This window comes from Protopterus annectens, chromosome 9.part0 (genome assembly GCF_019279795.1).
Source record: "Protopterus annectens isolate FY-2018-M chromosome 9.part0, PAN1.0, whole genome shotgun sequence".
NCBI lineage: Eukaryota > Metazoa > Chordata > Ceratodontiformes > Protopteridae > Protopterus > Protopterus annectens.
This window is the reverse complement of record NC_056743.1, coordinates 1,624,494,663-1,624,566,751: the sequence shown is the minus strand read 5'-3', so window position 1 is coordinate 1,624,566,751 and position 72,089 is coordinate 1,624,494,663. Positions and strand designations below refer to the sequence as shown.

Genomic DNA, 72,089 nt, shown 5'->3' with positions numbered 1-72,089 from the left:
AGAACCTATATATATATATATATATATATATATATATATATATATATATATATATATATATATGCATATATATATATATATATATATATATATATATATATATATATATATATATATATATATATATATAGATATATATATGGATATATATATATATATATATATATATATATATATATATATATATTATATGGATATATAAATATATATATATATATATATATATATATATATATATATATATATATATATATATATGGGTAGGACGGCTTGCACTTGTCACCCCTGGGCTTTCGGATATTGGCAAAGGCTCTTGCCACCCCCATAGTGCCTTTTTTAGGCAAGGCTCAAAAGACAAACCCACCTCCATAGGTATCACAAGGGATAAGAAACTGAGTAATGCTACTCAACGCCAGAAGTTTTAACCTCAAGATGCACGCACTCAAATCTCTCCTTAGCATGGAGAACATTGATATCTGTGCAGTAACAGAAACCTGGTTCAAGGCTCTTGAGAGCACCCCAGCACTACCAGGTTATACCTCATATCATGTTTTTCGGCCCCAAAACTTGGACCGAACCACAAAAGGAGGGGGACTGTCAATATTCATCAAAGATACCCAAACCTCCAGGTTGGTGGCACAGCACAAAGCATCAGAGACTATCCATGTGCAACTAACAGTGGGTAAAACTGCCTTCCAGTTTATAGACTGCTACAGACCACCCTCTCAAACACAGGAACCCCACGCGGCCTTCCTGAGAACACTGGAAAATATGAAGGTCTCTCCATACACCATTATATTGGGCGACTTCAACTACCCTAACATAGACTGGGAGCATTACTCTAGCTCCAACACCCTAGCCCAAAGGTTCCTAGAATTTATAAACTCAAATGCTATGGAACAACTTGTTGCCACTCCCACAAGAGGGGAAAACATACTGGACCTGATCATCACCAACATGGGGACTCTATGCTCCAGACCAGAAGTGTATCCCTCACTGGTAAGATCAGACCATAAACTAATCTCACTAGATATTCACATCCCGACCCCAGCCCCTGCCCAGAAAACCACAGTGAAAAACTTCTCTAAAGCAAATTTCACTCTCCTCAAAACCGAGGTGGAATCCTTCAAAGCCCCTGGGCCTGTGGAAAATACGTCCCAGACCACAGAATCCTTTATAAACGCATTCTGTGAACACCTTCAGGAATGCATGGATCATGCAATCCCAAATAAAACCAAGACCCAATCCTCCAAAGGCAGGCATGCTGTCTGGTGGACCCCAGCCATAAACAAACTATACAATAGAAGGAGGAAGCTACTACATGATAGAGCAAAATCCCAAAAAGGGAAGGCATCTCTGATCAGTATTAGCAAAAAACTACGGGCACTCATAAAATCATCTACGGCCAGCTTCGAGAGAAAAATTGCACAGGACACTAAGCATAATCACAAGGCTTTCTTTAGTTATGTTAGGAACCTGGGTGGGAATTCCCAGATATTCTCAGAATTAGTCCAAAATGACAAAAAATACACTGAACCCAGAGACATTGCCAACATCTTGACTGACAGGTTCAGCGCAAACTCCCCCCCCCCTTTCCCACCAAAAGGGCAAATATCTATCCCAGCAGAGTGCTGCCCCCCCTGACATCTCAGATGCTCAGGTAAGAGCTGCCCTCTCCAAAGCAGAAAACACAGCATCAATGGGACCAGACGGTGTCCCGGGCTGCGTCCTACATGGACTCCAAGAAGAACTAAACCCAAACATAAAACTACTGTTCAATCTCAGCCTTACTACAGGATATGTACCCAAAGAGTGGCGTACAGCAACAGTGGTCCCTCTCCACAAAGGTGGTGCCTCAACAGATCCTGGAAACTATCGCCCCATAAGCCTGACTAGCTTGGTCTGCAAAGCTATGGAAAGGATCATCATGGACCTCATAAATAAAGATATTGAGGACCTACAGACAGTGTATCCTACCCAGTTCAGCTTTAAGGGCAGATCCTGCCTCTTAAACCTGTTCAATTTCTTTGAAACAGTCACCAAGGCCATTGACGAGGGGAAGGTGGTCCACACAGCCTACCTGGACCTTGCAAAAGCCTTCTATACAATACCCCACTCAGGCATTATATAGAAGCTCACCAGCTTAAATATAAACCCCTGTGTCACTAGATGGGTTGCAAACTGGCTCAAGTACAGAACCCACATGGTTAGAATTGCTGGAGCTATGTCAGACTTCAAACCAGTTACAAGTGGCATCCCACAAGGCTCAGTCCTGGGACCTCTCTTGTTCGGTACATATTTCTCGGAGGTACAGGCTAACACGGAAGGACTGTGGCTGACCAAGTTCGTAGATGACTGCAAACTGGGCGCCATAATCGACTCTCCAGCTGACACAAGCATCTTACAAAAGGGCCTCATAGTAACAGACAACTGGTGCCAGAGCCATGGCCTCAAGCTAAATGCCAAAAAGTGTATAGTCATCCCCTTTGGCAAAAATGGTGCCCACAAATTACCACATAGGTGGTAATCCATTAAGTACGGAAGAAGTAATTAGGGACCTGGGGACCCACGTTGATAGCAATCTCTCATTTGACAACCACGTGGCCAAAGTGGTTAGAAAAACATTTTATAAAGCCCACCTAATCATGAAGGGATTCACATCTAGATCAGGGGAGGTCATCGTGCCTCTTTACTCATTCCTCATCAGGCCCATAATTGAGTGCAATGCCCCTTTTGGGATGTACCTTACCAGACACCTGCAGCAAATGGAAAGACCCCAAAAGTACCTCACCAAGATGATCAAAGGGCTCAAACAGATGCCATATGCTGCCCGGTTAAAGAAACTCCAGCTCTACTCAGTGGCATACCGCCTGCTCAGAGGCGATCTGTGCCTGACGTATAAAGCCATGTCCCACCCGGAATTAATGGACATGCTGCACCTCAGAAAATTCAAATACCATCGAGCTACGAGCTCGAGAGACTTGAACCTCAGCATTGAAATAAATAGGACATGCTGAAGGGACAGATTCATAACCCAGAAGCTCCCTTCACTCTGGAATAAAATCCCAGTCCAGGTTAGACAGAGTCCCTCATTGACTCTCTTCAAGAGGAATCTTGATGAGTGGATGGGAGATAGTAGGTTTACCCCGGGTATCACTTCTGTGTCACTGTTAGACAGAGGCACAGTATACTAACCTCAAAAAAGGGCATAGCAAAATTCATTTAAAATGGGTGGCAAAAGCCAAACACACTCTGGCTAGGCTTATAAATGCCCCAGGGCAGATAGCCTAGTATGAACCTATGAACCTAAGTAGCTAGCAGTATTGAATGCACCTTTTCTCATACACCCCTCCCCCCTTAGTACACTACACAGAGCCCGAACTAGCAGGAATTAAGTAAATGCTTCAATCAAGAATACACTTGCAGAGCCTGAACTAGCAGTAATCCGTTTTTCACACCCCCATCCCCGTTAGTACACTACACCTGCAGAGCCAAACTAGCAGGAATATTGTAAATGTAAAATCTCGTGCCACACACTCTCAATGCAGCAAGAAATTAATTAAATGCTTCAATTGAAAATACACTTGCAGAGCCTGAACTAGCAGTAATCCATTTCTCACCCCCCCCCATGTTAGTACACTACACTTGCAGAGCCGAACTACCAGGAATAATGTCTATATGTAAACTCTTGTGCCACACACTGTCAATGCAGCAAGAAAATTTTTTTTTTTTTGCCTTATCTGGACGAGTACTATGCATACTGCCATAAAACCCATGGACCTGCCTTAATAAACTCCATGGACCAGTGAATTTAAATTAAGTAATGGCTCAAATTCTAATAGGCTGTCTGTCTGCCTCATGCTGACATCATCGCACATGCCCTGCATGTGATGACATCAGTCACAGTCCAAAAAAAAAAAAAAATCCAGGAAATTCAAAAATTAAAGGGACCACTCAGGAATTCATGGCACCCCAATATTTTGCCCTCAAAACTGATATTTACCGAGGAATTCAATATTATTGAGAGATATGGTTGGCGGAGACAGATTAATAAAGTTGAAGTATGAAGACAAGACTCTGAACAAGAACTTCAGCAAAGGATAGGGGAATGGAAATCAAAGCTGAAGGCACATGGGATGAAAATGGGTACAGGTAAGATAGTTGTAATAGCAACAAATGGGGGGATCAGAAGAATCTGAGAAGTGAGTTAGCAGGGAAAATAGGGGAACAAGTTAGCAGCTTCAAGTACCTTGGTGGAGTGGTTGAAGAGAAGGGAATTTTGAATGAGGAAGTCAACGCTAGAGCTAATGGGGCTGCACTCAACTGGCACACATTGACGGGGGGGGGGGGTAGTGTATGACAAAGGAATACCAAAGAAGCTGAAAAGTAAGATGTACAAACAGTGGTGTGACCAGAACTACTGTATGGTCCAGAAACCTCGGCAGTGAAGGCAGAGCAGTTGAGAAAACTGGAGGTGATGGAGATAATGTGCCTGAGGTGGGTGGTAGGATACACACCATGGGACAGATGAAGAAAAGAGGATATCAGAACAAGAGCCTAAGAACACCCAATTGCAGAGAAGTCAAATAGAGCAGATTAGTAGCCATTTTAACTTTTGTCAAAAAAAGGAATTCCTCATCCTTAGTATCACAAATGGTCTGTGAAACATTTGTGAGAGGGTTTGTCATATGTATTCCTCACCACAGGGACCTGTATGTCCCTGGAACTTACATTTCATGCTGGAAATGTGATGTTGCTTCCTTATGAACCTGCAGCTAAAGTACATATTAAGTACTTATTAGAGAAGACATTTTCTTTGAGGTGGTTACCTCAGCCAGAATAGTTTCTAAAATTCAAGCTTCCTATTATTAACTTCCGTATATTATATTCTGTTAAGACAAAGTGTTCTTGCTTTCTAACCCAAAACTAGCAATGGAAATGAATCCTACTCAGTCAGTTTTCCTTTATCCTTCCATCAGCATTCTAACCAGAGAGAGTACTTGCTTAATTGCCGAGACATTTATCAAGAGCTAAGCTTTTATTTTAGAAAAGCAAAGAATATCAGAAAAGATGACCAACTCTTCATCTCTTTCCAGATTCAGGCAGAAATTATTCACTGTCCAGGTGGCTCAGGTTGCATTGTGATTTGTAATGAGAAGTGTAGTGATTAAAAATAACCCATGACCAGTCCTTTCAGTGCTGTTTGCCTTAGTGTTGCATCACTTGAGCCCCACCAGTATATTTGCATCTCTGTAGATTCCCCTTTATTGCTAATGTATCACCCTACTCTAATATGTGCGCAAACTGGCTACTAGTAAGCAAGCCAATGTGAAGACACACTCCCAACCTTAATAAATTTTGCTTTTTCGTCTCTCCATCACTTTACATATAAAGTTTAATTATTACTCATCCCCTCTGAGGTCTTCACTGATAGGTTTCCATTGCTTGCCTTTCTGGTTTGGCTTGTTTCTTTGCATTGCACCTGATTCCCACCCTTTTTGCTACCCCTCACCCCCAATACTAAGTCTGTATTAGGTTCCTGCTGTTTATGGAGCATCTTTAAATTACTAGTCACCCATCAGGACACAAGTTGCTTTCTCATCTCTCCTTCACTTTACAGGTAAAGTTTGTATTATTACTCATCCCCTTGGAGGTCTTCACTGATAGGTTTCCACTACTTGCCTTTCTAGTTTGGCTGGTTTCTTTGCATTGCACCTGGTTCCCACCCTTTGTGCTACCCCTCACTCCCAATACTAAGTCTGTATTAGGTTCCTGCTGTTTATGGAGTCATCTTTAAATTACTAGTCTCCCATCAGGTCAAAGTTGCTTTTTCATCTCTACTTCACTTTACAGGTAGAGTTTGTATTACTACTCACCCACTCTGAGGTCTTCACTGATAGGTTTCCACTGTTTGCCTCTCTGGATTTGTCTGGTATCTGCCCGGTCCGTTCACCCTGTGGGCTCACTCCGCTTCCCTCCCTCATCCCAATTCCCCTCCATTTTCCCTGCGGGCTTACTCCACTTCCCTTCCTGACCCCAATTTCCTCCCACCCCCAGTGATTCTACCTTTATAGTTCCTTAACTCCTCCCACACCCATTTTCATCCAATCAACCTACTTCTCCCCAGCATTCTAATCATCTCACATTTCCTAACCTAACAGACCTACTATACTCCCCACCTCCAATCTTCACAAACAAGTGTCCCACACCCACCCACTTACTTCCTTCCCTCCACTATTCTCCCCAACTCTCTCTCATTTTAACTGCTCAGACTCCTACCTTAGCCTTCCAATCTCTACCACCCCATCTCACATTTACTTCTACACATCTCTTATTCTATATCATGCTCCATCTCCCCACCTGTTTTCTCACTTTAGCCTTCCTCATATCCCTCCTTTGCCCCTTCTATACCTCATTATCCTACCTAGCTCCTCACACTCTTTACCACTACATATAACTTATTCCTCTCAATCGCCCCTCATTCCTTCATCTCCATATCCCATGAACTATACCTGCTAAATACAACTCTCTTCTATGAATTTAAGCTCCCTCCAGTACCTCTCTGCTAACCATCTTCACTTCACTGGCAATAGTAGACCTTTTCTTAACTACACTCCTAACTTACCCTCCCCATTGACCTGGATCACCCATCCTTTACATCTAGTGTCACTCTCTGGTGATATCCATCACAATCCTGGTCCCACTGTCTCCACCATCATCTGCTCCTCTACATCACCACAATCATCTTCTTCCAAAATCCACCCACCTAGAAACAACCAACACCCAAAGCATTTGTAATAAAATACCCAACTTACACACCTGGCTGTCACATAACCATTCTGACATAGTAATGGTCTCAGAAACCTGGCTCAAACCTCATATCAAAGATAATGGAATTCTTCCCCCTGACTTGAATGACAGACCTAATAAGAAAGGAGGAGGGGTAGCCATAATTGACCCCTCATCTGTAACATTTATTTCATACACTAACCTCATTACTAAATTCTCTCCTGCTGAACTATCCATACCCTTCCTAAAAATCAACAAACATAAATCTTTATTTATAGCTGCCATCTACATTCCACCAGGTGATAACATCCCCATCCTTGAAGACATTCTCTCATGGGTCTCTTCCAACATCAAAAAGGAAACATTCATCTTTGGCAATGTAATCATCAACTGGGCCATCATCTCCTCACAATCTCCAAGTCAAACAATTATTTATTTATTTTTTTATTTTACATTTGTTGACCGGGATAGTCCGACTGGATACGTGTCCATTTTCAGCAGATGCCTGGGGAGAAAATCTCCAATCATACAGATCATAAAATACAATTAAAAAGTAAAGCTTGGTTTACAGACTATAGTAGATAATAACATACACATTAAAAAGACTAGTAAGGTAAGGCAGACACACTATCATAGATAATAGGATATTTAGTGAAAGTCAGTATTGTGTACAGCACTATTATGTTTACTATAGTTAAGGAGAAAAATGAAGTATTTAAAAGAGCGGTATGTAAAAAGAGGCAAAGCAAGTACAAGTGGCTAGTTAGGTAGAGATTATGTGGTCTAGGAACAACAGAGTGGAATTAATCTCTTTAACTTATCCCAGCTAACAAACTACCCTACCAGACCCAATAAAGACAGCTCCTCTGGCACTACACTAGACTGGATCTGAGTAACTCATCCCAACCTAATCTCAAACAGTGGAATTATACCTGAACCCCTTAGCAACCACCTACCAGCCTATGCCCTCTGGTGTGCCTCTTCTGTCCAAATACAACATCAATACATTCAAACTCGTAATTTCACCAACTTCAATCCACAGATGTTTTCTGACTGTCTGCAAAAAAATGAATCAAGCCCCCTTAAAGACTCTGCCTCTTGAAACTGCATCGAATTACTTCAACAAAACCTTCCAAGCCTTATTAAACAGCCTAGCCCCTCTTAGAAAAAAAAGAATAAAAGCCAAAACTGTTCCCTGGCTATCTAAAGATACCAGAAAACTAATGCACCTCTGAGACAAATGTTGGAAGCAATACCAAAAAAATAAGTTAACAAACTCTCTAATCAAATTCAGACAACTCAGCAACTCAGTAAATAAACTAATAACTAAAGACCATAAGACGTATTGCTCCAAACTCTAATCAGAACATAATTCTAACCCCAAAAAGTTCTGGAACTGCATTTCCTCCCTTCTATACCCTGGTAAAAAAGACAATCCATGCCCTATCCCAAACTCCCCAGACCATGAAATTGCATCTAATTTCAACACCTTTTGTGTTGGCTGCATAGCCAAACTAACCACAGACTTTCCCATCTCCTCCCACCATAGTCTGTTTTACAAGCTATCTCTCCAATAGACAACAAGTTGTTAAATGGAAAAATTCCACTTTCTCAACAGTCCCTCCAGAGTCCCTAAGGCTCTCTTCTTGGCCCCTTACTTTTCAATATTTTCATTAATAACTTTTACAAATCCATAGATAATGCTGCACAGATCCAATATACTGATGACTCCACAATCATCTCTACAGCAAGCTCTCCCTCTGAACTCCTTCAAAAAACCCAAATAGTCTTCTCCAATACCACAACTTGGATTTTAAACAACAATCTCACTCAATCCTAACAAAATAAAATCATGATATTCTCTCCTTTGAGAAATTTCACCATAGACAAAAGCTACTTTAAATAAAAAGTTACAATGACACTCTAATCAAAATTGTACCCCACACCAAGCTACTCGGAGTTACCATTGATGAACATTTTAAAATTTGACATCCACAACCAAAATAATATCAAAAAAGCCCACCAAAACTAGGTCTGCTATATAGACAAAATCACTATCTAACCGCTTCTACCAGACATACTCTAGCCTCTTCCTACCTGCTCCCTTCTTTTATGTATGGTGCTCGACTGCTTACTCATCTCCAGCTTAGCCTAAAAAGGAAACTGGAAACCTGCTATAACAAAGTCTGTAAATTTGCTACAGGGTCCAAGTCCTCCACCCATCACTGACATTCCCTCCACTCCGTACACTGGCTTGAGCTTCCTAATTACCTGAAATTCATACAACTCAGCACTGCTCAGAAACTCATATTCCAACCCTCCATCTGACACTCTCTTTCATCTATTTTAACCCCCTTACCTACCCAGTCATACTCTTACATCTGAAAACCAAAACCGCCTTAAAATCTATAAACCCTTATGCCCTCCTGGCCAATTACTTCTATCATACTCCTTAGGTAAACTATGGAGTCCATTCCCCTCAGCTGTACTCACAACCACTGTAATTTCATATCTGTCCTCCATTCTTACTTTACCTCAAACTGGGACTGTCACTGCTCCATTCCCACCTAAATTCCACTGTCATCTCTTTCAAACCTCACTTCAATCTCATTTACTATCACCTCTGATCACTAACATTATTCTTAGAACAAACACTAAACTTGTATAAACACTTTATCACTTGTACTTTTAATTATATTCTCTGTATTATATTCGACTTTATCTATATTTTAATGTTTGTGTTTTATAAACATGTATTCCCTGATTTTGTATTTGCATTTTAAATTCTATATTTATGTTTTTGCATACTGTATATTCTATACTGTACTTATGTTATAGTCTGTTAACTGCTTTTGGAGCTTTTCTCCCCGGGCCTCCACTGAAAATGGGCTCTGCTTGGTCCACTGGACTTCCCGGGTTATCAAACTGTAAATAAAGAAATAAATAAATAAGTGCAATATGACTTTACCAAATTAACTAAAAACACCACCAATGAGAGCTATAGCTACTTTATAAGCCTTTTTCAAAAATTCATAGTTTCATAGTTTCATAGTATAGTACTAGGCTATGTGCCCTGGGGCATTTGTAAGCCTAGCCATAGTGATGTAGCTTTTACCACCCCATGAAATGGTACAAAAATGTACAGAATAAATTTAGAATACTGTGCCTCTGTCTAGTAGTGACACAATGAAGGTCCCCTTATATAATAGAATTAGTTTACTGTGCCCCTATCTAGCAGTGACACAGATGTGACCCCTGGGGTAAACGTACGATCTCCCATCCACTCATCAAGATTTCTCTTGAAGAGAGTCAGTGAGGGGCTCTGCCTAATACAAACTGGGATCTTGTTCCAAAGCATGGGAAGCCTCTGGGTTATGAATCTATCCCTCCAGCAGTTGATGATATTTATGTGGTCACAACCTTGACTTCACTACATACATTTGCAAGACAATAAAATATGATAGTAAGGTCTAGGTCTTTTTCTAGGGCTGTGAATGAACTACATCATGTGGGATATAAAAGTTATGTATATACACTACAATATTTGCTCTTTATGATCCACATCCATAAACTTCAACAGATCCACGCACATTCTCTCTTCCTTTTTCCATATCCTTTACAGTTTAGCGATCCATTGTAATGGGCTCAAGTTTGTCTTTGTGTTTTTTGGGTGTATGCTGTCCATAGTATAAACTCAGTTTAGGGAGAAGGGAATTTGTGACACATTTTGGAATCAAGGGAATGAGCTTTGGAGCCTGGGTGAGCCTTAATTTGTAAGCAACTGCTGCCTATGGCTAAATACTCCTAGTGTTGAAGTGAATATAGTCACGAGTACTTAGTGGTAAGTGCATAACATTCACTTCTGTCATAGCAATAACAAAAACAGCAGGAATTAATGATCTTTAATCTCCATTAGATGGATGTATCCCCATTTCACCCACTTACTACTTCTGTTAACTTCAAGGTCATCATATCTCAGGTTAAGTAATTGCTTGCTCAAAATGTCAAATAAATCTTGACAGTGAAGCAAATTCTATGATTTCTGAACATCCTTGCTTTAGTTCTTCTGTGAGTGTGGAAGTACACACTAGTCTGGGGAGCAGTAAGGAAATCTTTATTCAGTCCACAGGCTTTTCTAACTACAGATCTCCCCAGGCATTCTGAGGTGATTGCTTCCCTAATAAACCCCCCAGCATTTACAGTACATAGCTGAAGGTAGAACAGGATCCCCAGTTGTTTCCCTGAAAAAGAAATGAAAACCTGCAAGAGTATTCCTAGATGCCTGATGGGCCCTAACAGTCTGCAGGTACCTTAGACACTAAGCAAAGGCAGATTGCTGGTATCACAGATGGTCACTCTCTTTATTCCTATAGTGATGCAAAAATATGCTAGGTCTATTGATACCTATTTCATATGGTATATAATAAGTCCTTATGTTTCTCTGGTCATATTTTCATTAAATGTAATATGTTTAGTAGGGTAAGCTTGTTAGTTTAACTTTTTCTTTAGCTGTCAAGTCTTAAATTATCAGACAACATTGATGAACACTTTTTTCTCATCAAAATAACTCCTTTCTTTTGCACAATAAAATGTACATTTCTCTATAAGATCACCACAATTGTCATATCTTTCATTCCATTCAGTATACACTAGAAATATTACATAGATTGTTGACATTGAGTATCTTCTGGGAAAGCTATATTTTCAGACAAAAATTGTTTTTCCTATGAGTTGCAGAAACACACTATTTTGACTAACAATTTTTGAAAGACATTTTCCAAAAATAGTGAGTTGAAAATCATTAAAACATTTTTTTTTGCAGGGGGACAAGCCCCCCTACCCCCAAAAAAAAAATATATAGAGAAAGATACATATATATATATATATATATATATATATATATATATATATATATATATATGTGTGTGTGTGCATGTGTGTGCATGTCCATGCTTGTGTGTGTGCATGTGCATGTGTGTGTGTGTGTGTGTGTGTGTGTGTGTGTGCAAGCTCCACAATCATACCACAATAAAGAAAAGGGCAAAAATAAACTTCAAAACTGCATCACTGGCTCAAACCAAAGAACAAACTGAGGAAAAATTCAGAGCAGCAACATTACATTTTCATAGAACAGTACATTGTAGAATCAGCCAGCATGAAAGTATAAATATGCCCTTATATTCTATCCAAAATGCACTAGAAACATTATATATTTTCCTGATGTAGATTATCATTCAGGAAAATTGTATTTCCAAGCAAAACATTTATGTTGATATAAGCTTCAGAGAGTCATGTTTCATAGAACTTTCTTAGATTCCAAATTCACTTGAGCTTTAAGTTACTTTTCATTGCTGCAAATTCTATGAAGTATACACCATCATACCTTTCTGCAATTTTCCAGGTCAAACATCTTATGTAGTGAAAATGATGAATGCAGCCTCCAATCTGCATGTATGTTGGAACTTAACATAACACCATCCAAACAATAAATCATATCCCTGAAATGACAATTCACTGACCAAAACTGAATTTATTAATCCTGGAATTCACACTACTCTATTGAGCAGGCTTAGTAAAGGTGACAGTGTGAAGTTAAATGGTTGCTAATCCTGTTTCCTGAATTTCCACTTCATGGAATTGAGTGTTGGCTGTAGCAACATTAAAAGCAGCAGCTATGCTTGCAATTACTATTAAAACTTGTGCATCTATGATGGAATGAAATTGGCTTCAGTCACATTTTTCAGTTGTCTCTATGTTAAGCACTTTGCGATGCAAAACATGCTACATAAATACATTTGTCTGCTTATTTTGATTTTGAGTGATAGTTCTGTTGCTGTGCACTTATTCAATTAAAATATGAGCATGACAGGTTAATAAATGGAATAGTTAAAACTTCCATGTATTTAATGGTTCAGAATTGCTGATTTAACTTGCCTATAAGGAGTACTACTATTGCTAATACATGATATTAAGGACTATTAATAATGACTATGCAAAGTCTGACTTATCTATTGTGTAGGAAATATTATCTACTCCAGTGGATAGTTTAATTTCAGATACAGAATTTTTTATGACGTGATGCTGCAGCAAAAGAATTTTAAATATACAATTAATGCAGTGGATTCAAGTAAAACAAAATCATTGTATTATATGGGTTTCCTGCCCAAATTATTTTCTTATAACTATATTTCCCTTATTGCTTAATGTAGGCCCATCGCTTCATACTTTAGATGCTGGCTGAATCTGGACACAGGAATTCAGTGGATCTTCATGGGACCTGTGTGTTTTGTAATCCTGGTAAGTTGGCATCTTTGAAAAGTTTTGATTTCCTGGTGTAAATCAGTTGATTTATTTTGTTTTTAGTTTTCTCAAACAAAAACTAGACAAGGTTATATAAATACTTTAAGATGAATACTCAATATTATTTATGTATACTCTGAAAAATCTACATAGAATTCTTTTTACAGCATTATACCACACTTCTACGATACATATATCTAGCTATTCTTGAAAGCACAGTGTGATTACTTGATTAAGAATAGCTCAGTTACATTTACCTTTTTAATAGGCAACAAAAATGATTTTTTAAACACCTTTATTGATTTATCACTTGTGACATAGGCACATTTACATTTCTATAAAAGTAATCACACTGTCTTAACAACTTCATGTTCACAATCATCATATTACCCAAACAATATTACTTAAATTATTCAATTCCTGCCCTTTTTTAAAACAAGTAACATCTTTATTAAGCCATCACTTACAACATAGGCAGTCATACATTTATGTAAAAGAAAACAAACCACACCAACACAATCCTAGTTGCATGCATTTTACATCACAAACCATACTGATACACTCCCAGATGCAAACATTATACGTCACTTATAATTTAACCAATCATTTTCAGTCAAACATTACAAAGCTCATTTAAGTCCTGCCTTCTTTCAAACTTCATTCCTCCCCTGTATATATGTATGTATTGTTCCCACAATTCCCATTTTTCCTATGTAGTTTACTCCTACCCTTTTCTAAAGATCTCAATTTCAGTTGTTTTATTTCTGTTACTAAATTCACTACTTCTAGTACACCTGGTTTAGATTTTGATTTCTATTTTCTAGTAATTGCTTTTTTGGCAGCCATCATAATTAGACACATCAGGGCCTTACAATGTCAAGGCAATTTCACGTCTGTATCAAAGCTCAGAAAAATCCCCTCCCAGCACCTCGGACAGTGCATCCCACAGGGAATCCTTAAAGTCCGCCAACCAACCACACTCCCAGAAAATATGTTCCCATTTAACTGTTTTTTTCCTAATCTCACTTCCAACATTTGCTGTCTACCCGAGGAAAAAATCTCTGGAGTCTACTTGGGGTATAAAAATATGTTTTTCAAGCAAAAATCCTACATCTTCTAGAGTTTGTTACATATTTGGAAAAATGAGTCTTTGGTTTTTGAATTCACCGATTATCAGATTATAAGGCAACACTTACTTATGGTGGGCTGTAACTCACTGTAAGTAAGTAGTGAGACTATGTCATGCACAAGTGCTGATAAAAATGGTATGCTCAGTGTTATTGTTTAAAGTAATTTGCTACTGATCACTCACTAAACAACTGTGATAATAAGTAGCATGTGCTGCAAAGTTATTACTGCCTGTCTAGTAAATGGCATGTCAAGAGCACGACTCCATCGCATTTGCACCATGATTCTGGCTGTGCATGTCATTGACCAACAGTAACATGCAATGCACCTGGTCCTACTACTAAGGGTGATGTCTTTGCAGAATATGTGGTCATATTGTGGGACAGTATGTGCACTCATCACATAATAATCTGAAAAATGATATAAATTTGCATGTCAAGGAAAGACTGATATATATTTTTTATACTTTCTGGTTCCATGCCTCCCAACCATCAAGCCTTCCCCAATGCTAGGAGGATGGCCCTAGGGACTGCATGTCCCATTGTCGGTGTCCTGTTAATGAGGAGATTTTTCCTGTAAGTCTTTTCCCCTACACTGATTAAGGGAAGCACATGTCTTTTAACTGTGAGGGCCACTATGTTGCCTCATACATGTGCATGCTTCCATATAACTGCTGAGGGAGACTACTGCATTCATGGTTAGATAGGCCACATGGACATCTCTAGATTGATCCTAAGCATCACCACCCCTCAAATAAAGGACTGCAACATAGGACATCCTCATGCTATCCTGTCTACTCCCTGATGATAGGCACTTCTGTAATCTCCATGCAAGCTGCTGCTGCTATTCAAACATGAGACATCTGGGTTATACTTAGGGCTTTGTCCTTCAATGCCAATAGAGCCGGCTTAGGCCTGTACTCATTTTAGACAGGCAAGAGGAGACCACATTAGCTTAAATGTGGAGACAGACACCCACTGCCTACAGCATTTGTAATTAATCTCATGGAATCAGTATATACCTCACCAGTCATCTCTGGCAAGTTACTTTCAGTGATGCCACAAAGACATAAGCACTCAGCACAGATCTTAGTGTATGGTGGCCACAAAGTGGCTGATCAGACGGATCCAGGGCAAACCAAACAGGAGGAGTCGATGTAGTCTCCAGTGGTAATAAGGAAGTCATCTTACAACATGGCAGGCCATCATTCACAGACAGAATGCATGCAGTTGGTGGAAGGGGACCTATAGCCATCATCCTTAGAGAAGGGCATATAAAAGATATGTGCACGGGTGGTGATAAGTCACTCAACAATACTGTGAAGCAGACTGCCAGAAACAAATCTGAGACCTGCAAGCATTGTGGGCAGTGTTGCAGTATTCACTTTACAGCTGTGGACAGAGAGCACACAGTTGTGCAGAAGTACATTGCTATGTTGAGAAAGAGATACCTGAGAATATGTAGTTCACTGAGAATGGAGCTGGCATGCATATATTGGGCCAGCTTCCAGAAATCTTTGCCATTAAGCCACACACCTACCTCAACATGCTACTCCATGCCCAAGTCCAAAAGATAGAGCTACAGCATTTTCTAGTCAGCATATGTGAAAGGGGACTTCTTGAGCCTTGCAGCCGATTCCAAAATGTGCTGGACATTATGCCTGCATTCACCAGCTTCACCTGCAAATGGAGCAGTGATGCTGAATGGCCTCATGGCTATGCAGCATCATATGTACATCAGACAGGCTTCCTGCCTGCAATATCCAGTACATCATATGACTAGAGCTGCTCTGAGAACTTCAACTGGACTGAGCAAACTGGACAAATCCTTGACACAATTTTCAGACTACATAACATAGTTCATTAGTATTAAATATGCCTGAACCACATTATCTTGTCTGGACATAGAAGGCCCACATTCAGTTCAGTAACTTGATGTTGCAAGGTATTGAATTGAGTGACCCCCCCCCCCCCCGAATGCTGTCATCCATTGGGGGTGCTGGTTGGATTTTACCTTTTGGAGTAGTGAGAATGGGATGTCCGGGGGCGTGCATGCTCACTACTCCCATGTTTTAGAGTCTCACCTATGGTATGTGGCCGTAATGTAGGGATTGCATTTATATCCAGTAATTCATCCCTGCCTATCTTGTGATGCATTCCTGATAGGGTGATGTTGATGATGCCTTCTTGGGCTGAAATTTAGCCTAGATGTCACATTGCCGTATCTTATCACATATCCATATTTGATTAGTTATGTTATGTTATATGTTATATGTTATATGTTATGTTATGTTATATGTTATGTTATGTTATATTATGTCATGTTAAACTATCAAAATTACAATGCATTTTGCAGGTAAATGTATGCCTGCAGTAGACATTGTACTAACATAAACAAACCAAACAAAATATTATTAGTTTAATACATTATATCTGCACTTGGCATACAACTGATTTATGTGGTTGTTATTTGTGCAAATTTTATTTGATTAACAGCATCTTGGCATGGTTGCTCAGGTCTTTTGCTATTGCTTCAACTGCATTCCCACCCTATGCCTCCATTAGCAAGATGTGTTCCAACCCTTCATTGAGCAGCTACATCCATTATGCCAACAGTCATGTTATGCAGCAAGCAGCATACCCAAACATTCAAATGGCATACATTGCATGCCCAAGCAGCAGATATGCATCCTGGGGGAGAATTTTTAATTTTATAGATATTTTATTTTAGTTTTGTCACTCTCCCTAGTCTAGGGGCCTCTGTACCAGTGTGAGCAGTCAAAGCTCCAGGGATTGTTCTACATTTCTTAGCAAGTGGCCACATTGTGTGCTGCCACTCTGAAATGTGTGTCAGATGTGTGGCAAAAGTAGCATTCATTATGTAGCAGCAGTGGACACTTCATTTACATCTTGAAATATTGAAGTCAGTGCCTGAAAAAATAGTTGGCAGCAACACCTGTGCTGTTTGCATGTGTATATGTTAATCTAGGGCACCAGGAATACTGGATGTACTTACTATGCAGTAGAAGCCACATTTAGCACATGTCCCCTAAGTAATACTTTGGGCATGTACATATTTTTCTATACATGTCTCACCATGTATTCTGGTAAGTGAATTATTCCTGAAAGTGAATTAGAATCCTTTTGGAAGATACCTGCAGTGCAACAGTGACATCTAAGATAAGTAAAACAATTATTTTTTGTCAGGAAGCTGACAGCTATTATATTTTAGTTTTCAGAGGTACGAGGCAAACAGAAAAAATATGCACACCCATGTCATTACCACTAGACATTGGCAAGCATGTCAGTATAAACACAATCTCATTGCTCATCACTGGTAAGTGAGGTATGTTGCATCTGGGTAAAATACCAGTTCTGCCTGTATGACTTCTTTGTTTTGTAATTTCACCCACACATGCATGCATCCCTCCATCCATCCATCCATCTTTCCATCCATCTAGTTAGAGATAGTCTTCTTTATTTTTCATAGAGTTATAGGAATGTAGGAGACTATGCTGGTAGACAGTCGTTGCCAGAGATTGAATCCCTGTCCAGCACAGGTTGCCAGTCTAATGCAAAATACACACACTGACACTCTCAAACTGCATTCATACCAACAGGAGGTGTATATTCTGCATTAAACTGGTGCAGAAATCACAATGACACTCACAAACTACAATCAAACATACAGGCAGTGAATGTTCTGCATTAGACTGGTGCAGACCACACACTGACACTCACAAACTACCTTCAAGCCTACAGGCAGTGTATGCTTTGCATTAGACTGGTGCATAATACACAATGCCACTCACAAACTACCTGCAAACTTACAGGCAGTGTGTCTTCTGCATTAGACGAGTGAGGAATACCCACTGACACTCACAACCTACCTTCAAACACACAGGCTGTATCTGTTCTGCATTAGATGTGTGCAGAATACATACTGACACTCACAAACTACCTTCAAACCCACAGGCAGTGTCTGTTATGCATTAGACAAGTATGAAATACACACCAACACTCATGAACTACCTTCAAACCCACAGACAGTGTCTGTTATGCATTAGACCATGCAGAATACACACCAACACTCACAAACTACCTTCAAACTCACAGGCCGTGTCTGTTCTGCATTAGACTGGTGTGGAATACACACTGACACTAGCAAACTACCTTCAAACCCACAGGCAGTGTCTGTTCTGCATTACACCAGTGCAGAATGTACACCAACACTCACAAACTACTTTCAAATCCACAGGCAATGTCTGCTGTACATTAGACCAGTGCAGAATACACACTGACACTCACAAACTACCTTCAAAACCACAGGCAGTATATGTTGTACATTAGACTGGTGCAGAATACACACTGATATGAACTACCTTCAAACCCACAGGCAGCGTCTGTTTTACATTAGACCAGTGCAAAATACCCCCCCCCACCCCCACTCATGAACTACCTGCCACCCACAGACAGTGTGTGTTCTGGGTTTACTATAAAAATGTGGAAAATCAAACAATTTTCCACCTTTTGGTTGAATTCATAATCTGAATTTGGTAATACAGAATGACCAAAATGTCAGAAATGGTAACCACATAACCGACATTCAAACGCCGGAAGTTCTAATGTCAAAATTCTGTGTCACTGGTAATGTTTTTGCTGAGGAAAAGCCCCCCTTACCTGCACCCCTATCCCCTACATATTCCACCTTCAAGACTGGACTACAGTGAGGAAAAGGGTAAATTTCCCAATTCCCACTGTACTGCAATATGTTATCAGAACATCAGTTCCACATTAGTGAATGAACACAACCATTCAGTAATGAGGATTCAAACATTTCTGGATCAGCATTACAGAAACTGGACAACACACAATCAGGCATCCCAGTTTCGTGTAAGTATCATTCCGCATTTTGATAGTAAACCTTGTTCTGCATTTAACCGGTGCAGAATACACACTGACACTCATAAACTACTTGCATACCCACAGAAAGTGCATGCTCTGCATTAGACCAGTGCAAAATACACACTGACATTCATGAACTACCTGTAAGCCCACAGACAAGGTGTGCTCTGCATTGGACTGGTGCAGAAGATGCACTTCCACTCACAAACTACCTGCAAACCCACAGGCAGTGTGTGTTTTGCATTAGACTAGGGCAGAAGCACACTCCAACTCACAAACCACCTATAAACCCACTGGCAGCGTGTTCTCTGCATTACACCAGTGCAGAAGACAAACTGACACTCAAGCACCACCTACGAACCCACAGGCAATATGTGCTGTGCATTAGACAGGTGAAGACGACACACCTGCATTCAGGAACTGCCTGCAAACCCACAGGCAGTGTGTGCTCTGCATTGCACCAGTGCTGAAGATACACCTACATTCACAAACCACCTGCAAACCTGCAGGCTGTGTGTCCTCTGTATTAAACCAGTGCTGAAGACACACTGACACTCACAACTTGCCTGCAAACAGGCAGGCAGTGTGTCTTTTGCAGTAGAATGGTGCAGAAAATGCACCGATGCTCATGAACTGCCTGCAAACCATCAGGTAGTGTGTCTTCTGATCAGTACAGAAGACACACTGACACTCACAAACCAGCCTATTCTGCAATAGACTGGTGCAGAAGACACACAGACACTCATGAACGACCTGCAAACCCAAAGGCAGTGTGTTTTCTCCATTAGACGAGAGCAAAAGACACTGACACTCGCAAAACATCTGCAAACCTGCAGGCAGTGTTTCTCCTGCATTAAACCAGTGCAGAAACACACTGACAATCACAAACTGCCTGCATACCCATAGGTAGAATGTCTTCTGATCGGTACAGAAGACAAACTGACACTCACAAACCACTCTCTTCTGCAACAGACTGGTGCAGAAGACACACCAACACTCACAAACCACCTGCAAACCTGCAGGTAGTGCGTTTTCTCCATTAGACCAGAGCAGAAGACACAGTGACACTCGCAAACTGCCTGCATACCCACAGGCAGTGTTTGTCTTGCATTAGACCAGTGCAGAAGACATCCCAACACTCCACCCTCAGGCAGTGTATCTTCTGCATTAGAGTGGTGCACAAGACACATCAACACTCAAGAACAACCTGCAAACCCCCAGGCAGTGTGTCTTCTGTATTAGATTGGTGCTGAAGATGCACCAACATTCACAAACCACCTGGAAACCCGCAGGCAGTGGGTCTCCTGCATTAGACCTGTGCAGAACACACACTGACACTCAGGAACCACCTGCAAACCAACAGGCAGTGTGTCTTCTGCATTAGACCCATGTGGTAGACACACCAACACTCACAAACCACATTCAAACCCACAGGCAGTGTCTGATGTACATTAGAGTGGTATACACTCCCACTCACAAACTAACTGCAAACCCAAAGGCAGTGTGTGCTGTAAGTTTACTATCAAAAGTGGAAAACCAAAACAATTTTCCAACTTTTGATCGACTTTCTTATCCAAATTTTGTAATACAGGATATCCAAAATGTAGGAAATGGTAGCCATGGAAATGACATTTGAACACCAGAAGTTCCAATATTGAAATTCCATGTTACCAGTAATGCTTTTGCAGGGGAGGCAACCCCACTGTACCCGACATGTGGGGCCTGTGCCTCACACACCCCCTGCATATTATATATTCCACCTCTGAGACCTTACTACAGTGAGGAAAAGGGTAAATTTCCTGATCCCCACTGTAGTGCTGTCTACTATCAGAACATCGATCCCACATTAGCTTATGAATACAACAATTCGCTAATGAGGATTTGAACAGTATGGAAACTGGACAACCCACAGTCAGCCATCCCAGTTTCTTGCAAGTGCCATTCCACATTTTGATAGTAAACCGTGTTCTGCATTAGACCATTGCAGAATACAAACTGACACTCATGAACTACCTGCAAACCCACAGACAGCATGTGCTCTGAATTAGACTGGCGCAGATTATGCACCAACACTCATGACCTACCTACAAACCCACAGCCAGTGTGTATGCTCTGCTTTAGACTGGTGCAGAATGCACAACAACACTCAAGAACCACTTGCAAACCCACAGACATGAGGTTTTCTGCATTAGACTAGTGCAAAAGACACACTGACATTCACAAACCACCTGCAAACCTGCAGGCATTTTGTCTTCTGCATTAGACTGGTGCAGAAGACACAATGACACTCACAGACTAAATGCAAACCCACAAGCAGTGTGCCTTCAGCATCAGATCGGACCGGAATACACAGTGACACTCACAAACTATGTGCAAACCAACAGGAAGTGTGTCTTCTGCTTTAGACCAGTCCAGAATACACAATGACACTCATAAACTACCTGCAAACCTACAACCAGTGTGTCATCCACTTTACAGCACTGCACAATACACATTGACACTCACAAACTACATGCAAACATACAGGTAGTGTGTTTTCTGCATTAGACTGATGCAGAATACACACTGACACTCACAAACTACATTCAAACCTACAGGCAGTGTGTCTTCTGCATTAGACCGGTGCAGAATACACACTGACTGACAAAATGCATTCATACCCAACAAACCGACTCTCACAAACTACCTTCAAACTTACAGTCAGGCTGTCTTCTGCAATAGACCAGTGCAGAATACACACTGACACTCACAAACTACCTTCAAACCTACAGGCAGTCTCTGTTCTTCATTAGACTAGTGCAGAATACACACTGACACTCACAAACTACATTCAAACCTACAGTCATTGTGCCTTCTGCAGTAGGCCAGTGCAGAATCCACACTGGCACTCACAAACTACATATCCAAACAACAGGCAGTGTGGGTTCTGCATTAGACTGGTGAAAAATGCACACTAACACTCACAAACTACCTTTAAACCTACAGGCAGTGTGTGTTCTGCATTAAACTGGTGCAGAATGCACACTGACACTCACAAACTACATTCATACTTACAAGCAGTGTCTGTTCTCATTTAGACTGGTGCAAAATACACACTGACACTCACAAACTACCCTCAAATCCACAGGCAGTGTGTGTTCTGATTTAGACTGGTGCAGAATACACATTGACACTCACAAACTACACTGAAACCTACAGGCAGTCAGTCTTCTGCATTACACTATGCAGAATACACTGACATTCACAAACTACCTTCAAACCTACAGGCAGTCTGTCTTCTACATTAGACTGGTGCAGAAGACACACCAACACTCATGATCTGCCTGAAAACCCACAGGCAGTATGCTACTGCATTTGACCAGTGCAGAAGACACATCAACACTCAGGAACTACCTGCAAATCCACAAGCAGTGTGCTACTGCATTAGACTAGTGCAGAAGACACACTGACACTCAGGAACCTCCTGCAAATCCACAGGCAGTGTGTCTCCTGCACTAGACCAGTGCAAAACATACACCGACACTCATAAATCGCCTACAAACTCACGGGTAGTGTGTATTCTGCATTAGACTGGTGCAGAAGACACACTGACACTCCGAAACCTCCTACAAATCCAAAAGTAGTGTGTCTTCTGCACTAGATCAGTGCAGAACACACACCCGGCACTCACAAATCACTTGCAAACGCACGGCCAGTATGTCTTCTGCATTATATCAGTGCAGAAGACATATCAACACTCACAAACCACCTACAAACCCACAGTTAGTGTGTCATCTGCATTAGACTAGTGCAAATAACACACAGACACTCACAGGCTAAACACAAATCCTCAAGCAGTGTGTTTTCTGCATCAGACCAGTGCAGAATACAGAATGTCACTCACAAACCACCTGCAAACCCACGGGCAGTGTGTGTTCTGCATTAGACCAGTGCAGGAGAAACAGCTACACTCATGTGCCACCTGCAAACCCACAGGCAGTGTTTGTTGTACCTGTTGCTTTAGACCACTGCAGAATACACACTGACACTCATAAACTACATTCAAACCTACAGGCAGTGTGTCTTCAGCATTAGACCAGTGAAGAATACACACTGACTCTCACAAACTACCTTCAAAGCTACAGGCAGCCTGCCTTCTGCATTAAACTGGTGCAGAATGCACACTGATACACACAAACTACCATTAAACCTACAGGCAGTCTGTCTTCTACATTAGACTGGCACAGAAGACACACTGACACTCATGAACTGCCTGCAAACCTGCAGGCAGTATGTCTTCTGCATTTGACCAGTGCAGAAGACACACCGACACTCAGGAACCACCTGCAAACCTACAAACAGTGTGTATTCTGCATTAGACTGGTGAAGAAGACACACTGACACTCCAAAACCTCCTACAAATCCAAAAGTAGTGTGTCTTCTGCACTAGATCGGTGCAGAACACACACCCGGCTATCACAAATCACTTGCAAATGCACAGCCAGTATGTCTTCTGCATTATATCAGTGCAGAAGACATATCAACACTCACAAACCACCTACAAACCCACAGTTAGTGTATCATCTGCATTAGACCAGTGCAAATAACACACAGACACTTACAGACTAAACACAAACCCTCAGGCAGTGTTTCTTTTGCATCAGACCGGTGCAGAATACAAAATGTCACTCACAAACCACCTGCATACCCATGGGCAGTGTATGTTCTGCATTAGACCAGTGCAGGAGGCACAGCTACACTCATGAACCACCTGCAAACCCACAGGCAGTGTATCTTTTTTATTAGACTCATGAGCAAGACACACCAACACTCTTGTGCCACCTGCAAACCCACAGGCAGTGTCTGTTGTACCTCAGGTTGGTGCAGAATACACACTCCCACTCATGAACAAGCTGCAAACCCACAGGCAATGTGTGTTGTGTATTTACTAACACAAGTGGAAATCAAAACAATTTTCTACCTTTTGATCAAGTTTGTTTTCCAAATTTGGTAATACAGAATTGCCAAAATGTCAGAAATGGTAACCACGGAATCGACATTCGAAGACCGAAAATTCCAGTGTCGAAATTCCGTGTTACCGGTAATGTTTATGCAGGGGAGGCAGGCCCCTCTGCACTCCACATGTGGGGTTCTGTGCCCACACCCACTGCATATTATATATGCTACCTCTGAGAAAGTATTTCAGTGAGGAAAAAGGTACAGTTCCTCATCCCCATTGTAGTGTGATCTATCAGAATGTCAATCCCACATTAACGAATGAGCACAGCAATTCACTAATGAGGATTCAAATATTTCTTGATCAGCAATATGGAAAACGGACAACACACAGTCGGCCATCCCAGTTTCTCATAAGTGCCATTCCACATTTTGATAGTAAGTGTGTTCTGCATTAGATCAGTGCAGAATACACACTGACACACCCGAACTACATGCAAACTCACAGGCAGTATGTACTCTGCATTAGACTGGTGGAGAAGGCACACCGACACTCAGGAACCACCTGCAAACCCACAGACAGTGTATGCTATGCATTAGACCAGTTCAGAAGATGCAGCAGCACTCAGGAACCACCTGCAAACCCACAAGCAGTGTGTGCTCTATATTGGACCAGAGCAGAAGGCACACCTGTATACCCACAGGGAGTGTGTCTTCTGCATTAGTCCGGTGCAGAAAACACAATGCCATTGACAGACTAAATGCAAACCCACAGTCAGTTTGTCTTTTGCATCAGACCAGTATAGAATGCACAATGAAACTCACAAACCACCTGCAAACCCACACACAGGCAGTGTGTCCAGTGCATCAAACAGGTCCAGAATGGACAATGACACAAAGTACATGCAAACCTAAAGGCAGTTTGCCTTCTGGAATAAACCATTCTAGAATAAAAAAATGATACTCTCAAACTACCTGCAAACCTACAGACAGTTTTTCTTCTGCTTTAGACTCATCCAGAATATACAATGGCACTCACAAACTATCTGCAAACCAACAGGCAGTGTGTCTTCTGCTTTTGACCAGTCCAGAATACATGCCACTCACAAACTACCTGCAAACCTACAACCAGTGTGTCTTCCACTTTAGACCATTGCAGAATACACACTGACCCTCACAATCTACCAGCAAAACTGCAGGGAGTGAGTCTTCTGCTTTAAACCAGTGCAGAATGCACATTGACACTCATCAACTGCATTCAAACCTACAGGTAGTGTGGCTTCTGCATTAAACTGGTGAAAAATGCACACTGACACACACAAACTACATTAAAACCTACATACAATGTGTCTTCTGCATTAAACCGGTGCAGAATATGCACTGACATTCACAAACTACTCTCAAGCCCACAGGCAGTGTGTTGAGTTCAGATTAAGCCTAGTACAGATTACACGCTGACACTCACAAACTACCTTCAAACCCACAAGCAGTATGTGTTCTGCATTAGACCAGTGCAGAAGATAGAATGACACTCACAAACTACCTTGAAACCTACAGGCAGTCTGTTTTTTTGCATTAGACAGGTGTAGACTAAAACCGAAACTCACAAACTACCTTCATACCTAGCGGCAGTCTGTCTTCTGCATTAGACTGTTGCGGAATACACACGGACAGTCACAAAATACCTTCAAACCCACAGACAGTGTCTATTCAGCATTAAAGTGGTGCAGAATACACACTGACTGACAGGCTACCCTCAAACCTACTGACAGTGTGTGTTCTGATTTAGACTCATGCAGAAAACACACATAGTCACAAACAATCTTGAAACCTACAGGCAGTCTGTCTTCTGCATAGACCAGTGCAGAATACACACTAACACTCACAAACTACATTTAAACCTACAGGCAGAGTCTGTTGTACATACACTGGTGCAGAATACATATTGACACTCACAAACTACCTGCAAACCCACAGGCAGCGTGTTTTCTGCATTAGACCTGTGCAAAATGCACACTGACACTCACAAACTACCTGCACACCAACAGGCAGTGTGTCTTCTGCTTTAGGCTGGCCAAAATATACATGGGCACTCACAAAGTACCTGTAAGCCAACAGGCAGTGTGTCCTTTGCTTTAGACCAGTCCAGAATACACATCACTCACAAATTACATGCAAACCTACAGCCAGTGTGTCTTCCACTTTAGACCATTGCAGAATACACACTGATTCACAAACTACGAGCAAAACTGCAGGGAGTCAATCTTCAGCTTTAGACTGGTGCAGAATACAGACTGACACTAATAAACTACATTCAATCCTATAGGCAGCATGTCTTCAGCATTAGACTGGTGCAAACACTCACAAACTACATTCAACCCTACAGGCAGTGTATGTTCTGCATTAGACTGGTGCAGAATCCACACTGACACACACAAACCACCTTTAAACCTACATGCAATGTGTCTTCTGCATTAGACTGGTGCAGAATACACACTTGTGTATTCTGATTTAGACTAGTACAGAATACACACTGACACAAACTACCTTCAAACCCACAGGCTTGTGGGATCTGCGTTAGACTGGTGCAAAAGACACAATGACACTCACAAATTACTGTGAAACCTGCAGGCAGTCTGTCTTTTGTATTAGACAGGTGCGGACTACAAGCTGAAACTCACAAACTACATTCAAACCTACAGGAAGTGTTTGTTGTACATACACCGGTGCAGAATACACACCGACACTCACAAACTACCTCTAAACCCACAGGCAGTGTGTGTTCTGCATTAGACTGGTACAAAATACACACAATCACAAACTACTTGCAAACCTACAGGCAGTGTGTCTTCTGCATTAGACCTATGCAGAATACACACTGGCACTTACAAATTAGATTCAAACCTATAGGCAGTCGGTCTTCTGTATTAGACTGGTGCAGAATACACACTGACACTCACAAACTACATTAAACCTACAGGCAGTGTGCCTTCTGCATTAGACCAGTGCAGAATACACACTGACACTCACAAACTACCTTCAAACCCACAGGCACTGTCTATTGTACATTAGACCAGTGCAGAATACACAATGACATTCACAAACTACATTCAAATCTACAGATAGTGTGTCTTCTGCATTAGTCTGGTGAAGAATACAGACTGACACTCACAAATTACATTTAAGCTCACAGGCAGTGTGTGTTCTGATTTAGACTGGTGCAGAATACAGACTGACACAAAGTAACTTCAAACCTACAGGCAGTCTCGCTTCTGCATTATACAAGTGCAGAATACGCAATGACACTCACAAACTACATTCAAACCTACAGGCAGGCTGTCTTCTGCATTACACTGGTGTAGAATACACACTGACACTCATAAACTACCTTCAAGCTTACAGGCAAACCTCCCAACCGTCCCGAACTGCTCGGTATTTACCGAGTTTTGGGGTCCAAATGAATGGGTGCCATGATTCCCGAGTGGCACCCCTTCATTTCCGATTTCTTTGCTTTTGTTTTTTTATTTTTTAAATTTTCGTGCTGTCGGAGCTGACATCATCACGTGCGTGATGACATCAGCGCCATCAGCACTACCAGCCAGTCGGAATTGAGCTCAAGGAGCTCATGTCATCATTTCTGGCTGGCTGTGAGCAGGCGGGAAGTGCTTAGTTTGAACTGTTGCTGCCAGCAATGCTAGTTTTGAACCGTTGCTGCCGAGGATGCTGGCTTTGCTGCTTTGGATAGAAACTGCTGACTTTGGTGCTAACTGTCATTTCGGACAGAGAATGCTGCTGAGGGGGACTTTGTCTTTGCTTCTGCTTTTGTTGCTGCCAAGCCGAGAGAATAGGGACTTAATCTGCTGCCATTTCGATTCGTATACTGACTAGGTAAGGAACTGTGTGTGTGGTGTTGTGTGTTTGAAGTATAGTTCTATTAAGCTGAATGGCAATTAAAGGAACTGTGTGTGTGGTGCTGTGTGTTTGAAGTATAGTTCTGTTAAGCTGAATGGCAATTAAAGGAACTGTGTGTGTGTGGTGTTGTGTGTTTGAAGTATAGTTCTGTTAAGCTGAATGGCAATTAAAGGAACTGTGTGTGTGTGGTGTTGTGTGTTTGAAGTATAGTTCTATTAAGCTGAATGGCAATTACTTCTGGCATTTGTGCTTAAGTGTAGTTCTTCTGAAAGCATTTTGTACCTAGAGTACTTGGCACTGTCGGCAGTCTGATACGCCAAAGTATGTTAAGAACTAAGAAGCTGTATTTGCACCCTTTGCTTTTCTTGGCAGATTTATTAATGTCGGCTGTGTGTGTGTGCAGATCTGGTTTTATTAACCTTAGCTCGGCAGTCTGCATTTAAGTGTAGACTGTTTTCACGTAGCCTTGTGTTGCTGTAAACAGTACTGCTGTTAGCAAAGTGATAATGACAGAATCACTGTCTCGAATATGCAGGACCTCTTCCGACACCTTAACTGTCTGGAGTAAGCTGCCCAAGTGTTATCTCTCTGCACCAACCCTGTTATCGACAGTAGCTGTGTAGCAAAAAAAATGTAGTTTCCATTTCAGCTGCTAAGAGCAGTCTGTGGGTGGGGGTGGGATTGGAATGGTCAGACTATACCACGCCATGCATTTCTTCACTACTTGGTGGGTATGTGGTGTTTAATGTTGTGCAAGTTTGTGAGTAGTTCCCAGTCTCTCTCAATATTCCCCAACAGAAGGAATTTAAGGGTGCTTGACTACTAGCAAGCCTGTGAAATATCTGTGTGTCATTTTACATAGTAGATCAAATCTGTGTTTTCTTTAACTTGTCTTCTGATTTTGCTTTGGGATTTTGCTGTCTTTAGTAAAAATTGTGCTTGTACGACAATTTGGAGGGTTGCAGTTACTAAATAATGTCTGTTAAACAGTCTTCCTTATAACTATGAGTGACTGATGACACATTTTTTATGATATCCCTGGCATCTGTGAATAATCAACTGTCTCTGCTTGTTAGGTCTGTTCCAAACTTTTCCTCTTAAATTGATGCAAACCATTTTTAAACCTTTCTATGTGACAGATCATGTAAAATAGTATGACACCTTCTGGCTTCACCTACTAATATAGTATTTTTTTTGTTCTCATGATATGCAGTGTAAAATCAGTTTACATAGAATGTCAATGTATTATTAATAACGATATGTGTTATTTAAAATCTTTTTTCTGTTATAATCAGTATTCTTTAAATGTATTCTATGAGACTGGTTTTCTTATAAATGTGGATATGCTGACTTCCTTTACATAGTTGGTATGTGTAGTTAATTCTTTGAAATGTGTTCTGTTTTCTTGTTGAAGGTTTTCTTCCCTGAGTCCACTGTGTTTGTGGGCTTACTTCCAGTAGGGCCAACCTGGTAACCAAAGCATTTGTAAATAAATTATTAAATAAGAGTGCATACCACAAATTGTTCTAGTCAGTGTGTGTATATGTGTGTGTGTGTGTGTGTGTGTGTGTGTGTGTGTGTGTGTGTGTGTGTGTGTGTGTGTGTGTGTGTGTATCTCTGCCACTTAACACTGACCTAGCCCCTTTGCCTACCCTTCTTTATCTTGCATGCATTCCCTATTTCCTTTCTTTCTGTATAAAGAAAAAAAGAGATCCCTGTCTCCTCACTCCCCGCCAAAAAATGTTGCTCCGGTTTCCTGCTAGCCTGCACATTCTTCTATGTCATTATTGGTCCATGCATTTTGTTTCATTGCCTACTGGAAAAATGTTCAAACTATAAATTTAAAATGCACTCTAACTTAAGTCTAACAAGTGTGCTGTATTGTACAAGGAATATAATTTAATAAAGTCAGGAAGGTGTATCAAAGAACGCATGTATGCTTCTTGTTTTGTGTACAAGGGGCCTATGATTTGAAAACAGCCCAAAGGTAATCTTTATCCAACACTGGCCAAATGCATTTTCTTTGGATGTGGTGTGGGTTTCAATGCTGTTTCAATGAATGTGAGTTTCAAGGGCAGAGTCTATTTTCATTGTGAGACAGTATTGCTTTGTTTAGCAGATACTTATTCCTGTTTGTGCATTGTGCTATAAAATGTAAAAATAAAATCCAAATAGTCATTGTAGAAGTAAAGCAGTATGCACACAAGTGTTTATGGTAAATGGGGTGAAATAGCCAGGTAACTGGCCATTGGAATGGCTGCAGGGGGACTCTGGTGCCATATTTTGGTTGTCTGTTCTTCAGTTTGCATTTGAAAGTTATTATCCCACAATTCCATTGGAGTGGGAGGGGTTATGTAATTATGTATGCAAATTTTATGTTAATCAGTGTACAGATTTGTACCTATTTTTCATGGGCCTTGTCCAGATTTTTGATGATTCCGGGTTGAGAGGTATGCCTACAGGCAATATGTGTTCTGCATTAGACTGGGGCAGAATACACACAGACACTCACAAACTGCCTCCAAATCCACAGACAGTGTATGTTCTGCATTAGACTCTGGCAGAATACACACTGACCCTCACAAATTACATTCAAACCTACAGGCAGTATCTGTAGAACATTAGACTTTTGCAGAATACACACTGACACTCACAAACTACCTTCAAACCCACAAGCATGGTCTATTGTACATTAGACCAGTGCAGAATATTCACTGACATTCACAAACTGCATTCAAACCTACAGGCAGTGTGTCTTCTGCATTAGACTGGTCCAGAATATACACTGACACAATCCCACAGGCAAATTATAGCATCCAGCTCACCAATGACATGGGTTTGGCATATGAAAGCAGACTGGAGTGCACAGAGAAAACACACAAATGCATGGAGTATATGCAGACTCCACATGGAAGACACCCCAGCAAAAAACTGTATCAGAGAACCTCTAGCTATGAAGAGTCAATACTTCATACTACACCAGCCTAACACTTGTTAATTAAGACTCTGTTTTACGATGGTCATTATTTTTCTCTCAGTAGTAATGCCAAAATATTCTCACATATTTTATAAGCTTAGTACTAGTTGTCAATCACCTCTGAATCCTAGTCTCATGTAGAGCTTATAGTTGAAAAAATGGAAATCATACATAAATAAATAAATAAATAAAATAAGCAAGTGCTGCCAGGAACATCAGTGATCATATGTGAATTATCATGATGTAAAATATCGTATTGTTTACAAGAAACTGTATATTTTTGTAGTAAAAACTGCTCCTCCATTTTTAAGATTATGTATTGTAAACATAATCACAGTGGCTACATCTTTGTTTTTCATTTCAGGTGAATGTGATTCTATTTACCATAACAATTCACATACTGAGGAAACATTCAACACCCAATAAAGATGTATCAACCATTAAGAATACAAAGTAGGCAATGCTAATACATGCATTTTTGAAATGTTTTATAAAATATTGCATATTGTTTTGCTTATTAGATTCATGGTGTTAGTAAAGGTATGTAAATCTGAAGGCTCAAGCAAGCACTACTAAATGTAGGCTTTAAAATCTCCCATGATGATGAAGGGGTAGTGAGTGCTACAATTTCCTGGTTGGAGGGGGCTGATGATAAGAAATTTGTGTGATTTCCAGAAGTATGCTTTAAGTGTTATTTTTAAAATGTTTATAGGATGTTGAGGATGGGGTTACTAGATGAAAATATAATTCTGTCTTATGGCACCAAACTAACAAGACACAATTTAGTTACAGTTTTCAAACAAATAAGTACAAAAATCAGCCACTAGGAAATGTATTATCAGCAGTTTAAATGCCTGTGTTTACTCATCAAAACAGAACTTCATCAGAGACTGTACACAAAGCAATAACTACGTCTTTACAAAGCACTTTCTCAAGTCATGTGATTCAAGTGACAAATCAGAAAAAGAACAAAACTGTGTATGTACACCTATATAGCTCTCTATCTCTACCTATATCAATGTTTCTGTATCTATATATCTATCTAACTATAAATCTATTGATGTTCATTACACTGACAGCTTAACTTAAACCTACAGATTTTTCAGATTTTTCTTTTCTTCTTCCTGAGTCTTGTGACTTAATAAAGTGCTTTTAAGAAAGTGGTTATTGCTTTGTACGTTACTTTGGATGTAATTCTGTTTTAATGAATGGAGAACAAAACACTTAAAATGCAAATAATATGATTCCTAGTGCCTGGGTTTATGTATTTTACTTGTACATTGAAATATTATTTTATTTGGTAACCATTTGAAATATCAAGACCCTCTAGAGCAAAGACTTGATGGCTGAAAATCTAGGTTTATATATATTAAAGTCTGAGATGGTTATTTCTCAGAATATTCCCTGTCCTTTAAGGTATGGTGATCTTGGAGTTAGTATATGTATGTCTGGGGGGTATGGGGGACGTACTCCCCTGTTGGGAGTGATGAAGGTGCCTTACCCTCTTGCTAAAAATAATTTGAAGAAGAGTGATGTTCATGATTTGTTCTTCTGCATTTTCAGTCTTTTTTTTTCCATGTATTGACATTTGACATTTTAAGTGATGACATTTCAGTAGGGAACAATTTTAAATCAGCCAGGAATGGTTTTCTGTTTTAGTTATATGTTTCTTAAATGGACAAAATATTTTGAAACACAAATATCTCTTTCCTTTAGACTAGCCCAAGAAATGAATAATACGCCATGTAAACATTGGGTCTATATTAGATCAGCGAACACTTAAAAAAAGCGAACACTGATTGATTGAACTTACATAAGTGAAAGCTTACAATCTCGAACTGTCAGAACAGTGATGTTTTTCCTAGGGAAAAAATCGCTGATCCAAAACACATACACACAACACAAGAACACCAAACAAACAGTAATCCACACACATACACCTAAAATCTGACACCTAACCCTACACTAAACTATACATACACCACTAACTATCCACTTACCTTAACCCAAACCCTAACCCTAAGGTCCATCACTATCGCACACTCACCTCACCCGCTCCCTAACCCTAACTCACCTAACCTGCCCTAACCCTCACGTCCTCACAATCGCACACATACCTAACCCACGCCCTAACCCTAACTCAGCTAACCCGCCCTAACCCTCACATCCACACAATCGCACACTTACCTGAACCTGACCCGTAACTTTCTACCACAGCACTGAAAACACAGAAGCAATAGAAATGGACAACCAAATTCTTTCCCTAGGAAAAAAATTGGGTTTCTGTCGCTTCGATATTTTAATCTTTCACTCACATAAGTTTGATCAACCAGCATTCGCTTTTTTAAGCATTCGCTGATCTAATATAGACCTGTAAACATTATTATGGGAAGTGGTTATATCTTGTGTAGGCTAAAAGGGTTTGTATTTCAAATCCCCTGAAATTAATCAAAATAACTAAACATGTGGCAAATTGAGAGAAAAAATCTACTAAAATAGAATTTTCAGAGTCAACATGAGATCAGTAAACAGAAATTGAATGAAATTGTGATCCAGTATACTATACCAGAGAAAGGAAATCAGCTGAGTGGAAGCTCACAGACTTTTAATTCAGCTTTACTTTAGGTATTGTTACTAATATTAAAAGTTAAGGCACTGTCTACTACTGAATCAAGATTGTAGAATATCTGCTAGAAAAGGGCACTTCTCTAAGATGTGTAAATGAAAACCAGAAATTAAAAAAAAAATTGAAATGCTTTTAACCTGAAATGTGATGGCAGACTATTAAATGGCATTTTATCTAAAAAGGCTACTGAAACATTAAGAGAGGTGTGCAAAACAGACTGTTGGAAAGAAATACTGAAAATTAATGGATAGATTGTTGAATTTAAATTAGACACTGGTACAGAGTACAATACCTTTTCAGAAAATACTTTTAAGGTCAAGTCTGCTAGACACAAAAAAGAAAACTGTCTGCACATTATTATTTAAAAATGCTGCTGTGTCAGTGATTAATGTACCCAGCAGAGTAACTGTAGCACTCAAAGTAGAACAGGAGCTTCAGGTGTCATTAAAAAACATTTAGAAATGGTAGATTAGTTGAAATGTATAGTCACAGTGGTGAAAAGGAATAGAGAATAGACATACAATTTTACTAATCTGTGCAATCTGAATAAAATTATTAAAATAGATCATTGCCCACTGTTTACTGTTGAATAAATGATCTCAAGATTGTGAACTCTCTTTTTGCTCTGCACCAGGTGCAAATCATGGTTTCTGACAAATATATCTTGATCAACAAAACTCATGACTGTGTTCATTTAACATGAAATAAATGATGTGCAGAGTCCTTAGACTTCTGCTTCATATTCCTCTGCACCCGTGGTTTTCCAGATAGCTGCTGACCAAGTGACTGAAGGTTTGGAAGGCATTATAAACATGGTTTATAATCTATCAGTGTGGGATCAGACATGCAAACAAAATGATGACATACTAATAAAACTGATGAAAAAAGTAAGACACTGTAATTCTTAGTTAGATAAGCCCAAATGTGCAATTAGAATGATGAGTCAGAAGTACAATGGCCATATTCTAATTCAGAGTGCCCGAAAGACAATAAGAAAGAAGCAGGCAGTGCAAAATTTTTAAAAGTGATGCTACAACATGCAAACATTATACCTAATATGTTTGTCATAAGTATGCATGTGAGAAAGCTATTAGAGCAAGATCTAGACTGGTAATGCAGCTTTGAACAAGATAAGTGTGTTAAAATGCTAAAAAGACTAGTCACAGAAGCTCCAATATTAAAAAAAAAAAAAAAGAAACAGAAAACTAAGTTGTGACTGACTATTGCAAGTAGATGCCAAGTGCAGAAGACTAAAAGAGTTGCCTATAGGCTGATAGCTTTTTCAAATATATATACACAGAAATATAATTAAATAGAAAAAGATCTTTAGCAGTAGTATTTAAATGTGACAAATTCCATGAATATGTCTATGGTAAATAAGTTCAAATGGAAACAGATTAGAAACCCTTACAAATCAGAAAGTGTTTGAACAAGGCATCTCTGATATTAAAGTAGGTGACAATTTATAGAAGTATGATTTAAAAGTGAAATAAAGACTGAAAAAGGAACTGTACATAGCAGATATGTTGTATAGATCACATTTGTGAAAGGATGATGAAGAGCTGAGAAAAAAAATGAAATTCTTATGGTAATACTAGAATTGGCAATGACAGAAGAAAATGTAAAATAATTTTTGAGTTGCACTGACACTGATCTGGAAATGTAAATAAAGAAAGATATTACTGTGAAAGGATGATCTCAGCAAAAGTCATCAGTAAATGAAGAAACTTGGTTTTACTTTTGTGTAAAGCATTAAATAAGTTTAGTGCCACATAGCACATAGGCATAATGGCCTTATATACCGCAAACAACTTCTGTTTGATTAGCGGCACATACATGCATGCATACATACATACATACATACAAATATTTCAAGCACCGCAGGGCTCACAAAGGGAACAAGTCTTATGTTTGCTCACGTGGGGAGGTAGGCAGCCTAAACTTGCTGTAAAAGCAGAGCCCAAGACTTATGAGCTCAGTGCTACATAAGAAGTAAATGGTAAAAAAATGATAGCCCAAGGGTACAACAACCAAACTGAATGTAGAACAAAGTCCCCAAGACAAACCACGATCCACCAGCTTTCCTTATAAAACACAGCTTTATTATAGCGATAAAACAATGAACACAGTGCCACTCCAGGTTAAGCGCTTTCACGTATTCCCATACGCTTCATCAGAACAAAGATGAATGTTAATGGCACACATTAAATACATAAAAACCCGCCAAATTCCATCCTTAATTGAATAATTACACAACTAAACTTAAAGTAACAGCTATAATAATGTCCTAAATACACCAAACCTGTTATGTATATATGCAAGTAGATAAATAACATTTTTTCAGAATACTAAATACAGTGATTCGTACCTAAACATAAATCTTAAAAAATTCCTTAAAAATACTTATTTTGTTCCATCCATTTAATAAAAATATGTATTAAAATAAATACCAAAACATATATTACTTGATTATGTAGAAATGTTGAAAAAAATCAACATTCAACATTTAATAAGGGGTTTTGTTGAAATCATCTCATTAAGGCCAGGGAAACATGCTGCATTCAATTTTAATTGCCATTTGATCTCTCTTTCTCCCACAATTTTCTTAATATCACCACCCCTGAGATTAAGCTTCACCTTTTCCAAAATGGCAAACTGAAAATTATGACATGTGTTGTTACCAACCAAATGACGAGAAAGGGCATTGTTTTCGTCCTTTTTCCTAATACAGTACTGATGGTCATATATTCTATTCTTTAACTGTCTGTCAGTCTTCCCAACATAAAAACAAGAACATGTGTTACACATGGCTAAATATATCAAATGACTAGACAGACAGTTCCCGTTTACAAACCACAGTTTAGTGCCACATAGCACATAGGCATAATGGCCTTATATACCGCAAACAACTTCTGTTTGATTAGCGGCACATACATGCATGCATACATACATACATACATACAAATATTTCAAGCACCGCAGCGCTCACAAAGGGAACAAGTCTTATGTTTGCTCACGTGGGGAGGTAGGCAGCCTAAACTTGCTGTAAAAGCAGAGCCCGAGACTCATGAGCTCAGTGCTACATAAGTAGTAAATGGCTTAGTTAGGAAGCTGCATATGTGCAGAAGTGTTTGTGGAGCTTGTAATGCCAGCTGCATGGTTCCACTAGTTAGAGTAGTACAACATTGCACTAGCATCTTCGTTCTCATCAACAGCTCCAGCATCGGTTGGGAAGAGCCTAACTAAGGTGGGTCCATTAGACCCAGTGAATAAGAAGAGGGCTAAAATCATATGAAACCGTCAGTGAATAATAAAAAAGACAAGGAATTGTGTAAAATTTCATATAAAAATAATTTAAAAACAATAATCTATCATCCTGCAAACATAATTGCTAGTAGGTTTTACTCTTTTCTTAATTTACTTTTACAATCAGCACCCCTGAAATCTAAATACTCTGATCTAGTGCAAAAAATAAAATGTCTTAAATGAAATGCATAATTTGGTATATTTAAAAGGATGATCTATTTTTGCTACTTATATCATAAAAATATTCTTTAATTCTCTTGATTTGTCTGGTAGGCTGCCTATATAAAATGCATGGTAAAATGAGCAAGGAGCAACCCATATAACTGTGTGAGGTGCATGTGAAATGAAAGCTCACTGCAATAGTTTCATCAGTGTAAGTTGGTATAACATAAGGGCCCTTTGTAAATACCACTGCAAACATTGTAGTTGTTGTACCTTTAGGTGCCATTAGCTTTATCATTGCATGGCACCTTTACAGCAGTGCTGTCTGTCTGCAGGATCCATATTTTAAATTGCTTCATTGTTATACACAAAATGTTCTGTTTTTTTTTTTTTTTTTTTTTTTTTTGCCTAAACACTGGCAATCTATGTATTACCAATCAATACTTTCCTATTATCTACTAAGATATTTTTATGAATGACCCAGTCACTGGTCATTTCTAGTCAAAATGAATTCTGTAATTCTGCCTTAGCAATTCTTTCTGATTCTATATTCAACCTTTCCTTTAACATGGGAGGGAATCTAGTGTTCCTTTTATTAGTTACTTCAGGGTCACTCTTTGTAAAAATTAATGTTTGTAACCCCTGTCAATAAACATGATATTGATAGTAATTAATTCATCAAAAATAAATCATCCCAAGAGACAAGTCTAAAAATTCTAATCATTTGTCCTCTTGGGGCGTTCTTCTTCATGTTGACAGGGTGTCTGTAAGTAAAAAAAATGTGCTTTTCCTGTATACAGTACTTTCAAAACATACTTTCTCTCAAATCTAGTTAAAATGATATCCAAAAAATGAACCACAAAACATAGTAGTAATATTGACTTGTTCTAAAAACACATGGCAATTAGCTAAAGATCCCTTCCAATGAAAAACAGGTCATCCACAGACCATTTGTAAAAAGTATCTTTTTCATATAATGGAACATCAATCATAGTATTTTGTTCCCACCAAGGAACAGGTTTGTATAGGAGGATGCTACAGTTGCTACAATTGCCACAGTTGCTACAATTGCCACTTTTGGCTAACGTCAAAGATTGATACAATTCTAATTTAATGAATTTTAATTATACTTGTACTTAAGAATGGGGATCATTTGCATCATGGTATTATAAACTCAAATGACCTGGAGCAATTAAAATGGCAGAAGCTCTTTTGTGAATCTAACAGTTCTCTAATATCCAGTCTGCACTATGATCTTTATAGTTAAGAAAAAGGTTTATGAGTCCAGGACCAGAAAATCTGTACTAAATGTCTACTCTAAGTCTGAAAAACATAAAAACGCGCATAAAAAACTCAAACATGACAGAATACTTTACAGCCTTTGAAACAAATAAAGAATTCACACCTGACATTTCACATGCAGTCCAAGCTGTGGTTAAAGATGTGAGGGCTATTCTTTAAAGCATATAATGTAGTCATAATAAAGCATGCTTTTGGTATAGTCTTTAAAATTCTGTTTGGCAGTAGAGATGATTGTCTGATTATAAACACTTATCTTTAATTTATTCAGCGCTCTTTTTTTCCATAGGGGGCTTCTTTTTAAGTCTATTGCTCAGTTCCTTGCTTTTGGTTGCACATGGCTATTCAGCATCTTCCACTTTCAGAAGGAGACCCTTGTGATGTCATACATTTTCACGACACTGAACAGCTTCCATGGAGTGTTTATGTTTCTGCTCTATTGTGCTGCTAATAAACTGGTAAGACTATATTAATCTTTAGTATTGTGTATTATGTAGAATTGCCATTTTTGTATGTTCTTATTGCTCCTTTTTGATCATACTTCTCAACCTCTTACCACAAGGAATCTGGGCAAAGCAAATATAAGCAAAAAATAATTGGGGACAAAGGCCCAAAAGTAGGTACAAATTTTAAATATTGCTCTTATAAACAGACAGTTGCTAGAATAACAGGTTTTGCATTACTGTTAACTTTCTGAAGGATATAAAATCTGAAATGCAAATGCAAAGCTAGCTATAAAAACAGAATTGCAGCAAATAGTAAAGACAACCACAAGGCCTTCTGTAGTTATGTAAAGAATCTCCACGGCAATACCCAAATTTGTTCTGAGCTACTGCACAATGGTATCTCCTATACCGAGCCAACAGATATTGCCAATATACTGGCTAACAGATTCAGTGCCAACTTTACCCCTCTCCTCCACCAAAGGACTAATCACAATACCAGTAGATTGCCAAGCATCCAGTATTACTGCTGCACAGGTTAAAACAGCACTGTCCAAGGCCAAGAATACAGCTTCTATGGGACCTGACAATATCCCTGGCTGTGTTCTACATGAACTACAGAGTGAACTGGCACCTCACCTGTGTGCCCTGATCAATCACAGCCTCACCTCATGCTTTGTCCCTACTGAATGGTGCACTGCTACAGTCATCCCTCTCCACAAAGAAGGAGCGACTACAGACCCTGGGAACTATAGCCCCATTAGCCTAATGAGTCTGATATGCAAGGCTATGGACCACATCATCATGGACCTAATAAACAAGGCTATAGGGAATCTCCAAACTCTGGGTCCCACACCGTTTGGTTTTGTGAAAGGTAGATCATGCCTGCTCAACTTGGTCGACCTTTTTGAGTCAGTCACCAGAGTGGTGGATGAAGGCAAGGTGGTTCATACAGCCTACCTTAATCTGGCCAAGTCCTTTGATACCATTCCCCAATCTGAAATCATAGAAAAACTCACTAAGCTAGGCATCAACCCCTATATCATAGGATGGATTGCAAACTGGCTCACAGATAGAACCCACACTGTGAAAGTAGCTGACTCCAAGTCAGACTGCCGAACAGTCACAAGTGGAGTCCCACAGGGTTTGGTCTTGGGTCCTCTCCTGTTTGGTATCTACTTCTCTGAAGTCCAGGCTAACATGAAGGGACTCTAGCTGACAAAGTTCACAGATGATTGCAAGTTGGGAGCTTTTATTAACTCCTCAAGTGATGCTGACATCCTACAGAATGGCCTCAGTGAGACCAATGACTGGTGTTAAAAAAAGCCTTAAGCTCAATGCCAAAAAAATGTGCCGTCATCACCTTTAGGAAAAAAACAGTTCCCATGAATTATCACATTGATGGTAGTCCACTGAACACAGAAGGCATTATAAGAGATCTGGGAACACAGGTTGACAGCAACCTCTCTTTTGATCACCACATCGTCACTGGGGTCAGAAAATCCTTCTATGTGGCACTTCTCATTACTAAGAGGTTTGCATCAAGGAAGAAAAACATCATTGTCTCCCTCTACTCTTCCTTCATTAGGCCAATTATCGAGTACAATGCCCCATTTGGCATGTACCTCCCTAGACACCTGCAACAATTGGAGAGGCCACAACAGTACTTCACAAAGAGGATCGTAGGCCTTAAACACTTGTCCTATATGGACAGACTCAAAAAACTCCAACTATTCTCTGTCTCATATCGCCTACTTAGAGGCGATCTATGCTTAACTTACAAAGCCATGTCTGACCCAGCTCTGTTAGAAATGCTACATCTGAAGAAATCCCAATACCTTCGCACCACAAACTCCAGGGACCTCAACCTCATTACCACAATCAACAGAATGTACTGGAGGGACAGGTTCGTAACCCAGAGACTGCCCATGCTATGGAATAGACTTCCCATACATGTCAAGCAGAGCACCTCGCTGACCCTCTTCAAGAGAAATCTTGATGAGTGGATAGGGAAATAGAAATTTCACCCTGGGGATAACTCCAGTGGCTCTACTCAACAGAGGCACTGGGAACTAAGGTCAGGTGGCACAAAGCCAGGATAATCCTATGGCTAGACTTTTAAAGGCTGCAGGGCCATTAGCCTAATACATACCTATGAACCTATGAACCTATAAACCTGTCATTCTTTAATGAATTAAATCCCCACTAATTTGCCAGAAAACAACTTTTTTGAGAAACATATGAAAGATATGAGGCAAAAATCTGGTCATTCTGCGAAAATCTGGAGAATTGAGATGAATGTTTTCTCTGCAATTACGGTTTATCAACGCATTTTCTGAAACAATGCTGAAGTGTAACTTGATTGTAGGCTTAGAAGCAGGAGCTATTAATCTGTTTCACCCAGTGCATATATCATATGCAATATTATGTTCACCCTGTTATAAACAATGGCCACTGACAGACATATGTTTTGTCAGAATTTAGTTATGCAATTCATGTAAACCTTATTATTTACATTCCATAACTATAACATGAACAGCAGTCTATACTAACTCCCATACTCTTTTATCTCTATGTTATATCTAATAAATCAGTAGAAAATTAAAGGGACAAAGTTCATCTTTCAAAGTCTTGGTAGTTAATGATTGTGGATTGCACAAAATGCACAGTAAAACTTGAACAGAATGATGAACTCATCTATAATACAACTTTTGAATTACATTATGAAGTAAAGGCCAGTACACTTTGAAAAGAAACTCAGTAGAGAGACTAGTATTTTGTTTAGCCAGTACAGAACTGTATAATTTACATATCTTCCATAACCTGACAAAAACAAAGGTAAAAGACACAGAGGTGGCTGTCAGTGAGGAACTCTTCTAAATAACAGCTATAATATCAGCATCAAAAGTGATTTCAGTCATCACACCAAGATATTTTAGAGTGGTACTCTTAGGCAAAATGAAATTATCCATAGCATAAAGATAAAGGCTTTTATTATTATCATAATGAAGACACTGCAATATGGTGCATTAAAACACATTTTCAGTTGACACCACTGATGCAAAAATGTCCAAAAGTATTTACCGAAGGGCTTTGTTGGTAAGTTTAGAAACAACTGTTCCAGCCTCAGCATTGTCAGCAAAGCTGCTTGCCAATATATTCAAGCCAGTTGGAATAATGGTCATAAAAAAACACTAAATAAATAGGACCAAGTACAGACTCTTGAGGAGTACCTACATTTATGACTTTCCCGCCTGATTAAGTATTTTTAATGTTAACTCAGCAAGTCCTGACTTATAGCCATTTGACTACCCACCTAATAATATATCTATTAATACTACCAGACAAGATTTAATTTAACACCTTCTTGTGAGACACTAAATCAAATGTTATCAGCAAGTCCAAATAAATCACAGCCATTAACAGAATCAATTAAATTCATATAAATATAAAATTTGTTATACATGACTTCAGTCTAGGAACCTGTGTTGATTAATGTCCATCCTATTTTTAAATGACAGACGTATTAGTCACAAAGCTATTACTTCAAAACATTTACCAATAATACTGTCTTAACTTATGGACTGAAAATTATCCACCGAAGTATTAGAACTTTACTTTTATACTGGTACAAAATATCTTACTTCCAAACATGAGGTACCTCCTGACAAGACTGGCCTTTGAAACAAATAGGTTAAACAACAAATTAAGTTAGTTAAAATATTGCTCAAAAAGCATCGGTTTAACCCTTCTGGCCTAGGTGCTGCATTGCCCTTAATTTCCTTAGTAGCTTCTGCCTCTATATCATTGGCAATCTCTGGGCGTAAGTCAGGGTCAGCAATATCAGTTTGGATCACTACAGCATCTCATCACCCCCAAACAAAAAATGTCATTAAGATCTTAGATGTGGGCTATCATCTGACACTATGGGAACTATCATGGGAAATACTAATCATCACCTTTTTCTACTTCCTATATTACTTTGGATGTTTATACAAGGCCACGTTACCATCACTGGAATAGACTATTTTAATTTAGTGTTTGTGTTCAGCTATCCTAGTATACCTGCTTAGTGGTTACTCAGATTGCTGGTAACAAACTTTGTTTTGTAAGATAGGAAAGTTCCTGAACACCTGCAAATGATGCTTCTTCTTCCTTTGAAGTATAGAAGGACATTTTGGCCATCCAGGAGGATTGACCCTACTGTGGACTTTTTTATGACTTCAGGAAACATATTTCCCTATCAATGAGTCAATTCAACTATATAAAAAGCCTCAGTAGTTTCCCAAACTATTGCTGTTTGTGCTGTTTTCCCAGTTCAATATTTCAGCCTCAGGATAAATGGCAGATGAATCAGTTTAGTAAATTTTTTGTTTAAGCTGCCAAACTGGCAAGCCTTTTAGTTGATATTGTTGCATTCCAGGCTACACTTTAGTAGTCTGAATTGCTCAGTTCATGTTCAACATAGCAGATACTAATAAGATCCCTATAACTTACTTGGGCCACATTCAAAATATTACTGAGTCTACTGGTTTCTTTGAAAATCTATGTTTAATTAAAAGGGCACTAGACTCAAAAATGCCATGATAGGTATGGGTGTACAGATGAGTGACCGGAAAGACTACTGTCAGGCAGTTGGGGGGCCGGATTAGTCTGTAAACAAATAGCAAAAAACATAAAACCAAAGAAAGAAGAAGGTGTTTTAGTAAAAAATAAAAAAGGGGGGTGGAGGGAAAGGAAATAACTGAAGGCAGTATTCTATGCAAGGCCTTCAAGGAAGACAGTTAGATAACTAGGATGGGGTAATAGGGTGACCTGCCCCAAGCTCAAGGTATTAGGGAGTGTTGATTGTGTGGTTGTACAGTACTAGCATTGATTTAAGAAGCCATTGGATGTCATGGCCTCATAAATGAATGCTATTAATGCAGTTGAGTTTATTGCTAGAATGTCTGATAGTAACTGCTGCAAGGTGCTTGTCACAGTTGAAGCAAGTAGCTTACAGGTGCACAGAAGAGTTTTTTTTTGTTTGTTTTCAGGTTGACCTCCAAATGCCTTGTTTTCTGGTACTTAACTTTGAGTTGAGGGGGGCACCAGTTTAATGAACTGTGCCAGATGACACAGTTATTCTTCTGAATACTATTAGGATCTGTGTAAGAAAAGAAAGCTGGAATAGATAAATATGGGTGGTAATGAAAGGTGGAAGAACCATAAAATTTAACTAAGGCACAAAGAAACAGCTTGGAAGCAGACATAACCAAAGATGTTAGAAAGGTAATGTTAAAAATGTGAGTGACCAAAGCAAGTGGTACTGGGTTTCTTTGAAAGAAGAAGGCAAAATAGCGTGTCAGATATTAGCAGGGGAATACAAAAGAATTGAAAAGACAGAAAAGTCATCACAGTCAATGAGGAAAAAGGATAACTGTACTACCAAAAGAATGTGGATCATATGTACCCAGCAAACCACTGGCCAATATCCTTGATTAATGCGAATGCTAAGATGATAAAGATCCTAGTTACAAGACTGGTCAGGATCCTGCCTCACATGTTACAGAAAGGAAAAACTGAATTCTTAAAAGGTAGATCAGAAAATGGCAGCTGGTGGGTGCCAGTGGACTTCAAGAAAATGTAATGAGGGAAGGAAGAAAAGGCAGGGATCATATTATTGGTTCTACAAAATGATTTTGACTGTGTGAGGTGGGATTTCTTATAGTAGGTAATGGAAAGAAGGGCAATGGGAGGAATGTCAGAGGGATGGATAAAAGCAATGAACAATGACTTGGAGGTAAAGGTGATGGTGGCTCAAACACAGAGAGAAAGGGCAGTTGTGTCCTCTATCACCCAGACTATTTGCAATAGTGAACGAGAAACTGGGAGGAGCACTTAAAATGGAGGTGGAAATACTGGAAGAAAGAGATGGAGAGAGTAAAACCCAAATCTATGCTATACTTTATGTTCTACAGATATAGAGCTAACAATGAAAAGCACACTGCCAGTCTTGAGTGAGTTTAAGGGTAAAGTAGAATTAAGGTGTGACAAAAAAGAAAACAGTGCTGGTGAGGAAAATAAAAAAGAAGGGGATGTAATGAAAATTAGGGAGGAAAACTATCCCATATACCTCAGAGCACTAATGGGTTCAAAATTGCACAAAATAATAAGAGAAAGTTTGAGAGGCATGATGAAAAAAAGTGAGGAAAATAATACACAGATGAGCCAAATCAACATAGAATATGACAGAAAGGATAAATAAAGTACAGATGGTGGTGGTACCAGTAATACTTTGTACTAAGAGAAACCGTCTAATAGGCCTAAACACTAAGGCAACAAAATGGGATATAGACACACCTAGAAAAGTGAGTTGTGAAAAGGAAAAAAGGAAGATGGATACACAGAAGCACCTTGAGGCTGAGTAAAGAAAAGGAGGTTGAGATATGCCAAACATATCCACATATGGTCCAACCTACACCATACGTAGGTACGTAGAGAAGGAAGGAGAGGAAAACAGTGGAGATGGAGGAGAGACGGTGCTTAGATGAAAACATGTAACAGAGACAGGAATGCTATAAACAGATGGGAATCATGGAGTCAAGAAGAAAGAAGAGACAAGAAACAAAGAAACTGTAGGGGAAGGAGGTATGGAGAGGTAAATGAGAAAGAAAATGGCAAAAACTTTAGAAAACTGTGGCATAACAGAAGCAGGGATATTATTGAAAGAGTGAGTAGGAGGAGATAAAGTGTTAAAATACTGTAACAGCTGAAAGATCAGTATGGCTTACCAGAATAACAATAGAAGGATAGACAATATAGGTTATCAAGTGGCATTTAGGTAAAATAGATAGATGAAAAAAGTGAGAAAAAATGAGAGAAAGGAGGAGAATACAAGAGGAATGCTAAAAATGGAGATGGATAGAAAAGACAAAAGTTTAATATAATATATGAAAATGTGAGGAAGATAGTGGAAGGGGAGAAAAGAAGGTGCTGTAAACAGAACAGAGGTGGACAACAGAAAAGATGAAATGCTTGGAAATTTAATAGATAGCAGAAGTGTCAAAGATACAGAGGTGGCATACCAAAAGCTAGGAGTATTACACAGTGGTCCTTATGCCAAGAACATGGGAGTAGGTAGGCAGATTGAAACAGAACAGTTGTTGGAGATGTGAAATATAACTGTCTGGACAGTTGCTTATGTGGAGGGACAAGAGTGCATATAAGAGATATGGAAGTAGGCAATGAGAAGGGTGAGGTGTGGGGGAAATAAAACTGAGTGGAGAGGAAATCATGGCATATCAGATAAAGAGCAAGTTAGAAAGAAAACAGAATACAAGGTAGAGTCCAAACAACGAAAAGATAAATAGTACATTTATGACAGATTTGAGAAGAAGAATAAGGTAATCAAATCTAGAGGAAAACTAAGAAGGACTCAAGAAAAGCAGAATCTGATACATTGTATTATGGAATGAAGGTAGAAGGCAAAAAAGGAGGGAGAAGGGCAGAGAAGTGTTAGATGAAAAGTGCACCATGCATGCATATTGGACATGTGTATATAAAGGTAAGGCAGTAATAACATATATATTATATCATATGCTAAATCTTAATTAAAGGACAAAATGGATCTCATCTTCCTTTCTGTACTTGGTACTTTGGTGTGGAACTGAATTTGTAGATAAAAACAATAATGCACAACATTTAATTTTATGGAATGTAATACTTCTTGCAGCCTACACACATTATTAGGGTCTATATTAGAACAATGAACATTCAAAATTTCGAGTGTTCTAATATCGACCAGTTTTCAGTGAACGCTGAAAATATCGAAGAAACAGAAAACCAAATTTTTTCCTAGGGAATGAATTTGGTTGTCCGTTTCTGTTGCTTCGGTATTTTCAGCGCTGTGGTGGAAAGTTACGGGTCGGGTTCAGGTAAGTGTGCAATTGTGTGGATGTGAGAGTTAGGGCGGGTTAGGTGAGTTAGGGTTAGGGCACGGGTCAGGTAAGTTTGCGATTGTGTAGACGTGACGGTTAGGGCAGGTAGGTGAGTTAGGGTTAGGGCCCGGGCGAGGTGACTGTGTGATAGTGACGGACCTTAGAGTTAGGGTTTGGGTTAAGGTAAGTGGATAGTTAGTAGTGTATGTATAGTTTAGTGTAGGGTTAGGTGTAAGAGTTTAGGTGAATGTGTGTGGATTGCTGTTTGTTTGGTGTGCTTGTGTTATGTGTATGTGTTTTGGAACAGCAAATTTTTTTCGTAGGAAAAAATTTGCTGTTCTGAATGTTCGATGTTTTAAATTTTTGATTCATCATCATCATCTTCTTTCGGCTGTTCCCGTTAGGGGTCGCCACAGCAGATCACCTGTTTCCATTTCTTCTTGTCCTCTGCATCTTGCTCTGTCACACCAACCACCTGCATGTCCTCTCTCACCACATCCATAAACCTTATCTTAGGCCTTCTTCTTTTCCTGTTACCTGGTAGCTTCATCCTTAGCATCCTTTCCCCAATATACTCAGCATCCCTCCTCAGCACATGTCCAAACCAATGTAATCGTGCCTCTCTGGCTTTGTCTCCAAAGCTTCCAACCTGGGCTGACCCTCTAATATACTTATTCCTAATCCTGTCCACCCTCATCACACCCAGTGCAAATCTTAACATCTTTAATTCTGCCACATCCAGCTCAAACTCCTGCCTTTTTGTCAATGCCACTGTCTCCAACCCATATAACATAGCTGGTCTCACTACCCTCTTGTAGACCTTCCCTTTCACTCTTACAGGTACTCGTCTGTCACACATCACTGCTGACACTCTTCTCCACCCACTCCATCCTGTCTGTACTCTCTTCTTCACCTTTCTTCCACAGTCACCGCTACTCTGAACTATTGATCCCAAGTATTTAAACTCATCCACCTTCACCACCTCTACTCCTTGCATCCTCACCATTCCTCTATCCTCCCTCTCATTCACACACATATAGTCTGTCTTAGTCCTGCTGACCTTCATTCCTCTTCTCTCTGGAGCATATCTCCATCTCTCCAGGGTCTCCTCCACCTGTTCCCTACTCTGACTACAGATCACAATGTCATTTGCAAACATCATAGTCCACAGGGACTCATGTCTGATCTCGTCTGTCAACCTGTCCATCACCATTGCAAATAAGAAAGGGCTCAGAGCTGATCCTTGATGTAACCTCACCTCCACCTTAAATGCATCCGTCACTCCCACTGCAGACTTCACCACTGTCATACTACCCTCATACATATCTTGTACCACTCTTACATACTTTTCTGACACTCCTGACTTCCTCATACAATACCACAACTCCTCTCTAGACACCCTGTCATATGCTTTCTCTAAGTCTACAAAAACACAATGCAACTCCTTCCAACATTCTCTGTACTTCTCCAGCAACACTCTCAGAGCAAAGATCACATCTGTAGTGCTCTTTCCTGGCATGAAATCATACTACTGATCACTAATCATCACGTCCCTTCTTAACCTTGCTTCCACTACTCTTTCCCATAAATTCATGCTGTGACTGATCAATTTTATCCCTCTGTAGTTACTACAGCTCTGCACATCACCCTTATTCTTAAAAATCGGTACCAAAACACTTTTTCTCCATTCCTCAGGCATCCTCTCACTTTTCAAGATTTCATTAAACAATCTGGTTAAAAACTCCACTGCCATTTCACCTAAACACCTCCTTGCTTCCACAGGTATGTCATCTGGGCCAACAGCCTTTCCGTTCTTCGTTCTCTTCATAGCTATCCTTACTTCCTCCTTGCTAATCCATTGTACTTCATGATTTACTATCCCTATATCATCCAACCTTCTCTCCCTCTCATTCTCTTCATCCATCAACCACTCAAAGTACTCTTTCCATCTCCTCAACACACTCTCCTCGCTTGTGAGTATATTTCCCTCATTATCCTTTATCACCTTTACCTGCTGCACATCTTTCCTAGCTTGGTCCCTCTGTCTAGCCAATTGGTACAGGTCCTTTTCTCCCTCCTTAGTGTCCAACCTTTCATACAACTCTTCATATGCCTTATCCTTAGCCTTCACCACCTCTCTCTTTGCCATGCACCTCATCTCCTTATACTCCTGTCTACTTTCTTCATCTCTCTGACAATCCCACTTATTCTTTGCCAACGTCTTTCTCTGTATACTCTCCTGTACATCCTCATTCCACCACCATGTCTCCTTGTCATCCTTCCTCTGTCCAGATGTGATACCAAGCACCTTTCTAGCCGTCTCCCTTACTAGCTCTGCTGTAGTTACCCAGCTATTTGGTAACTCTTCACTGCCACCCAGTGCCTGCCTTAACTCATCCCTGAACTCCACCTCACAATTACCCTTTTTCAATTTCCAACACTTGATCCTTGGTGCTGCCCTCACACTCCTCCTCCTCTTCTTGATAACCAATGTCATCCTACAAACCACTATCCTATGCTGCCTAACGACACTTTCTCTGGTCACCACTTTACAGTCTCCAATCTCCATCAAACTAGCCCTCCTACATAAGATATAATCCACTTGTGTGCATCTTCCTCCACTCTTGTATGTCACCCTATGCTTCTCCCTCTTGTTAAAATACGTATTCACCACAGCCATGTCCATCTTTTGCACAAAATCCACTACCATCTGACCTTCTGCATTCCTTTGTTTAACACCATACCTACCCATCACTTCCTCATCCCCTCTGTTCCCTTCACCAACATGCCCATTGAAATCTGCTCCAATCACCACTCTCTCACCCTTGGGTACAGTCATCACCACTTCATCCAATTCACTCCAAAATTTTTCTTTCTCATCCATTGCACACCCATCTTGTGGAGCATATGCACTAACAACATTCATCATTACACCATCAATTTCTAGCTTCATAAACATCACTCTATCTGACACTCTTTTCACCTCCAAAACACTCTCAGCATACTGTTCCTTCAGAATAACTCCTACGCCATTTCTCCTCCCATCCACACCATGATAAAACAATTTGAACCCACCTCCGATACACCTATCCTTACTCCCCTTCCATCTGGTCTCTTGGCACACACAATATACCAATCTTCCTTCTGTCCATCATATCAGCTAGCTCTCTCCCTATACCAGTCATACTGCCAACATTCAAAGTTCCGACCCTCACTGCCACAGTCCTAGCCTTTCTCCTCTCGATATTAGAACGCTCTACATTTTGAATGTTTGGTGTTCTAATATAGACTCCATTATTAGAGTCACTTGTAGCATCCTACATGCATTCTTAGATTCTTGAACATTTCCTGAGAAATTAACAGTAAGAGTTTGCACGTTCATATGTTTATCTTTCACTGTTCATACCCTTGGGCCATCAAGAACACTGTTTTTTTTTTCTTCTAAATGATGAGTCTAAGTTAAATTTAAGACCATTCAAAAAAGCTGACTTACATATACACAATGGCAATTTATTCCATATTATTGGAATATTTTGCGTAATATGCAAACCTCTCATACCTGTTCTATAACTCTTTATTTTAAAAGCACAGCTTAAGTGTTTATGCATGTTTGTGCAATCATTAATGTTTAAATTTATAATAGCTTGTGGAATACTGTCATCAAAGCCATATAGGCCATAATCAATTTGCCTGTAAGGTACTGGTAATGAATAATAAACAAATATAACTTTTTACATCTATGTTTGTAGCATACATTTGACAAAGATGTAATTATTTTGGTAAACATTTTCTGGATTGATTTTAACCTGCTCAGTTGAGTATTATTACACATAATAACAATATGGTCATACCCTAAAATAGGTCTAACACTTGTTTTATATAAATATACCAGATATAAGGTATCTCTTTAGTTAACATTTCTCAGTATGTTACTTTTGTTGGCTGTCAAGACCACTAAATTTGCCTCTTTAGAAAATTGGAAATTTGAGATAACAGAAATATCTAAGTTATATTATATATATATATATATATATATATATATATATATATATATATATATAGATAGATAGATAGATATACCTTTGAGAGCTGTGTACCTTGAATTAATAATTGTTCTCTTGGCTCTCTTTTCCAAATAACGTCATATTACTTTCATTTATAGTACACGGTATCCCATAACACCTGGCCCAGATAGTTATTTCTGCAAAAAAAATTAATATTACAATAATCATTTGAAGTAGTTATTATAAAACATAGTTTACAGTCACTAGCATATTTTTCATACCAGCAAATTGTGTTATTGGGAAAACTGAAAAAAAAAAAAACAATATTGTCAGATTAGGGATTTCCATTTTAAAATAGTTATTAGACATTAGCCAGGCTAAAGGGTAAAATAAATTGTGATTCATGTATGCATAAAAGACAGTTAAGCAGAAAGGAAAATAACCCTGCTGGCCAAGCATGGAATAGTGCTTTTTAAAGAAGAAAATAATAAGCATAAAGTGTGCAAACAGAATGTTCTTTTCTCAAGGAAAAGATCAGCTACAGAATGTTCCTTAATAAAGCACATACAAATCCTGGGAACAAGGTTAAAAGGGTAAATAAAGGACATTTACGAAACTAAAAGCAATATAATATGTTTGTTCAGGACAGCAGGGCAGTGAAGGTTAGTAAGTTCATTCAACCTGTCACTTCAGAGAAGATGACAAACAATCCTGAGTACAGAAAACAGGTCATCTAGAGACTATGTCAGTCAGTCTGCATTGTTCAGGACAATCAGAATATGATGTGCAGCAATTTGAAATGTTTATCAGTACTGTTAATGAAAACAGTATTTGGATATTGTGAACATTTAATAAAATCTTATTAAATGAACTAGTGTTTGGAGAATTCATTCTGAATGCACAAGACTTGGTCCATAATGGAAAGACTGACACCTATTCAGCACAAGCTTGGGTAATTAAGACTTTCATTCCTCAGTCTCATTGTATACAGTGTTTCCAGCTAATTATGGTATGGTACTGCATTATCAAATTTTATAATGGCGCCTGACATGACCTGCTGTCTGGTGAGAGATATATATTTCTCACAACCCAGCAAGCAGCTGAACCTTTTCACATCCTTTTTCCAGTACAAGCATGTTTTCTTAAGTTCACAGTGACTGTTTATACACCAGAAGGACTACACCAGCACTCCAGAGAACAAACTATCCTTTCAGTAAAGGTATTATTCACTTCCAGACTTGGTGAAGAAATTGCTTGAAACCACCACGAATTGAGTCAAACAGCATTTAATGGCAAAAAGTAAAACAGGAACAAGCGCTTTCACGCAATAAGATTGCGCTTCATCAGGTTACATTCTTTCAAAACCACCAACATGTTTTATATTAATGCTTTACCTACAATAATTCAATTAACTATGTTAATTAAATTAGGTTCATCTATATTATTAGTTTGCTAAAATCAGCATCTAGATGTCCAATCCAAATATAATGTATACAATATTAAAACAAGCAACATAATGACATTATTCATAAATTCAGCAGCATAGTAATATCAAAATTTGTGCAAAGAATTCATATCAGCATATATAAATGCCCCTTAATTAAGAGTATAATTGTTAAGTACAATCCTGCGTAGCAGGAAATAATGCCCATTTTTGGAAAAACAGGGCTGTTGATAAAGTAGCACTTTACATTCATTATTCCCAAAGGTTAAATCAGCAGTTCTAAAAACTCATTTGCAATTCATTGTCATTTTGTCAAAGAAACAAGACTCTAAGCATATTAAGCATAATCTAAAATATATAATTAAATCAGCCATTACTAAATTATCAGTGTTTAAAAACACTAAAAGTAATACAGGCTTAAATATCCATGTCAGGAACGTAACATTCACCAAGGCATTTATAGTTGCCTTAGTCAGTACTTAAACGGTACCCAGTCTCTGCTAACTAAACGTCATTGCAAAAAATATATCATTGCAAAAAATATCATTAAAAAATAAAAAAATAAGACGGGAACCAAGTGTTCCTATTTATATATGAGGATTATACTCATATAACTGAGTGTCATATTTGCAGGTATCACTAGGTAGGCTATATTAATTATGAGCAGATTCTGCGGACAAAGCCATAAGGCTATATACAGTATTAAATAGTAGTGTTAATGAAACAAGCATACAGAGCCTTCATGTAAGTAATGAATATTATCAAATGTAGCCGCATTACAAATAAGTAATCTTGTCTCTCAGATCAACCTTTTGTTTTCACCTTGAATTTATATATATTTTATATGAGTAATCCACAGCTATAGAGTGTAAAAAGCTCAGATCAAAATACATAATATAAAAATCGCCATAACAAGTGACGAATAAAGACGCGAATACAACTAGCTGAAACTATATTAATTAAGTAGCCTAGGCAGTTATTTATATATATTAGTAAGTTATAGCATATATAATATGTGGCTGCATAGTCATGTAAAAACAACCACATGAGAAATTTAGCAAGAACCATGCTAAGAGTCATTAACAAAATTCATTAGTAAAAATTCATTCACATACATAGCGCCATTAAGAATATACGTTCGCTAGATTAATAGAAGACATAGTTTGGAGAAACAATGAACTAGTATATTTATATAGACAATAATATAAATTTCGTATTAAATAAAAAGAGCATGAAATTATATTACAAAAAATTAGAAACTAAAAACTAAAATATAATAATGATATTAATTTTACAAAAAATAGATCATACATAATTAGCCATTCATAGTTTATCAAAAAACTGACTGACCCAATATTATTAAAGTGTCTCTTTTTACTTCTTGGTCAAATCAAGGGATAATTATTTCAGAGGGGATACTTTAGCGTAATGCAATTCACTGCAACACAGTCTAAACTAAGCATTCAAATTAATGCTCCAGAAAACTGTAATACATATAAGTTCCCAATGTATTTTCAAGAGAAAAAATTTTTATATTAAGTTGGATATAATGAACATGACAGTCAATGATTAACATGGGAACACACTCTCTTACTCATGTGAGTTCTGTTATAGCAGATATATGCATGAAATCCTTAGAAGTTATTAAAAAGAATGATATTTTACTATATGGTGTTCATATTGACCATAGACAAATTATATACTAAGTGGTCATGATATTATAATATTTTAACATTACAGTACTTTAGGTTTGTATGGGCTCTGTCATATTGGACACTTCTAACAGATTTTTAACGAAAAAGTATATTTCCATTTCATAAGAATAAACATACTAAACATATCCAGGCTAAAAGCTGAGAAGCTGAAGAACTAGGGAAACTAAAAGAAATGAAACAACCATTTATGTTATGGTCCAAATATTAACTAGGTCCTACTAAAGCTGGACGGAGATTGACTATTGTATTCAGACCTGGTGGTATGTGAGCCTTTAGCCTTAAAATCCATCTTAATTCAAAATTTTCCAAGGTGTTCATATGGTCACCCTCCCTCCTATTATGCTCAACTATTTGCAGTACCTGAAATGAAAACCTATGCTCAGGATAAGAACTACAATGTAATGCCAAAGCATTGTTAAGATTATTCCTTCTAATATTGTATATGTGGTCATAAATTCGGTCCCTTAACCTCCGAGAGGTCAGACCCACATAATAAGCCTCACAGGATGTGCAATTAGCCAGATAGACCACGTTCTTAGTATTGCAGTTTGCATAGAACGTGGATACTATATCTAGTTGGGTACCTTGAGGAGAAGGCCCCTGCTTTTTTGAGATGTATCCACAAAAGGAACATTTACCACATGGGAAGGTACCTGTCTTCATATGGGATCTTATATCAATGGATGTATTAATCAATTTCTCCTTACATAGAAGTCTTTTCAGATTCATACAATTTATATATCTGAAAGTTGGTTTCCCACTAACAACTTCTGAAATAGATAGGTCTGAAAGTAAAATCTTCCAGTTACTTTTCACTATTTCAGTTAAATATTGTACATCATTAGTAAATTTTATATCATAGGTCAAGGTATTAGTTAGATTCTTAATGGATCTTTGGTAACTAAAGGATTTCTTAGTTTGTGATGGCATATTGGCAGATATAGGTTCGCATATTTCATCTATCAATTTTATGGGGTAACCCCTATCTATGAAATAATTCTTCTGAGTAGTTAAAACATCTAGTGCATCCAATTTATCACTGCAGATCCTATTTATCCTACTTACTTGATTTTTTACTATATTACAAAAGATATGTCGTGGGTGTAGGCTGTCATAATGGAGGATCCCATTCCTCCAACAGGATTTCCTGTAGAGTGTCGTTGCTAGCTTGCATTCGTTAACTTTCTTAATGTTGATGTCCAAAAAGTTTACACTATGGCAAGAGATGTCATAACTAAATTTAAAGAATGAGGTGACGCTGTTCATATAACTAATAAAAGAAGTGAGACTACTTTCATCTCCATTCCATAGCAATAGAATGTCATCGACGAAACGTCTATATAGTATGACATTCTTAAATCTGGGATCATGGAAAATGTATTCCTTTTCCCATTCTAATACGACAAGGTTGGCATAAGCATTGGCACAGGGGGTGCCCATGGCAACCCCCCATGTCTGTGCATATGCCACACCGTCGTAAAGGAAAACATTATTATTCAAGACTAAATCTAATAGACAGCATACATTCATAATCTCACCATTCTCAATGCCCATTTGCATCATATGGGCTCTTACTGCATCAATACCATATTCATTAGGAATTTTCGTAAAAAGGCTTTCAATGTCCAGGGTTACTAATAGAGTCTCATTTGTCAATCTATCAGCTACCATGTTTGATTTAAGATCATCCAAAAGCTTAAAGGAATCAAGAAGTATCGTAGGTACTTGTTTCACTAGAGTTCCTAATTTAGTCTGTATATATGTGGATGCATTATACGTTACCCAGTGGTCACCTGACACAATAGGACGTAGGGGTGGTGGAAACTTGTCTTTATGCAGCTTCGGCAAGCCCTTTATAATGGGAATCAGAGGAAGTTCTATTAGCAAAAAATCATATAGGGGCTTGTCAATAGATCTAGTCATTAGCATGTCATACAGTGTATCATGAACATATTGTATCAACGATGTTATTTGTAGTTTATCAACCTCTTTATATGCGGCATCATTTTTCAACATATTAAGCATTAAATTGTGGTAGAAAGTTACATCCATTGCCACGATCCCCCCTCCCTTGTCAGCTGGCTTAAACACAAGGTTAGGATCATTACACAATGCTTTCAACTCAAGAACTTCTTCCATTTTTAAATTCACAAAAATATTCTTTTTCACGGGGTTAGCATAGTATTGGTAGAAATCTCGTTCATTTGTTTTCAGGAAACAATCAACTGTATGTGTCAAGGGAGGTATGAAGGTGCTTTTCCTTCTACAAACAGAATCATTCATATAATTACTAGTCAAATCAGGCAATTTATCTTTAAATAACAACCTAAGGGAAAGTTTCCTACAGAACATGCGTAGCCCTATCAGAGTATCTGAGATGTTACTATATTGGGAAGGAATGAATGACATACCCTTATTCATAATATTCATCTCATTCGACGAAAATGTCCTGGACGACAAATTAAAAAACAGGCAGTTCACATTGTCATTCTTCTTTTCTTCTGTTCCGATACATCCTTTGGGTGTTTCTGTATGGTTCATTTCTTCATTCTTCTTCTCTGCTCTTGTACGTCTCCCGACAGTTTCCTTTTGCCTCTCCCCCGACTGTTGGATCGAGCTCGTACTGCCTCCTTGTAGGGAAGGGGAAAATTTAGAGGTATAGGTGCCATTAACTTATTTATTGTCCCAGTTGTTTTGGGTTTTGCACCTGATGTATTAGAAAAAATCAGTCCTTGTTGATTGCAAGGTAATGAAGATACTGGGGTGTCAGACGGTGCAGATATATCATTACGGACATCTGTTATTTGTGGTCCCACGTCAGGAACATCTTCCTGTGGACCTACAGGGATATCACTACTCGGGCCCAGAGGAATGTCTACTTGACTTATGTTCACATTGCTGTTGTTTGAATTTGGATGAGATCTCGGCCATATAAAGATACGGCCGAGGCAAAAGTCCTCACAGTCCCGTTTCAATTTCCTGATTTTGATCTGCTCCAGCTTACTGCTATACAACGACAGTTGTCTATTCATGGCTTGTATCTTTGTTTTACAAAATTCAGAAAGATGAGTAGTAGTCAGTAAATTATATTGTTCTTCCACTTTCTTCAACAACTCAGCTTCGAGCGGTGTAAAATAATCCAGTAGTAGCTGGATATATTTATATCCAAAGTCAATATTTAGTTTCTGCCACTGCCGTAACAACTCTGGCTGGCTATCCCCGTAGGTCGGCATGCATAGAACACGCATGCCACGGGGGATAACTTTAAAGTGCAGGCACGCTTGCAGATGCCTCCTTTGCCAAACAAGTCTATGCAAGCGGTAGAGATCGTTTTCTAATGCTCTTAGACTTATGAAAAAGTCATGCATATTTTCATTTGTACTTGACGGACTCCTATATGCTTCACCATTCAAATCCATATGCAGCAGCGGATTATCTTGCTGATAAAAAAGGCAATTCCAAGTTTCAGTAGACACATTACTCACGGGATTATAGTCCAATTCAATATTTTGAGTTTCCATCGCGTGGTGACCAGTTAATTGCAAAAACAAAAATACTAACTGCAGAAAACAATATCCGATCACCCAAAGGTTTCCAGCATCAAGAAGAAGGCAACAATGGTGAAGAAATTGCTTGAAACCACCACGAATTGAGTCAAACAGCATTTAATGGCAAAAAGTAAAACAGGAACAAGCGCTTTCACGCAATAAGATTGCGCTTCATCAGGTTACATTCTTTCAAAACCACCAACATCTTTTATATTAATGCTTTACCTACAATAATTCAATTAACTATGTTAATTAAATTAGGTTCATCTATATTATTAGTTTGCTAAAATCAGCATCTAGATGTCCAATCCAAATATAATGTATACAATATTAAAACAAGCAACATAATGACATTATTCATAAATTCAGCAGCATAGTAATATCAAAATTTGTGCAAAGAATTCATATCAGCATATATAAATGCCCCTTAATTAAGAGTATAATTGTTAAGTACAATCCTGCGTAGCAGGAAATAATGCCCATTTTTGGAAAAACAGGGCTGTTGATAAAGTAGCACTTTACATTCATTATTCCCAAAGGTTAAATCAGCAGTTCTAAAAACTCATTTGCAATTCATTGTCATTTTGTCAAAGAAACAAGACTCTAAGCATATTAAGCATAATCTAAAATATATAATTAAATCAGCCATTACTAAATTATCAGTGTTTAAAAACACTAAAAGTAATACAGGCTTAAATATCCATGTCAGGAACGTAACATTCACCAAGGCATTTATAGTTGCCTTAGTCAGTACTTAAACGGTACCCAGTCTCTGCTAACTAAACGTCATTGCAAAAAATACAGTGGAATACTGTCATCAAAGCCATATAGGCCATAATCAATTTGCCTGTAAGGTACTGGTAATGAATAATAAACAAATATAACTTTTTACATCTATGTTTGTAGCATACATTTGACAAAGATGTAATTATTTTGGTAAACATTTTCTGGATTGATTTTAACCTGCTCAGTTGAGTATTATTACACATAATAACAATATGGTCATACCCCAAAATAGGTCTAACACTTGTTTTATATAAATATACCAGATATAAGGTATCTCTTTAGTTAACATTTCTCAGTATGTTACTTTTGTTGGCTGTCAAGACCACTAAATTTGCCTCTTTAGAAAATTGGAAATTTGAGGTAACAGAAATATCTAAGTTATATTATATTATATATATATATATATATATATATATATATATAGAGAGAGAGAGAGAGAGAGATACCTTTGAGAGCTGTGTACCTTGAATTAATAATTGTTCTCTTGGCTCTCTTTTCCAAATAACATCATATTACTTTCATTTATAGTACACGGTATCCCATAACACCTGGCCCAGATAGTTATTTCTGCAAAAAAAAAATAATATTACAATAATCTTTTGAAGTAGTTATTGTAAAACATAGTTTACAGTCACTAGCATATTTATCATACCAGCAAATTGTGTTATTGGGAAAACTGAAAAAAAAAAACAATATTGTCAGATTAGGGATTTCCATTTTAAAATAGTTATTAGACATTAGCCAGGCTAAAGGGTAAAATAAATTGTGATTCATGTATGCATAAAAGAAAGTTAAGCAGAAAGGAAAATAACCCTGCTGGCCAAGCATGGAATAATGCTTTTTAAAGAAGAAAATAATAAGCATAAAGTGTGCAAACAGAATGTTCTTTTCTCAAGGAAAAGATCAGCTACAGAATGTTCCTTAATAAAGCACATACAAATCCTGGGAACAAGGTTAAAAAGGTAAATAAAGGACATTTACGAAACTAAAAGCAATATAATATGTTTGTTCAGGACAGCAGGGCAGTGAAGGTTAGTAAGTTCATTCAACCTGTCACTTCAGAGAAGATGACAAACAATCCTGAGTACAGAAAACAGGTCATCTAGAGACTATGTCAGTCAGTCTGCATTGTTCAGGACAATCAGAATATGATGTGCAGCAATTTGAAATGTTTATCAGTACTGTTAATGAAGACAGTATTTGGATATTGCAAACATTTAATAAAATCTTATTAAATGAACTAGTGTTTGGAGAATTCATTCTGAATGCACAAGACTTGGTCCATAATGGAAAGACTGACACCTATTCAGCACAAGCTTGGGTAATTAAGACTTTCATTCCTCAGTCTCATTGTATACAGTGTTTCCAGCTAATTATGGTATGGTACTGCATTATCAAATTTTATAATGGCGCCTGACATGACCTGCTGTCTGGTGAGAGATATATATTTCTCACAACCCAGCAAGCAGCTGAACCTTTTCACATCCTTTTTCCAGTACAAGCATGTTTTCTTAAGTTCACAGTGACTGTTTATACACCAGAAGGACTACACCAGCACTCCAGAGAACAAACTATCCTTTCAGTAAAGGTATTATTCACTTCCAGACTTGGTTACACTATGTGTGTTCTATAGAAATCTACAAAATAGCAGTGCTTCATTCAACTTCATGTGTTCTACAGACTATAAAAAGCACTGTTTTCATTAAAGTGCAGCACTCTGTGTTTCATTCAAGCTTCAACAAAAACAGCTGCAGTACTTCAGAAAAGCCTCACACAACTTCAGCAGACAGTATTATCAAAGCAATGTTCTTTCAGAACATAAAAGACATTATCTCCACAGACTTTTACATTTTCTAGAGTGATGTCATAAAGTCAAGAAGCAAGAAAAAGGTTAACAAGCTACTGACAACTGCTCACATTTCTTTCAAGTCATAAAGCCATGTAAGACTTTATATGCATATTTTAGTAAACAGTTCAACAAAGTTTAAGTTACTTCATTAAAGTTTTTTTTGCCTGTAAATATGTCAAGTAATACTGCTACAGTTAAAATGTCAGTGTGGTTTAAGTTTAAAAATGTTCTTTTAAAGTTAAAGGTTATTAGTTCAAAAATATTAAATATGTGCAAAAGGTTTAATGACTCAGAAGTCAGTATGGTCACCAGTTTAAATGTAAATGCTTCAGCACATGCAATTCAATATAATTTCAGTTGTAGTATAGTTTCACTTACAAATGTTCAGAATATAATACATACAATTCAGAATACAGAAGTATGTTGCAGTGTTACAAATGTCAACACAGTCTACATACATAACACGCAAGCAATGTTTCAAGTTCACATTGCACTAAGCAGAGATAAGAGGAATCAAAGTGCAGATTTTGTAACTAAAGAACAGACTTCAGTGCTAAGTAAAAAATACATTCCATAGCTATATGTAAAGATCAGAACATTAATATATCATTGTTTAAGGTTATTTCATTGTTTACAGACAAATCAATTTTAGTTGCACATAGAAAAGATACAAGTGTGGTCTGGTCAGAATTTAAAAGGTCAAAGATTACACAGCTAGCAGTTCAAAGTATAACTGCTCTGCTTATACTGGTTTAAACTTCAGTAAAGAGATATGTGCAAATGCACAGATTTAAATAATTGGTTACAACAGAAACATGCAGATTTATGGATTAAAGATAAAATAAATTCCAGTTCAGTTGACACAGCTGAAGTGCTCAGAAGGACATATTGGGTATGGTCAGTTAAGAAGAAAAGGGTAACCATATGCCTCTGTGCCTTGTAAGGTATATCAGAACTAACAATAAAATTAATTAGCAGAATAAAGGATTTGTAGTTACAGTTTGGTAAATATTTTTTGCACTAAGAGCTTTGTATTAAAGTGTTGCAATGCATAAACAATATTGTAATATAGACAGAGAGAAGATAATGTTTGGTAGTTTACAGAATGTAAAATTTAAAGTAAATGCTAAATTGTAAAAGTGACAGCACAGTTAAGAATTCAGATCCTATGTATAAAAGAGTACATTATGTAATCAGTTTGAGATTATATATATTTCTTACAGAGATGGCAGTTTTCCAAGCATATCAGCTCAGATTAGAGCTAGCCTAGCAAGTTGAATTAACGACAGTGCTATCCACTGAATGCGCTACAGTTTGCTATTTGTCCAAAAAAAGTAACAGTAATAGCACATTCTTGCAGGATTCAATACTAATAAAAAGTTAAATGTCGTAAGCTAAAGAAATGGTTATGGTGAGACAGTGGGTGGAGTTTCACTCTCTGAACAGTGTGTTAAAATCTAAGCGTCATGAGACAAATGTAAAAAAGTTCAACAGTTAAAACTGATTGTATATAGGTGCAAAAATGCACAGTCTTACATTGATTTTCATTTAAAATAAGTTCAGACACTTGATGCAACTATCAAGTTAAATGCAATTGCTACAGCTAAAACCTTAGAAATACTGTACATTTAGTGGTAAGACAGAAACAGATTTTGGCAAGCATCAGATGCCAGTAATTACATTTTTCCTGTAAATACTGATATTGCAGCAGTAAAACAGACTTCACCAGTCCCAGCAGTTAAATGTTTTTTTTTTTTCCTGCATGTAAAAAAGTGTCCTAAATACTGGACATGGAAACAAAAGTGTGTACTTAGTTCCAGTAGTTTCCAATAAAGCTAAACAGGTTACTGATTTAAATATGGTTAGCTTTTCAAATACAAGGCAGCCCACTATGCTTAATGACTGGGCAAATGATGTAAGTAATGTACAGAGTTTGAGCCCAAAGGATAATCAAAAGTATGCGGTAGCTCAGGTTAATGTTGCCAGTGACATACCAGAATTTTTACAATATGTATAAAGGTTATGACACTTTTCCTTCTGTCAGGGTTTAAAAGGTCAAAGGTAATTGCAGTCAGTAGTAAGCTTTTTCAGACTGGATTTTTAAATCAAGCCAGTCAGCCTGAAAAAAGAATAACAGCATAATTTGTGTGACATTACCCAGTGTGACAGTACCATTTTCAAAAATTACATTATGTCAAAATTAAGTGTTGTGTTAAAAATTAATGTAAAAAAATCCGTTTGCCTACAGACTTGCAAGAGCTTATTAGCAGAAAATGTTTATTTCATGCAGAACAAATTATGTTTATTTTATGCAGAAAATGTAAATAATGTCAGGGCAATAAGCAATGCTATCAGATTATAATTGTTAAAGATGCAAATGTTATTTTAAGGACCTGATACTAAAACCAGCTTGCACAGGAAATAAAAAAAAGAGGTTTAAAAAGCCTAGCTATAAAAAGGACACATCAACATTAAAGCAGGTCTTTTTTTTACTTCATCAGCGACTGGAATCATGCAGAGCAAGATTTGGCAATTGTGTTTTGGTTATTTCTTCAATGTTTGTTTAAAGTTAAAGCAATCATGTATGTATTCATGATTCAGTTTCATGTTAACAGTAGTACAGCAGTAGAAGTTTCAGTCTATCTGTGTTCAGATAAATTTCAGTTTATTTGTGTTCAGGTAACACTGTTGTTATGCTTTTATCTGTGTTTTGTTAACACTGGCAAAATATATTATTTTGGTTTAGTTAGTTTCCAGAATATACACAGCTATTTTTAAATGTTCAGTAGATGATAATGTAAATATCAGTCAAGTTTCAGAATATGACATTCATATTAATTTATGTGTTCAGTATACTACTTTTCAGTCAAATCTTAAAATGCTTCAAATTAATCAGACACTAGTTAAGTGTACAATGACAGACTTATTTGTAACAAGCTTATTACATTATTCACTCATTAGTCAAGGGTAAAGTAACAGAATTATTTTTGTAAAATAATAGGTAGTGATAATGATAGTCAAGGCATAACAGGGCAGACTTAATTTGTTAATTAGTTTACAGATTACAGTGCATGTTTACAGATTGCAGTGCACATGACATTAGTCAGGAGTTAAGGACACTAATAGACAATGTAAAGGTATAGACTTAAAATACAGAAAGTATAGGTTTTAGTAAACTATTATAGCTCATAAATATCCATACAAGTTAGAAAATGTGAGTAGCATATTAAGCTTTAGAATGTAAAGACAAAAGTTAACACAGAATATGGCAATTATGCTTCAAGACCACTTATACAGTTATCTTTTTAGTCCAGATTTCAATTAAATAGCCATCATGCCTGATAGGTTATACAATATGTGGCAGAAAAACTTCCAAGGAGGAAATTCCTCTATATCCAATGCAGTAAAAGAATTAAGGTAAAAGGTATAACAGAGGTGAGCCAAGTGGGCTCAACAATTGAGGCAAATCTGGCAAAAATCCAAAACATGCAGGAACATTCTAATAAAAGGGCACAATGAAAAGTTGCCAGTCCAGTCCCGGGATTAAGGTTGTAAGTAAGTAAGGTTGTAAGCAGCTAATAAAGTACAACCATCAGCTACTAAGTTATGTAGGTTTTCAGGAATTTTCACATATCATAAAGTATAAGTCTTAAAAAGCCCTCAGTTGCAGAGAGTGCCAGTTTCAGAAAAAGCATGGTACAGAATACAAATAAATTTTGCAAGACCTCTTCCTCCAGAAAAAGGGGGTTAAAAATCAAATTATAAAGTTAAAAGACTTCAATCCATTCCAAGATGGTGGTCATTTGACTAGCACCCTCTCCACAAGGCTCTGTTACAAATTCAGTAATTTACTATAATAGCCAGCATTCCGGATTACAAAAACCTCATACTGAAGAGTAGAGCATGTATTGACTGAAGATTTATCTTATTTATCTCCAAAATCTTCAGTTATAGCAGTTAAATAGAGTTTTATCCTTTAACAGCTAGCAGAACAAACTTACACATGGATATTAGAGGCATGGAGGCTTCAGCACCACAGAATTAGACAGCTACTGCAAGGGGAAAATTTAAGGAAGACTGAGCTATTAAAATGCCCAAGAAATTAGAAGGTATGGATACCCAAAGCTCCAAAACAAAACTGTCAGCAATAACATCCCCTGAAAAAGAAGTCACTACCAAAAGACAGAAAACAACTAAAATGCAACAAGAACAAATTAAAGAAGACGGCACTAAGCAAAAGGCCGAGAACACTATTCACATGGAATATGGGAAGAGTGCCCTTTTTCCTTTGCAAACTGCTATCCAAGGCTTCTCAGAGCAATTAAACACTTTTGGTGGTACAAGCAAATTGCAGATAGACTAGACCTAGCAGAAGACAGATCCAAATCCAATGAGTTGGAAATTGCTCAGTTAAAATCCGAGTTGAAAATCAAAGACAAAGCTCTAACCGACATCCAGTTGAAAATACTGGATCTAGAGGCAAGAAGCAGATGGAACAATTTTATCAAATGTTTGCCAGAAAAATATGAGTAAAACCAGTGCTTCCCACTCTTACACAAATTTTCATCTCAATACTACAGCCATGTGAATTGCAGTCTGACTGCATAATAGAGAGAGCACACCAAGCACTGTACAAAAGTCAAGATACAACACCAAGATACATCTACACAAAACTCCTCAACTTCCAAGATGTGCAAGCCATCTTGTCTGTCTACAAAAAGCATAAGCACTTCACATGGAACACGTACAAAATCACTATCTCCCAAGATTTCCCTTAAGAAATAAAAGAAAAGCACCACAAACTTTCACCTTACTGCTCAGATCCCATCAAGCACAATATCAATTTCCAGATGCATTTTCCGAGCAACCTATGCTTTTATTATAATGAAACCAAATTCACAATGTCTTCACCCAAGGAAGCTAACCATATATTTTTTAAAATGTTTTGGGAAATCTCCGGTCACTTGAAAACAAAGTTGGCTTCTAATGTCCCTTACCAGAGTTTGTGTTGTTTATTCCGGTTCCATTTATTGGTTATTAGTCCCATTAATCACCTTTCATTTCATAGAATTCACACTTATATTCAAATTAAAGTCTGCGTATGGATACTGGCTCTTAGGAACAAAAGTACCAAGCTGTGATACACAGGGGACTCAAAAATGGTGACATTGTCCAATTTAATTAGAGAGCTGCAACTTTATTAGGACAAACAATTCATAGCTACTTCCTACTGACCCAGCCATCTCAAGATTAGTCGGCGGTGCCTCCTATGAACGACTGACTGGTATAACGGCATGGCTGCATGGCTTGTATGATCCTCAGAGGTAAAGAGATCGTAAAAGAGTTCTGACCACTAGCTAACACCTGGGAGTTACAGAGGTGAGAATCTCTATTACTCTCCAAGACTGTTTTTACAAATGCTCACAGCATCCATGCATCTCCAAAGACTAAAGCAATCCAACCACAACATCTCCCAGGCACAAGATATATATGGCTATTTTTCATTTTTTTACAAAGCTAGTATTAAAGAACAGGTGACCTGCTTACTAGCACACTTAAAATTGGTTACTCATCTTCTTTGAGAGCGATGTGGCAGTTTTTTCATAGAAACTGCTTGATTCAACAAACTACTGCATATCCAATATGTTAGCTGAATACTGAAACATGTTAGACTCATGTTGTTTATATTGTGAACTCATCTAAAAATACTTGCTTGTATGTTTTTTCTCTTCTAAGAATGGAATTTTGCTAACTGCCATTTTGATTGTAATCATAGATATGTTAACTGATTGTTTTGTATCACATAACTACTGCTTTGAGGGGGATATCAAAATATCTCAAAGCACTTGATCACCACATAGCGCATACTTTAGTAAAGGCTGTTAGAAGGGCATAAATGGTTGACCAGCACTTCCAGAACAGTTAGTTAACTTTATGCAAGTGAGAATTTTGTAACTACATGAGCTCTCACAGAGAGACACACTGTTTTTCATAGTTAATTGCTGTACTAAACATTTGATTGTCTGGGAAGGTTGGACCTTGGCTCCGACAATTCCTTTTGGCTTGTGCTTGTCCTGGTTTATACATAATGCCTGTTAAATATGATGGTGGGTATCTTGAACTTTGTATATGGGTCTGGCTTAACTTGTGGAGATTTCCTAGGGTGCTCTACATCCTTATATTTCCACTCTGAAATTTTTTAAACCTTCAGAGCTAACATCTACATATCCTACCGAGTTCTATATAAGTATTTGATGGTCACAATGACTCTAGAAGATTAGTTGTCTATTTTTAGACCCAGACAACTATTAAAGGATTAATCCTCCATAATTTTACAAGACATGATACTTATTTACCTTATATCCAAGCGATCTGACCAGTTAATAACACTTAATAACAGCCCCTCACTGGTCAATGCTTATTCACTATGTCCCTACTATAGTTCAGATGCGGACTTTATCACATCAGATATGTGGAAACGTTAATAAATTCTCAAGACAGTCAATCTGCCTTAACATTATACTTGCCCTATTGTGAGTACATTTTAAGAGAATGATACTTAGCCTATTGTACTCTTATAAGGCTGGTAAACTTAAGATCTAGAAACAGAGACTTATGAGTTGGTCTAAGAAGATTAATATATTCTGTGTACTTATATAAATAAATATTGCTTACTCCTGAAGCTGCTTGATCAAGGTAGAAATCTTACCCGAACAGGGTGATAGGATGAATGTAGACTTCTGTTAACCATTATATCCATATGAACACAATGAGATAGATACCTAAACTTATCCACCCTGCAAAATATTGTGATTGACTACTATCACAGTTCTATATAGCACCCTACTATGTTATTCTATTTTATCTAAAATGTCAAATTACTATACTTAGATTGTTAAGCTTTTCTAATACTCCCTCTATAACTGGTGATATCTTTAGCCAAGAGCTAAGTGGATATGCTAAGAAGGGTACCTGATGATGACATTTGGAATTGTCTTAATGATGTACATAGTATGTAAATATGGTTATTTTATTTTCGTTAAGATATAGATCTAGTCTGTAATACTGTTAATGACATTGTTATTTTATTCTCCTCCACTTTTTTCTCTCTCAAAATCAGGGGAAAGAAAGGTGGGTAGGCAGAGGGGTAAGTTTGAGAGAGTTTTGTTCTGCTTTTTCATCTAATGTTACACACATACCTGACTTGAAAATGACTTTGAGCCACAGAATTATTTCACCCTTCCTTATATATCCTATATCCAACATCATCTTAATCACGGCTTCTCATAATCATTGATAAAAAGTAGAAAGTAATTTCTTGGAATGTTAGAGGGCTACAGGACAAAAGTAAAAGACATATTTTAATGCACCTCTTATTAAAATCAGAAGCAGATATCTCATATATTCAAGAATCACATATGATAGACGAGGATTGGAATAATGAAAAAAAATAGAAAGTGGATAAAAGACATTATCTCAGAAGGAAACAGCTCTACCTCAAAAGGGGTGGCAATTATTACTAAAAACTCATTTAAACCCTGTATTATCGGCAAGGGTTCAGATAAAGAGGGTAGATGGTGTTACTTCATGTGCCTAATCCCACCGCTTACCAAACCAATACTGTTCCTAAACCTATATGGTCCTTGCTCAGGACAACAGCAATTCATTTTGGTAATCTATAACCTTTTATTAAATTTCCCAAATCACTACTTTATTATGGGGGGAGATTGGAATGCTGTAATTGATCCTAACAGTGACCGCTCTAATAAATCCAAACTTTACAATACACAAGTGTACCTTCCCCTGCTGGATCTAATCTCGGACTTCGGACAAATTGAGCCTATATCCTTTGGAGACAACACTCAGAACAGCAATAACTGCACTTACTTCTCTAGGTGCCATAACTCCTGGTCACACATAGGCTTCTTTCTAATATCTTAGATACTAGCATATTGGCAAATAAAGTATGTAGGTGAACCAAGGTTTTTCTCGGATCACTCTAAGATCATTTTGTTGATAAACCTTACTCAAAATTCACTTTCTCATCATAATGGCTTTAACTGGTCCCTTAATAATAACATTTTACTCAACCCATTAGTAAAAGTAGAGATAGCCTCAGACCTATTGGAGTTCACAAACGATCCCTGAAACTCAAGTATCCCATATGACATCCAATAGATGGCGTGTAAAGCTATACTTAGAGGAATATTCATTCAAAAATCCACATACCTCAAAAAGAAAAGGAAAGAAAAGGAGAACCGTCTTCTGTCTGAAATTAAAGAACTAAATGAGAAACACCAGGAGAAACATACTTTAGTAATGGAAAATGATATGATAGATAAGCAAAGGGAATTATTCAACTTACATCAATCTAACTACTCCCTACAAGAATTAAAGTTTATCACTAAATATTCTGAATGGGCACAAACCCCCTCCAAGGCACTAGCTGCACTAATTGATAACAAATAGACCTCTCCCAGGATAGCCCTTATTAGCCAACAAGGTACATTTTATAAATCAGACTCCCAAATAATCAACTTATTTCATCAAATATACTCGAGAATATATGCTAGCTATGAACACAAAATCCCATCCTCAGAGAGAAAAATGACCTCAATAAAAATCACTTTTCCTAAATTAAATGAAGAACAGAAAGGAATCTTATCTGCCCCTTTGAGTCAACTAGAAATAATAAAAGCCATTGGAAACCTCAATTCAGGGAAAGCTCCAGGCCCTGATGGATACTCCTCAGACTTCTATAAAACATTTAAAGATAACCTAGTTCCCATCTTACTCAAACTATTTAACTGTTTCTACTAATGGAATATCAGACCTTCATATTAATCACTCCAAGACTATTCTGATCCCCAAAAATAACATGGATAACTCAAACCTTAACAACTACAGGCCAATCTCCCTAATGAACATTGATATCAAAATTTTATCATCCTTATTATCTGAAAGGCTTAAAAAAGTAATCCCTTCCCTTATATCTAAAGATCAAGCAGGTTTCTTGGCCAGTAGACATACCTGGGATAACACATTAACTATGGAGACCATGATCAACATTACCAAGAAAGACAAAAATCCAAGATATGCCATGATTCTGGATACATGCAAGGCATTTGATAGGGTTAACTGGAAATTTCTATTCACAGTACTATCACATTATGACATACCCCTAAAGTTCATTAATACTATTAAAATCTTATATAACAGTATCTATATGTGCCTATGTATCAATAAAAAAATTCTTGCAGCCAATAAAAATATCTAATGGAACCAGACAAGGTTGCCCCCTCTCTCCCCTTCTTTTTAACTTATACTTAGAATCATTCTTTATACTCTTGTTACAGAAAATGTACCATTCAATTCTCAAAATATTGCATACCAAAATAAGTTTGACCACTTTTGCAGATGACTTGAACCTATATTTTGAACACCCCATATCAGACACAAAGAAGTTAATCACAACCTTAAATACTTTTGCACATATATAGGACTATAAAGTCAATCAAGGAAAATCCTATATCTTCCCGATTAACCCCTCAGCTCACAGAGAAAATCTATTTAATCTAAACCCAGCCCACCCCTTAAGGAAAATGCTAGGGACTTCTGTGGGCACAATCAATACCTCTGTGGCTGCTTTATAGTGTTATTTTCCATCTAAGAACTGAAATGTTTTAAGGTATCACTAAAGCTTTTCACCCTACCCAGCCCACCCCTTAAGGAAAATGCTAGGGACTTCTGTGGACACAATCAAGACCTCCGCAGCTGCTTTATAGTGTTTTTTTTCATCTAAGAACTGAAAAGTTTTAAGGTTACACAACTTTGTACTATTTCTCTTTGTGTGACCTACTAACCCTATAGCGCTCCACTGAGAACCGCAGCACTAGCCAAAGCTTCCTCTAGTTTACCCCTCCGATAGGGTGTAGCTTTATTTTCCCCAGACACCAGAACTTAGGTAGCTTAATACTACTTACTGCAGGGAAGCTGGTAACTTAGATAAATCAAAATACCTTGCATTTACCCTTTGTGTGTTGACCGGGCTCACTGACTGACTCTGCAGAACCGTGGTCTGTGTTTGTCCCCACTCCGTTCGCCTATGGCTCATTCCGCTCCCCTACCCTGCCCCCAATTCTCACCCACCCCCACTACTTCTAAACTTATACTTACCTAACCACTCCCACCTCTTTACCACTCCAATCACACTTTACCCCTCCCCTCTTTTTCATCCAATACTTATCCACCTGCATCATTACAACATACACAACGTCCTTCTTTTCCTGTCTGCATTTCCGTTTCTACTTCCCTACTTTTCTTTCATATGCCTCCCTATCACTATGCCTCCTCTACTAACTTCTTCTTATTTAAAACATATCCTCCTTTTTCATTTCCTTATGTTGCCCTACCTTCTAACCTCATATGAACATTGTAGCCTTAAAGAACCACACTCCCTCAATCAAAATACTAGCTCACCTTCCCAAAACACATTCCAACCATTCTCAAACATCATTAATTCTCCAAGCTACCTTCTTGCAAAGTTTCACAGAAAGTTCCACATTTTCTACACTAATTAGGTTAACAGAAAATCCTTACACTTCCTCACCAAACCCTCTGACCTATTAAAAAGACTACTTCTCTCCTTTCTAGCAGGTGACATACACCCCAACCCTGGTCCAAACAATACTGCTACTCTAAACCCCCTCTGTCCCCCACCCTCTTGCTCATACTTACTCTCCAAACTCCCTAACTCTCTCTTTATAGCTCACCTTAACATCCACAGCATTAATAATAAAATTGCCCATCTCCATGCACTGCTAGACATACACTCTTTAGACATCCTTTGCCTGCCTGAAACCTGGCTCAAACCAGCAACCATAGACAGTGAGATAACTCCCCATGGCTACAACATCTACAGACTAGACCGTATAGCCAAAAAGGGTGGTGGGATAGCTATTCTTTACAAAACAGGTATGCAAATTACTGTCATACTTGAAAAACCTCCCTCTATAAGTAATGCTGAAATCCTTATCTCCAAACTGCAGCTTAATACACACAAATCCATCTATATAATCTGCATCTACCTTCCCCCTGGAAATAATATCAGTTCCCTAGAGGAGATCATTAGCTGGCTTTCTATTCACTTCCCGCAAGAAACCATAGTCCTGGGTGATGTCAATGTAGACTGGAAAACCTCTTCCTCAGTAGACCCTCCCACAATCTTAAATCTTCATGGTTTCTCACAAACCATTCAAGCCCCAATCAGAACTAACAAAACTAACAACAAAGAAAGCATATTGGACTGGATTCTGATAAATAATCACCACCAAACTTATACAGTAGGGACACTACCTGATGATTTAAGTGACCACACTCTTACTTACCTAATCAGACATAAAACTACTACCCCTAACCTAACTAAATACAAAATGGTCAGATCAAATAAAAACGTTAACCCTGAAAGCTTCCTTACAGAACTAAATGCTTGCAACTGGTCTCCTCTTAAATAACTGCCACTGCATGATGCTGCAGCTTATTTCAACTCCAAGTTCCTTTCTGTTCTAGACTCTCATGCTCCCTTAAGAGCAATTAGAATTAGCTCAAAACCTGCCCCTTGGCTCTCAAAAGATACAATGCATAAAATTATCCTGAAAAAAATAAACTCTGGACCAAATTTCGTAGCACTAAAGATCCCTCTGACTAACTTAACTTTAGACAAATAAGAAACTCCACTAAAAAAGCTGTACTTCTCAATAAAATAAACTACTACTGCCATTTACAAGAAGCTAACCAACAAAATCCACAAAGGCTCTGGGCAGGTATAAATACTCTCTTAATGCCTGGCCACTCTGATACCCCGTGCCCCTTAGGCACTTCCCAAAACAACCCAAAACAAACTGCTGATGCCTTCAATACTTTCTTTTCTGAAACTGTCCAGTCTCTAGCTAATCAACTAGCCCCCAATATCTCCTCACAGTCCTCCTCCTCTAACACTTCTATTCCCACTTTTCAACTGCAACCTGTACCCATATGACTTATC

At 38.1% G+C, this 72,089-nt stretch overlaps 1 long non-coding RNA gene across 1 annotated transcript; it reads left to right on the top strand.

The window, feature by feature from the left end:
• The first annotated feature begins 27,724 nt into the window (after window positions 1-27,724).
• On the top strand, window positions 27,725-38,792 carry LOC122810976. The gene is made up of 3 exons (XR_006366170.1): window positions 27,725-27,944; window positions 31,310-31,398; window positions 38,628-38,792. It is a non-coding gene; the product is annotated as an uncharacterized LOC122810976 (long non-coding RNA).
• Window positions 38,793-72,089: the final 33,297 nt, after the last annotated feature.